The sequence below is a fragment of the Ranitomeya imitator genome, chromosome 1, assembly GCF_032444005.1.
Source record: "Ranitomeya imitator isolate aRanImi1 chromosome 1, aRanImi1.pri, whole genome shotgun sequence".
In the NCBI taxonomy this organism is placed as follows: Eukaryota; Metazoa; Chordata; class Amphibia; order Anura; family Dendrobatidae; genus Ranitomeya; species Ranitomeya imitator.
Window position 1 is genome coordinate 485,455,180 of NC_091282.1, and position 72,089 is coordinate 485,527,268.

Genomic DNA, 72,089 nt, shown 5'->3' on the forward strand with positions numbered 1-72,089 from the left:
TTAAAGAGTGAAGACAACAGTGTAACCACAAACCCAATGCCAACTATTCTGAGGTCACTTTGGGGTCTATAATTTAACAGTTTATTTTAAGAACATGAAAAAGTGGCTGCATGGGATAGATATAAATACATTCACTGAATTCTCAACTCTTTATGGGAAAGATTTCTAAAATAAATATCCTGTGTGCTACATATAGAGTAGTATGGCATATGTTATCCTGCCATTTTATTCCATAGAAGATTTCCGAGCACAGAGTCCTAATTTAATATAATGGCTGACAGTATTTTGGTTGTACCTGACTCTGAGGACCCCTACAATCTCCAATGATGTGGAGCTGTGTATTATTACAATATATGAACAAAGTACAAAGTTCACCAGCTACTATAGATGTATGAAGATCCTCGGAACAGAAAGTGAAAGCCCCTGCTACCAAGGGTAGAGAGGGTAAAAGGAAGGATAGGAAGGTACAAACCAAATGGGAATAGGATAATAGAGAAAGCATACACTCAAAAACAGCTAACAACAATCTCCAGCAGCAACTATGAATTCCAACTTCAGCACACCAACTCCAGCAAGCCAGGAAGTAAAACTTTCACAGGCAGGGATGAGAAGGTCTGGCCAGCTTTTCCAGAGGGAGAAAACGAGCAGGTGAGGAGCAACTGTGAGATGTAGCTGCATGTCGTTAACCAGCATACAAAGAGTCATTATCATCTAGTCCAATTAACGTGAGGAACAAAACACACAGGCTAAATGGAAAACCTGCGATTCCCAATGCATAATGACCGCCTAACCCCAGATCTCCCAGTAGGACGTGACACACCCGTGACAGTTCCAGATACATAAAAATGTTGCATCGAGGCAAATACCAATGTGTTTTGGATAGAGCAATCCTTAAGCTTGATGTCTTAAATGCATCAGTTTTTGCCTTGATGCAACATTTTTTATGTACCTGGAACCTTTTAAGCTGTACTAACAAATTGGTGAAGTTTTATATCCATACAGCTGGAAACCATTCTTTGCTATATTGTTACACTATCCCTGTTAGGCAGAAGTACTGTAGAATGATGAAGGGCCTTAAAGGTGTTATTCAGAATATGATTAAAAAAGGGGTCTGTGCTAGTTCCAGAAACAGCACAATCCTGGTCTCTGAATGATACCTTTAAGTAACATTAGATGCAGATATAGCTGATTTTTGAACTGGGGATTCATGTGTGTTAGCTGTAGCAAGTATTAAGCAAATAATAAGAAAACCAGATCCAGTAGCGCATTCTCAGCAACACACCTCTACGGAGTTAATGAGAGACACAAAAAGGAATGATCCATCTTTCAACGGCAGATTATTAATGACTTTCATGAAGCAGCAGGATTCCTTTCACACAGAACATAGTAAAATACAACTAAATAGACACAAAAAATAATAATATAAAATATATAGCAAATTTGACATTTTCTCATAAGCACTGGAGTTTCTCAGTGGCCCGTGGACTTTCCTGCACAATGTAGGTCCGAAGATGAAAAAGATGTTGTTTTTCTTTTTTCACTGTTTTGATTTATGAAGTATACTTGGATTCGTACTTTTTTGTGTTCCTAAAAGAGGTGTATTAATACTAAGAAATCTATCAGTGAATCTGACAGTCCATAGCTGGGCCCATTCCTGGCAAGCAGTCAGGCTCACTCTTTGCAGTGACTGACGCCTGCTTTTTTCTAGGCTTATGTTTGCAATATACTTCTGAAATTGAACTCTAGAGGGCCTTAGTGCGTCAAATTTTGGGATAGTACGAAAAGTGCAGTCATTTTGTGAAAAGGTCACGGACATGAATCATGGCCATAAATTCTGTGATCTACATTGTAATTATAATCCTGCTGTATATTGCATAAGGTTAGCAGGTTTTCTGGACTGTGCTAACACACCATTATCTTTTTTTAAGTTAATGTCTGTTTCACATGAGTATTGTCCATCATACTGATCCCCAATATGGGTCTCTGTCCCTGCATTATGCTGCTCTAATATGGGGAAGCAAAAACCTGCAGACAAATTCCATTTAAATAATATTTATTTATGATATGTAAGGGATAATAATATGTCCTGGTTATGTGCTGGACACACACATATAAGTCTATACAAGTCACTAGTTCGACCACACTTAGAATACTGTGCACAGTTCTGGTCTCCGGTGTATTAGAAAGACATAGCTGAACTAGAGCGGGTGCAGAGAAGAGCGACCAAGGTTATTAGAGGACTGGGGGGTCTGCAATACCAAGATAGGTTATTACACTTGGGGCTATTTAGTTTGGAAAAACGAAGACTAAGGGGTGATCTTATTTTAATGTATAAATATATGAGGGGACAGTACAAAGACCTTTCTGATGATCTTTTTAATCATAGACCTGAGACAGGGACAAGGGGGCATCCTCTACATCTGGAGGAAAGAAGGTTTAGGCATAATAACAGATGCGGGTTCTTTACTGTAAGAGCAGTGAGACTATGGAACTCTCTGCCGTATGATGTTGTAATGAGTGATTCATTACTTAAATTTAAGAGGGCACTGGATACCTTTCTGGAAAAGTATAATGTTACAGGGTATATATACTAGATTCCTTGATAGGGTGTTGATCCAGGGAACTAGTCTGATTGCTGTATGTGGAGTCAGGAAGGAATTTTTTTCCCCAAGTGGAGCTTACTATTTGCCACATGGGTTTTTTTTGCCTTCCTCTGGATCAACATGCTAGGTTAGGCTATGGGTTGAACCAGATGGACTTAAAGTCTTCCTTCAACCTTAATAACTATGTTACTATGTTACATTACTAACTACAATACAGGTAACAGTACTGTATCTTTTGATGAGCCACGAACCTCTGCATTGATCACTGGAAATGAACTACGGAGGTTCTTATCGAATAGGAAGTAAAGATCTTAAAAACTGTTAGAAATTCATGCATAAAAAATATCAGCAAATTGTATAACTTGTCATCGTAATAATAATTACCCTTAAAATAGGACCTTTATTGGCTGAAATTAGGATGCTCATTAAAATGGCGGTCTACTACATACATTGTTATGACCTGGTGGTTAAGAGGCCACACTGATATGACCTGGTGGCTAAAACGCAACATGGAGCGAGCTCTGAGAATGTGGTATCTCTACTGACCGCAGTCCCTAATCCTAACAACAACACTAGAAATAGCCGTGGGATGTTCCTGACTCTCCCTAGACACCTCTTCACAGCCTAAGAAATAACTACCCCTAGAGAAGGAAATAGAAAGCTATCTTGCCTCAGAGAAAACCCCCAAAAGGAAAGATAGCCACCCACAAATATTGACTGTGAATGGAGAGGGAAATGACGTACACAGAAATGAAATCAGAATTCAGCAAAGGAGGCCAATACTAAACTAGATAGACAGAGAGAAAAGGATACTGTGCGGTCAGTATAAAAAACTACAAAATCCACGCAGAGTTTAGAAAAATGAACTCCACACCGACTCACGGTGTGGAGGGGCAAATCTGCTTTCCCAGAGCTTCCAGCTAGCCAGAATAACACATAGTGACAAGCTGGACAAAAAGAGACATATTTGCAAAGCAATAGAGTCCAAACAAATGGACAAACAAAAAATAGCAAAAACTTATCTTTTGCAGACAAGGACTGGCCATATGAGAATTCCAAGGAGAGAACCAAATCCAACCAAGAACATTGACAGCAGGCAAGGACTAAAGCCCAGAGCAGGTTTAAATAACAAACCCAGGCAAGGCGATTAGTGAAGGCAGCTGCTACAGCTACCTAAAGGAGCAGCAGTTCCACTCGAAACCACCAGAGGGAGCCCAAGGGCAGAACTCACAAAAATACCATTAGCAACCACAGGAGGGAGCTCCAGAACGGAATTCACAACAATACATATTGACGGAATATCTTTAGAATATGTCATCAATTTCAGATCCAAGGGGAAGCCGACGCCACCCACCCATCAGCTTTTTGCTGTTTCCAGTGTCAAAGTCAAATCTCCAAGACAAGCGGTTGGCTGGCTAATTGTACCCTAGTGGACAAACACACAGCATTGGCCCATATATATCATGTTTACCTCTCACTGTTTCATAGTAAAGGTAGCAAAGCTGTGAAAAGATGAAAGCTGATTTAATATTGGGATACACATTTATGGGCAATTCCAGATACATTTTGCAGTGTTTAAAGGGAACCTGTCACCTAAATTTGGCGGGACTGGTTTTGGGTCATATGGGCGGAGTTTTCGGGTGTTTGATTCACCCTTTCCTTACCCGCTTAGTGCATGCTGGCTGCAATATTGGATTGAAGTTCATTCTCTGTCCTCCATAGTACACGCCTGCACAAGGCAAGATTGCTTTGTGCAGGCATGTACTACGGAGGACAGAGAATGAACTTCAATCCAATATTGCAGCCAGCATGCAGCCAGCAGGTAAGGAAAGGGTGAATCAAACACCTGAAAACTCCGCCCATATGACCCAAAACCAGTCCCGCCAAATTCAGGTGACAGAGTCCCTTTAACAGCACAATCCTGCAGGTGGTGCAGTGTCCAATAATCTTACAACTACAGTGCCATGTGAAAGTTTTGTCAAAATCACTGTTATTGTGAACAGTTAGGCAAGTTGAAGATGAAATCATATCTAAAAGGGTTAAAGTTAAAAATGACTAATTTCCTTTGTATTTTAGGCAAATATTTATCTATATATTGTATTTTTTTACATTTTAAATATTACAAAAAGAAAAATAGATCATTTCAAATGTTTTGAAAGCCTGCATGGTTAGTATCTAGTAGCACCCCCTTTTGCTTAGTATCACAGCTGGTAAACGCATTTTGTAGCCCACCAAATGGTTTTCATTTCTTATTTTCGGGATTTCCATCCATTCTTATTTGGATAATTCGTCTAGTTCTGTGAGATTCCTGGGTCATCTTACATGCACTGCTATTTTGAGGTCTAGCCACAGATTACTGTTCACAACAACAGTAATTTTGATTAGGGGTGCCCAAATTTTTATATGGCACTGTAGTTGTTTTGGATGCGAAAGATTAGCATCCCAAATAGAAATATATCTGAAATTACACATACAGGGGACTCAACGCATCAGACTCTTTATAGAAACATCTTAAACAAAGATATGACACTTTCTACATAGATATGGTAACAAAACCAAGTTTAAAGTGGGTGTCTTCTTTTAAAAAAAGTTTTAACCGTAGGTTACCTAAGTAGTAAAAATACAAATCACGCTTTCCCCATCCTACTTGGCAATTTGAGTCTTGGTTGCTATTTCCAATGTCTTGTATGCAGTGCTTACATTAAGATAACTTAGACAAGGACACCCATTAACATAATATATAGCAGTAAGGCAAATTGTTTCTTCAGAGAGGAAGAGAACTAGAACCCTAGTGTCACCTATTGGAAGTAGCAATTCTAAAAGTCAATGTCGACCCGTTAAAGAGCCTTGTCACATGCGTTAGGATAAAAGCCAAAACCAGAAACTCAATTTGCAGGCAGGGCCTGATTTGACTGTGTGGGAGGCGTCTGACAGGGATCAAAAAAGTATCATTTCTCCTTGCGGAAAGTGACATTGTTAAGCATGCTGAGATGAGGAGATTTAAAGCCGCAATGCTCCTCTGGGAAATATGCATATATGCAAATTGTCATTGGCAAAATCAGAATCTCAATATGTAGACACTGTGTTTCGGGCTACTGCCCCTCTTCAGGCTTTTATCCTAAGTCATGTGACAAGGCTCGTTAAAAAGGGTCGACATTGACTTTTAGGATTGCTACTTCCAATAGGTGGCACTAAAGTTCTAGTCCTCTTCCTCTCTGAAGAGACAATTTACATATTTCCCAGAGGAGCATTGCATCTTTAAGTCTCCTCATCTCGGCACACTTAACATTTAACTCTCCGCAAGGAGAAACTATACATATTGGATAGTGGTAGGGCAAAACTCAAAATAAATAGTACAAATCAAAGAACAAAAGTATATGTTGGACCCATTAAAACACTTTTTAATAATGAATTTTGAAAGAATTTTGTCAATGTCAATGCAAAAAAGACAGAGGCTGCTGTCCTCATTCGAGCAAAGGGTCGGTGCTTGATATGTTGAATGATGGGACAAAATGGAGCACTAAGCCCCTGACCACATGATGGGTGCACCAAGGTGCCCACATTCGTATATCAAATAAAGCATTTTTTTTAATTAAAGAAGTGAGATCCTTACTACAGTTATGATTTTTATAGGACTAAGGCTGTGTGCACACATTGCGTTTTTTTCGCATTTTTTTCGCGGATTTTCCCGATAAAAACGCTATAAAACCGAAAAAAAAACTGCAACCAATAAGCATCCCATCATTTAGAATGAATTCCACATGTTTTGTGCACATGATGTGGTTTTTTTCCACGAAAAATCCGCATCGCGGTAAAAACTGCAGCATGTTCATTAATTTTGCAGGTTTTTTGCGGATTTCCCACTGCAAAATGCATTGGGAAATGTCCGGAAAAAAACGCGGCAAAACCGCGGCAAAACCGCATGCGGTTTTCTTGCGGATTTCTTGCAGAAAATGTCAGTTTTTTCTCAGGAATTTTCTGTGAAAAATCCTAAACATGTGCACATAGCTTAAGTCTTCCATAGAACAGTATAAGTGGTTTAAATTGAGTTTTGATGGTGAAAGATACTTTTTAAGGCAAATATAGGTTACTGAAAATGTAGTAAATTATGGTTTGGTATGCTTTAGAACACTCCTAAAAAACAATAAAAAAAATATGCCTGGTGAAAAGGTTGTCCTTGGGTCTATAAAGCAGACTCGCACTTCTCAATAATAAATAGGTCAAATGATGTAATATGCATCTGCATGAAGATTCAAGCTCCAGCAATGACTCCCAAATCCTGTCACCTACTCAGTGTACAAAGAGCAAAAACCTCCTGCCATTGGCACCATCCTGAGCTCAAACTTGCAATAATCCAACAATGTCTGGTCTCTTGTCAAGCTCACAAGCTGAAGCTCCTCTCAGGAGGATAGAAGAAGGCTGCATGACATAAGTTCTGCAGATGCGTTCACACACAGCGTGCAATGTCTAGGTGCCTGCAACACTGTGATATGGCCAGGTCAGCACTTGTATATATCTAATAATACAGCACCAGTCCTAAACAGCTGCCCTTTGGGCATTTTCCCCTGTCTAGCACCTCTGTTGGCACTTTCCCTATCTCTCTCCATATGAATTAAAGAAGCACTCCCATGAAGTTTTTTCAACTCTGTGTATATGTGTATGTAGTGTAGTGTACTCTACTCCTGCTGCCTTCTTCGGTATCCAGTCTTTATCAGCTCATCTGATCATTTTTCAGACTGTCTCGGTCACACTGCCCTTTATGGCTTTTACAGTGGAAGCCTATGAAACATAAGAACATATGAGCCAAATAGTTTGAAGTGCGGTGACATCACTGAGAAGAGAAGCAGAATGGCGCTGAATTGCAGAGAAGGAAGTGGTAGATGAGTATATTAAAACACCCACACTACATTAAATGCACAAGTACAGAGATCCTAAAATCACCCTAAAATGGCTGGTGCATTCAGTACCTCAGCTTTTATACAGTCTATGATAGTCTCTTCTGCCTTGGCTGTGTAATAGTGTCATAGACATGTATCATGAGTCCAAAATCCCAGCACGTTAGAGACAAAACGAGAGTTCTAGATGTATGTGTATGCTTGCAGTGTTGCTATTGGTACATTCACCTTCAGGCCAGCCCTGTTGCACTCCTCACAAGGTCCATTAGACTTCAAGACAAGGACACAAGGCACATTCTTACAAAAAAGACACAGCTGGTCAAGACCCTTATCTACAGGGCCTCCCACATTTGGCCAACATTGGACTCACTTCTTCCTTTCATTCCCCTACAAATAGGTTTCACCCACTTGCCTGCTGAACTTTATCTCACTCCCCTCTACATTTTATTAATGATACTTGCTGCCTTATGCTTCTCAGCTCACTTGACAAGAGCAAATTGCCTCTTCTGAAAAAAAGAGGACTTAAACTGTATAGCGTCACCTGTTGGAAGTAGCGATCCTACAAGTCACAATCAACCCTTTAACAAGTCGTGCAATATGACTTAGGATAAAAGCCAAATCAGTATCTCAATTTGCAGACAAGACAAGGTGACAACACCGTGTCTGCGAATTGAGATACTGATTTGGCTTTTATCCTAAGTCATATTGCACGACTCTTTAAAGATTTGATTGTGACTTGTAGGATCGCTACTTCCAACAGGTGGCACTATAGAGTTTAGTCCTCTTTTTCTCAGAAGAGACAATTTGCATATTATATTTCCCAGAGAAGCATTGCACGGCGACTAAGCCTCCTTACTTTGACAAGCTAGAGAAGGTATGTCACTCTCCATACGGAGAAACTGTACCCCTTTGACAAAAGCACTGTTCTTGCCCAGATCTCTCCATACTCCAGACTCAATTCCTCTAACCAACTTCATCCTGTACATGAAACTTCCCAGAGATTCCCAATGCTATTTCTCACTATCGGCTGTCCCTTCAGTTAACTCTCACATAACTGTCTCTATTATCTGTTGCTGGGCAGAACTTAACCTTTCACCCAGTTCTGTACAAGAGTGAAAAGGAAGACAGTGACATTTTGTGGTCATTGGTTAGCCCTGTAGTTCACTGGGAAATTAACAACTGTTATCATAAAAAAACATATCAGGAACAAAATATTATTCATATCCTACATATTTTATGCCACAATAGCATTGATGTCTTCAGAGGGAACACGGCAACAGGTCCACTTCCTCTCCGATGCAGTATACTATGTGATAATTGCATGGGATAATAGGGAAACCTGCACAGTTTTGCCTGATGCCATGTCAGCCTTCTGTCACTGATGAAATCTTCTGCAATGTGAAAAAAATTCAACAGCAATCTTTTTGACAATTTGCATGAATCGCGACACAAATTGTGCGAATTTCACAAAATTTGACTAAAATTCAATTTGCACCAAATCAATTAATGACCCATATATACATACTCAATAAAATATGTTATTGATGCTTTAAATTTTTGGTTTGCATCAAAAATATCAAAAATTAAAAGTAAAATAATCAAAAATTGAAGTGAAACTTAATTTAAAATACTCCTTTGGTAAAAAGAGAAAGAGAATCTAATGTATAACACTACACGCTTGTAATTTATGTTTGCTTAAACATCATGAGTGATTCAAGACCACAAATTGAAATTTTGAGTGGTTTTACCATGTATATCTTGGTAAAGCTTATGAAAACCACTCGAAAATAAGACGTTTCACATAATCCATTTCTTTAACAAGAGAAAAACCAGGTTAAAAGCACAATGCATTGTGTATATGCCACAGCATGTTGATACTCTTTATTATTATCTCCTCTTAAGTAGTATTGCATAAAGTCAGCAGATCTTCAGAGAAGTTAATATATCCTTCGCATGAATTCCAATTTACTTACTCACAATCATAAGACAAATATAACATGTGACATATTTTAATGCATTTTAATCTTATTTTGTGAAATCTGAGAAAAATGTATTTTGTATCTCCAGTCATTCATGCACTAAGCAACTTTAAAAAAAAGTCTTTACAAATTGCTAGTATAAATGTGCTTGAAAGTTTGTGAACCCTTTGGAATTTTCCATATTTCTGCATTATTTTGACCTAAAATTATATCCGGTTTTCATGGAATCCGTAAAAATAAGATAAAGAGAACCAAATTTAAATAAATGAGTCAAAATTATTAGACTTTGTTATTTTTTATTTTTTGAGAAACGTAATACAGTATCACGTTATTGAGTGGCATAATTATGTGAAACTTTGTCTTCAGTATCTGTTGTGACTTTTTTGGGAAGCAATGAGGCTGCGTTCACATTTGCATTGTTGGGCGTTGCATCGGTGACGCAACGCACAACACATGCAAAACGCATTGTTTTGTGACGCATGCATCCATTTTTAGCATGATTTTGGCGCAAAAAAAATGCAACATGCAGCGTCCTCTGCGCCCTGACGCTTGCGCCAAAAAAGACGCATGCGTCACAAAACGCAACACAACGCATGTCCATGCGCCCCCCATGTTAAATATAGGGGCGCATGACGCATGCGTCGCCGCGGCTGCGCCCGACGCAACGCAAATGTGAACGTAGCCTAACTGCATCTAAATGCTTCTTGCAATTGATGATTGGTCCTGCACATCAACTTGAAATCATTTTAGCCCTTTCCTCCCTTCAAAACAGCTTCAACTCTCCTTGACTCCTTATGCATCTGAAATACTAAAAACAATAAATTAACTTTGAAAAGAGTTGTGATGAATAAAACATATCCTACTGTTTTGTGCACATGGCTCTTATGCAAGTTTATGTGTCTCCATGGATACAGACTACTAACAAACATATTATGTTGTCTGATGCTGCAGCCAATGTTCCTCTCTTTTACCTGCACCTTTTTTGGAACCTATTGACAGTAGTAGTATAACACGTGACTGCAAGAGAAAACTTGAATAAAAGCTCGCTGAATTTTTATATGCTATTAAATATGTATAGCCTTGGATAGATTGTTATTCAAACCTTTGTTCAATGGGCCAGTAGTTGCGTCTGAGCCCCTTTCCCTTAGAAGGCCAAAACAGTTTTTAGTTACATAAGGATAAAACAGTTTTACAAGGGACACATGGTAGGTTTCACTGTTACAGATATCACCTTAACATTGACCACCGACTTTACATCATCACTCCTGATTTAAAACTATACTGTTTAAGGGGGAATTAACTTTTCCCAGACATTTTACTTGTTTGGCATGTGTAGTCATATAAAATCCAGCATGAAATGTTTTTTTTTTATCAGAAGATCTATTATAGGCATTGCTCAAAGATCAAACAGGGAAGGAATAATCTTGTACTGTTTGTGAACAGAGCTGTTAACAAAGGCTTGTATAACAAAAAGTACACAAATAGTTACTCACCTTACCTGAGTTTTACCAGCTGTGTTTGAGCAACCTAATAAGATCCTATAAGGAACTTGTGTTCATTTTACAGGACCTAGATGAAGAATTATAAATGCTGAGTGTATGACCTTTTGATAGCCAACTTTAAATCGTGCCATACTGCACACTAACATTTTAATGATTAAGATATGTATTATTTGATATAACCATAATATTGATAACAAGTTACGTACCCCCTAAACAGAGTTGGAGACCACTCTCTTGTAAAACCACAAAATAACTGCATTATAAATCTGTTAAATTGGCGGTTAACTGACTCCAGAAGGGCTTACTGCAGTGACTGCACCTTAAGCTACTTGACCTGATGAGAGTTTAGTTGGCACAAAAGCAGATGACTGGGAAGATATACGCTTCTTTGACACTTAGTCAGGAATGGTTATCTGCCTGAGAGATGGAGTACGACAAGCAATAGTTGTGGATGGTAAAAATGGTGATAATAATACTGACCAGGTATTACTCTAAAGGTACCGTCACATTTAGCGATGCTGCAGCGATCTAGACATCGATGCCGATCACTGCAGCGTCGTTGTGTGGTCGCTGGAGAGCTGTCACACAGACAGCTCTCCAGCGACCAACGATGCCAAAGTCCCCGGGTAACCAGGGTAAACATCGGGTTACTAAGCGCAGGGCCAAGCTTAGTAACCCGATGTTTACCCTGGTGTTACCATTGTAAATGTAAAAAAACAAACAGCACATACTTACATTCTGGTGTCAGTCGTGTCCCCCGGCGTTCTGCTTCCCTGCACTGTGTAAGCGCCGGTCGTAAAGCAGAGCGGTGACGTCACCGCTGTGCTCTACTTTATGGCCGGCCGGCGCTGACACAGTGCAGGGAAGCAGAACGCCAGGGACGCGACAGACACCAGAATGTAAGTATGTAGCGTTTGTTTTTTTTTACATTTACACTGGTAACCAGGGTAAATATCGGGTTACTAAGCGCGGCCCTGCGCTTAGTAACCCAATGTTTACCCTGGTTACCAGTGAAGACATCACTGAATCGGGGTCACACACGCCGATTCAGCGATGTCTGCGGGAGATCCAGCGACGAAATAAAGTTCTGGCCTTTCTGCTCCGACCAACGATGTCACAGCAGGATCCAGATCGCTGCTGTGTGTCAAACACAACGATATCGCTATCCAGGACGCTGCAATGTCACGGATCGCTAGCGATATCGTTGTTAAGTTGTTCAGTGTGAAGGTACCTTAAGGTGTTTCCTGGTTAACAAATAGATGAATGTGCGGAAAAGGAGGAGGAAGACAATTTGAGACTTGCTCTAATAGCAGCCGCCCAGCTTGTTTCATGTGTTGATGGAGGGCCTCATTTTTCTTCAAGCAGAACCTGCTTACTGCCAAAGATAAGTCTGTCTGAAACTTGCAAAAGAACTCCCATATGTGAGCCTACACATACAACTCACCATCAACGCAAACAAAGATTTCAAGCTCTGTTGAGCCTCCTCCACCAACAGCACATGATGTATCACCTGCTCAAGAGCTGACTGTAGAATAAGCAGATTTTGGACCATAGTATATTTTAGCCACATATCACGTGCTGTGTATCCCCATGACTATCACTCTTCTCATCTGATAGCATGACTTCCTTGGCATCATTGTCTAGTTCTCAGGTCTTTTCCACCAAAGATTCATCATCATCATCATCATCATCATCATCATCATCATCCTTGTTTCAGCTGACAATTGCCTTTATATATGAAATGGCTTGAGCTTTTCCATCTGATTCACACATCAAAATTTGTCCTGGTCACAGAGTGCTGTAACTACTGTCAGTATCCCTACCACTATGGTTTGCAAAGCCAGCGACACATCTTTGCATTAGAATTGTGTCCGTCATCTCCTTTGACCCCACGTCTTTATGTACACAGACTGATTACTTATATCTTCAAATAAATCAATTAAAAACATTTGTTCTGGTGAAGTATCTTCTTTAGCCCCCCCCCCCCCCACATGCTCCGGGTTAGAGGACTAAGGGTCAGAAAAAATCATCTAACTGTGACTCAGAATAGTGATGTGACATATACTCCTTTACACCATCCACTTTCTTCCCACTGATGCCAGAGAGAAAGGAGGTCAAGTGTGACTTGCGTTTGATTCAATTGCCAAAATGGTTGCTGCCAGCAGTGCGGGTGGTGCTTCAATTAGCGACTCCCACAGTATTTTGCTGTAATATGCTTTTTTTCTTTCATGTTATTACATCCATTGCCAGTGCCACCTTATCATTCAACATACATTTTGTATATAAATATAATTATTATGTCATTTACAAAATACAATTTTCACACTTATCCAACCCTAGATAAAACCAATCAAAAATGCTAGTTTTGGTGCAGGTGATGGCCAAAAATGCAAAATGCAACACCAGCCTACTCATGATATTAGTGCAGGTTGTATGTGTCTCTAATTTGATGATTTATACAGGTGTGCTAAAACAGATCTGCAAAGTTAAAAAGTCTCAGTTTAATGAAGAATCTTTTTCAAATATATGGTTAAAGCAAATTAATTTCCTCTGCCAAAAAAGACGTAATAGCAAATTCCAGATGGTAAGAACACAGCATCAAAATACTGCAATAGCAAGCATACAGTATCATTCTGGAGTGTATTGATACTAAACTGGAATAGTAAACAGGTATGGAAAAAGTAAAACGTGTGTGTTAGGGGTCAAGTTCCCACCTCTGCACAGGGGGAATCTCGGGCCAACTCCGTTGCGGTCTCCCATTCTTCTCCTGCCGCAGTGGAGCCTGCTCAGCGGAGACGTCGGTGCCAGCGGCTTGCTCAGTCCCATTCTGTACAAAGAGTTACTGCTGTTTTTCCTGCTTCCGCCATTGAAGTCAGTGCTGGGCAGCGGCGAGCAGACGCTTCTGGGACTAAGTCCTGTTTTTCTCATTCTGAGCATGCCCTGAGTGAGATCTCTCAGTGAAGATCGAGGGTCACATGGTCCGATACGGCACCTAAGTCCATTGGTCCTTTCAGGAAGGTCCTGTAGGTGCTAGGACTAAGTCCTGTTTTGCACACACTGAGCATGCCCAGGGCAAGATCTCTCAGTGGAGATTTAGGGTCACATGCTCAGGTATGGCAGTCTCTCATTGGTCCTTCTAGGAAGGTCTTTTACTTGATGCAGCTATATAAGGCTCGCATGGCCGCATGGCCATGCGCTAGTATCAAATGTGTTTTTGCTTATGCCAGTGGATACCATACCACTCTGTTCTTATGTGGTCTGAAGCTGTTAGCATTGGGACTGTACACTCAGGCAGGCAGCTAGCGTCAGTGGGGGCAATTAGCCTTGGCTTAGCATCTGGTTCCTTCATGTGTGTGGTTAGTACAGAAGAGTTCCAGAGCAAGCACAACCCTAGTTAGGGTATTAGTTTTGTGTACAGCGCGACTCTGTGAGGCAACAGAGTTCGCTACCAGTTCACACGGGGTGAAGCTTAACCCACGTGTGAGCTCAGAGTCCATCCGCCATTATTTAACAGCAGATATCTCTGCATGGTGGACCCCGGACTACGAGCGCACTTTGTAGCTACCTACCTATTACTCGGTGCATTCCGCTAGCCCTAACAGAATACTAGCGCCAGGGTCTGGCTAGTAAATGGCGGACATTCAGCAATCTTTGTGGTATATCCAGCAGCTGGAGGGTAGGTTGGCGGCTCTCGAGAGCTCAACCTCAGCTGTGCATGTTACCGCAGTTGCTGTACAGGCTGCTAGCGTGGCTGCAGCAACCTTGTCCACTGCCACCCCTGTTCCGACATTATCTCGGCTCCCGCTGCCAGAAAAATTTTCTGGAGATAGCAAATCTTGTAGGGGATTCGTGAGTCAGTGCTCTATTCACCTCGAGCTGCTGACTGCACGTTTTTGTACAGAGCGGGCTAAGGTGGAATTTATTGTGGCTCTCTTGTCGGACAGGGCGTTGGAATGGGCTGCGCCGCTGTGGGAGCGTGGCGATCATGTGGTGCAGAGTGCTCCGCTGTTCCTGAGCACTCTGAAACAGGTCTTTTTAGGACCTCAAGTCACCCATGACACGGCGCTCCAACTGCTGGCACTAACTCAGGGTGAGTCCTTGGGCAGCCATTTTTCCATCCGCTTTCGTACTTTAGCTTCTGAGCTGGAGTGGTCGGATAAAGCCCTTATCCCCATATTTTGGAGGGGCCTGGCTGATCAAGTTAAGGACGCTCTGGCCACTAGGGTGATTCCTGCCACACTGGAGGAGTTAATAACTGTCTCTACTTGAATTGACCTCCATTTTAACAAGCGGAGGTTAGAGCAAGCCCAGTGTAGGCAGAGGTTTCGGCTGGCTCCCACCTTCGCCAAACCTCTGGAATCTCCGGTTCAGGTTCCTGAGTCACATGAGGCCATGAAAGTATCACGAGCGGCATCTAGGTCTCGGACCGCTTGTGTACTCAAGGTCTGTCATGCTTGCCAGCAGTCAGGACATCTTGCCACCAGATGTCCCCAGCAGTCGAGGAAATGTCAGCGTCTAGTGGTAGTAGGTGGAGGTACACTAGACACGGTGACGTTTGCCTCCAAATTGTCCTTTAAGGGGACAATTACTATAGGCTCATCCTCCCACTCGGTAGAGCTCTGCGTGGATTCTGGGGTGGAGGGCAATTTTATGTCTTCTGCCTTCGCCCAATGTCACGCAATACCCCTGGTTATGCTAGCTCAACCAGTAACGGTACGAGTGGTGAATGGGTCGACACTGCCCTCATAGATAACACACCAGACCATCCCTTTTACTCGGTCCTTGTCGCCATCCCATCAGGCGATTATATCTCTGCTCATCATTCCTGAGGGAATTGATGAGGTCCTGTTGGGGATACCTTGGCTACGGTACCACTCTCCTCACACCGAGTGGTCCTCAGGCAGAATTCTGGGATGGGGTGAATCTTGTGGGGGTAGGTGTCAGAGGGAGTGTGTTCAGGTTGCTACTACAGAGGTACCTGCAGATCTATCCTCTCTCCCCAAGCAATATTGGCCTTATGCAGACGTGTTCTCCAAAAAGGTGGCGAAGATCCTTCCGCCCCATCGCCCCTATGACTGTCCTATTGATCTCTTGCCTGGTGCTGAGCCTCCCCGGGGTCGAGTTTATCCGTTATCTCTCCCGGAGATGGAGGCAATGTCTTGGTAGAATCTGGCAAGAGGGTTCATCAGTAGTGTTGAGCATTCCGATACCGCAAGTATCGGGTATCGGCCGATACTTGCGGTATCGGAATTCCGATACCGAGATCCGATACTTTTGTGGTATCGGGTATCGGTATCGGATACATAGAGATGTGTAAAATAAAGAATTAAAATAAAAAATATTGATATATTTACCTCTCCGGCGGCCCCTGGACTCAGCGCGGGTAACCGGCAGGCTTCGTTGTTCAAAATCAGCGCTTTTAGGACCTGAGAATCACGTCCCGGCTTCTGATTGGTCGCGGGCCGCCCATGTGACCGCCACGCGACCAATCACAAGCCGCGAGCTATTAACGCGCTCATTTTTAAAAATGAGCGCGTTAATGGCTTTCAAAGACGTAGCGGCTTGTGATTGGTCGCGTGGCCGCGACCAATCACAAGCCGCGACGTCACCGCAAGCTATTAACGCGCTCATTTTTAAAAATGAGCGCGTTAATGGCTTTCAAAGACGTAGCGGCTTGTGATTGGTCGCGTGGCCGCGACCGATCACAAGCCGCGACGTCACCGCAAGCTATTAACGCGCTCATTTTTAAAAATGAGCGCGTTAATGACTTTCAAAGACATAGCGGCTTGTGATTGGTCGCGGCCACGCGACCAATCACAAGCCGCGACGTCACCGCAAGCTATTAACGCGCTCATTTTTAAAAATGAGCGCGTTAATGGCTTTCAAAGACGTAGCGGCTTGTGATTGGTCGCGTGGCCGCGACCAATCACAAGCCGCGACGTCACCGCAAGCTATTAACGCGCTCATTTTTAAAAAGGAGCGCGTTAATGGCTTTCAAAGACGTAGCGGCTTGTTATTGGTCGCGTGGCGGTCACATGGGCGGCCCGCGACCAATCAGAAGCCGGGACGTGATTCTCAGGTCCTAAAAGCGCTGATTTTGAACAAAGAAGCCTGCCGGTTACCCGCGCTGAGTTCAGGGGCCGCCGGAGAGGTAAATATATCAATATTTTTTATTTTAATTCTTTATTTTACACATCCCTATGGATCCCAGGGCCTGAAGGAGAGTTTCCTCTCCTTCAGACCCTGGGAACCATGAGAATACCTTCCGATACTTGATGTCCCATTGACTTGTATTGGTATCGGATATCGGTATCGGCGATATCCGATATTTTTCGGGTATCGGCTGATACTATCCGATACCGATACTTTCAAGTATCGGACGGTATCGCTCAACACTATTCATCAGGAAGTCAGTGTCACCTGCTGGGGCTGGGTTCTTCTTTGTGCAGAAGAAGAATGGAGAACTGCATCCATGCATAGACTACAGGGGTCTTAACGCCATCACCGTTAAGAATAAGTATCCTTTGCCCTTGATATCTGAGCTCTTTGATAGGCTTCGGGGAGCAAGGGTGTTTACTAAACTAGATCTGCGAGGTGCTTACAACTGATTCGCATCCATGAGGGGGACGAATGGAAAATGACGTTTAACACCAGAGATGGGCACTATGAGTATTTGGTGATGCCCTTCGGGCTCTGTAATGCCCCAGCCGTTTTCCAAGACTTTGTCAACGACATCTTCCGGGATATGCTTTCCTGTTGTGAGTTCTGTTTTTGGGCTCCCTCTGGTGGTTACTGATGGTACTGGGTGATTTGTGTTCTGCTGTCTCTTGGTGTCCACCTGTTCTGTTAGGATTTGGGAGTTTCCTATTTAACCGGGCTTTCTTGTCATTTCCCCGCCGGCTATCAAGGTTATCAGAGTGTTTTGTTACCTCAGCTTCTGGCTTCAGTAATCTTCAGGACAAGCTAAGTTTTTGATTTTCTTGTTCCACGTTTTGATTTATTTTTGTCTTGTCCAGCTTGCATATAATTGTTTCTTTGCTGCTGGTTGCTCTAGCGGGCTGTAATTGCTCCTCATGTTCCATGAGTTGGAACATGAGTTCAAGTAATTACAGGATGGTTTTTTGAAGGGTTTTTTGCTGACCGCGCAGTTTACTTTTGTATCCTCTGCTATCTAGTTTTAGCGAGCCTCATTTTGCTGAATCTGATTTCATACTGTGTATGTGCCTTCCTCTCATTTCACCGTCATTATATGTGGGGGGCTGCTATTTCTGTGGGGTATTTCTCTGGAGGCAAGAGAGGTCTGTGTTTCTTCTAATAGGGGAAGTTAGATCTTCCGCTGGTGCGAGACGTCTAGGATCAACGTAGGCACGTTCCCCGGCTATTGTTATTTGTGTGTTCAGGTTTAGGGTCGCTGTCAGCTCAGGTTCCATCACCCTAGAGCTCGTTGGTGCTTGTCCTTTTGTGATTCCCTGCCATTGGAATCATGACAGTATAGCCGGCCACAAAATGTTTGGGCTGAAGTAGGAGGAAAAGTAGTCTGAGGAAGTTTTTTTTTTTTTTTTTCTCCTCTGAGGTTGCTGCCTAGCCCTAATTGCAGCCTGGCTGATTTCTTTTTTTTTTTTCCTCCTCTTAATCCTTGAATGGCTCTGACCTTAGCTGTTTATCATGGACGTCCAGAGTTTAGCTTCCAGCTTGAATAATCTTGCTGCTAAGGTTCAAAATATACAAGATTTTGTTGTACATGCTCCTATGTCTGAACCTAGAATTTCTATTCCAGAGTTCTTTGCTGGAGATAGATCTAGTTTTCTGAATTTTAGGAACAATTGCAAGCTGTTCCTTTCTTTGAAATCTCGCTCTTCTGGAGACCCTGCTCAGCAGGTTAAGATTATTATATCTTTCCTGCGGGGTGACCCTCAAAATTGGGCATTTGCATTGGCACCAGGGGATCCTGCGTTGCTTAATGTGGATGCGTTTTTTCTGGCATTGGGTTTGCTCTATGAGGAACCTAACCAAGAGATTCAGGCTGAAAAAGCTTTATTAGCTCTCTCTCAGGGGCAAGATGAAGCAGAAATATATTGTCAAAAATTTCGGAAATGGTCAGTGCTTACTCAGTGGAATGAGTGCGCCCTGGCTGCAAAGTTCAGAGATGGCCTTTCTGAGGACATTAAAGATGTTATGGTGGGGTTCCCTGCGCCTACGGGTCTGAATGAGTCTATGACTATGGCTATTCAGATTGATCGGCGTTTACAGGAGCGCAAACCTGTGCACCATTTGGCGGTGTCTTCTGAACAGGCACTTGAGACAATGCAATGTGTTAGAGTTCAGTCTAGAAGTGAACGGCAAAACTATAGGCGGAAAAATGGGTTGTGCTTTTATTGTGGTGATTCAGCTCATGTTATATCAGCATGCTCTAAACGCACAAAAAAGGTTGATAAGTCTGTTGCCATTAGTACGTTACAGTCTAAGTTCATCCTGTCTGTGACTCTGATTTGCTCATTATCATCCATTTCCGTCGATGCCTATGTAGATTCAGGCGCTGCCCTGAGTCTTATGGATTGGTCATTTGTCAAGCGATGTGGGTTTAGTCTTGAGCCTCTGGAAGTCCCTATTTCTTTGAAGGGAATTGACTCTACACCTTTAGCTATGAATAAACCTCAGTACTGGACACAAGTGACCATGCGTATGACTCCCGTTCATCAGGAGGTGATTCGCTTCCTGGTGTTGTATAATTTACATGATGTTCTAGTACTTGGTCTGCCATGGTTACAAACTCATAATCCAGTCCTTGACTGGAAAACAATGTCTGTGTTAAGCTGGGGATGTCAGGGGGTTCATGATGATGCACCTCCGATTTCTATCGCTTCATCTACTCCTTCTGAGGTTCCTGTATTTTTGTCGGATTATCGGGATGTTTTTGAGGAGCCTAAGCTCAGTTCGCTTCCTCCTCACAGGGATTGCGATTGTGCTATAGATTTAATTCCTGGTAGTAAATTTCCTAAAGGTCGTTTGCTCAATCTGTCAGTGCCAGAGCATACTGCTATGCGGGATTATGTTAATGAGTCCTTGGAAAAGGGACATATCCGTCCATCTTCGTCCCCTTTGGGAGCAGGTTTTTTTTTCGTGGCCAAGAAAGATGGGTCCTTGAGACCTTGTATAGATTATCGTCTTTTGAATAAGATTACCGTAAAATATCAGTATCCTTTGCCTTTGTTGACTGATTTGTTTGCTCGCATTAAGGGGGCTAAATGGTTCACTAAGATTGATCTCCGGGGTGCGTATAATCTTATACGAATAAAGCAAGGTGATGAGTGGGAAACCGCATTTAATACGCCTGAGGGCCATTTTGAGTATTTGGTAATGCCTTTCGGACTTTCTAATGCTCCTTCAGTCTTCCAGTCCTTTATGCACGATATTTTGCGTGAATATCTGGATAAATTTATGATTGTGTATTTGGATCATATTTTGGTTTTTTCTGATGACTGGGAGTCTCATGTTCAGCAGGTCAGAAAGGTGTTTCAGGTCCTGCGGGCTAATTCCTTGTTTGTAAAGGGCTCAAAGTGTCTCTTTGGAGTCCAGAAGATTTCTTTCTTGGGGTATATTTTTTCCCCTTCTACTATTGAGATGGATCCCGTCAAGGTTCGGGCTATTTGTGACTGGACGCAGCCTGCATCTCTTAAGAGTTTGCAGAAGTTCTTGGGCTTTGCTAATTTCTATCGTCGTTTTATAACTAATTTTTCTAGTGTTGTTAAGCCTTTGACGGATTTGACTAAGAAGGGTGCTGATGTTGCTGATTGGTCTCCTGCGGCTGTGGAGGCCTTTCAGGAACTTAAACGCCGGTTTTCTTCTGCTCCTGTGTTGCGTCAGCCTGATGTTTCGCTTCCTTTCCAAGTTGAGGTTGATGCTTCCGAGATTGGAGCGGGGGCGGTTTTGTCACAGAGAAGCTCCGATTGCTCGGTGATGAAGCCATGTGCATTCTTTTCTAGAAAATTTTTGCCCGCTGAGCGGAATTATGATGTGGGTAATCGGGAACTTTTGGCCATGAAGTGGGCATTTGAGGAGTGGCGTCATTGGCTGGAGGGTGCTAGACATCGTGTGGTGGTCTTGACTGATCACAAAAATCTGATTTACCTTGAGTCTGCCAGGCGTCTGAATCCTAGACAGGCTCGTTGGTCACTGTTTTTCTCTCGTTTCAATTTTGTGGTTTCATACCTGCCAGGTTCAAAGAATGTGAAGGCGGATGCTCTTTCTAGGAGTTTTGTGCCTGACTCCCCTGGAAATTCTGAGCCCACTGGTATCCTTAGGGATGGGGTGATTTTGTCGGCTGTATTCCCAGACTTGCGACGTGGTTTGCAGGAGTTTCAGGCGGGTAAACCTGATCGTTGTCCGCCTGAGAGACTGTTTGTTCCGTATAGCTGGACCAGTAGAGTCATCTCTGAGGTCCATTCTTCTGCGTTGGCAGGTCATCCTGGAATATTTGGTACTAGAGACTTGGTGGCCAGGTCTTTTTGGTGGCCTTCCTTGTCTAGGGATGTGCGTTCTTTTGTGCAGTCTTGTGAGGTTTGTGCTCGGGCTAAGCCTTGCTGTTCTCGGGCCAGTGGATTGTTGTCACCTTTGCCTATCCCGAAGAGGCCTTGGACGCACATTTCCATGGACTTTATTTCGGATCTCCCTGTCTCTCAAAAAATGTCCGTCATCTGGGTTGTGTGTGACCGCTTTTCTAAAATGGTTCATCTTGTACCCTTGCCTAAGTTGCCTTCCTCCTCTGAGTTGGTCCCTCTGTTTTTCCAGAACGTGGTTCGTTTGCATGGGATTCCGGAGAACATCGTTTCTGACAGGGGATCCCAGTTTGTGTCTAGATTTTGGCGGACGTTCTGTGCTAAGATGGGCATTGATTTGTCCTTTTCGTCTGCATTCCACCCTCAGACGAATGGCCAGACGGAGCGAACTAATCAGACCTTGGAAACTTATTTGTGGTGTTTTGTTTCTGCTGATCAGGATGACTGGGTTACCTTTTTGCCACTGGCCGAGTTTGCCCTTAATAATCGGGCTAGTTCTGCTACCTTGGTTTCTCCTTTCTTTTGTAATTCGGGGTTTCATCCTCGTTTTTCCTCTGGTCAGGCGGAGCCTTCTGATTGTCCTGGAGTGGACATGGTGGTGGATAGGTTGCATCAGATTTGGAGTCATGTGGTGGACAATTTGAAGTTGTCCCAGGAGAAGGCTCAGCAGTTTGCTAATCGCCGTCGCCGCGTGGGTCCTCGACTTCTTGTTGGGGACTTGGTGTGGTTGTCTTCTCGTTTTGTTCCTATGAAGGTCTCTTCTCCTAAGTTCAAGCATCGGTTCATCGGTCCTTATAGGATCTTGGAAATTCTTAACCCTGTGTCGTTTCGTTTGGATCTCCCGGCATCGTTTGCTATTCATAATGTGTTCCATCGGTCGTTGTTGCGGAGGTATGAGGTACCTGTTGTTCCTTTGCCTGAGCCTCCTGCTCCGGTGCTGGTGGAGGGAGAATTGGAGTATGTTGTGGAGAAGATCTTGGATTCTCGTGTTTCCAGACGGAAACTCCAATATTTGGTCAAGTGGAAGGGTTATGGTCAGGAGGATAATTCTTGGGTGGTTGCCTCTGATGTTCATGCTGATGATTTGGTCCGCGCTTTTCATAGGGCTCATCCTGGTCGCCCTGGTGGTTCTCGTGAGGGTTCGGTGACCCCTCCTCAAGGGGGGGGTACTGTTGTGAGTTCTGTTTTTGGGCTCCCTCTGGTGGTTACTGATGGTACTGGGTGATTTGTGTTCTGCTGTCTCTAGGTGTCCACCTGTTCTATTAGGATTTGGGAGTTTCCTATTTAACCGGGCTTTCTTGTCATTTCCCCGCCGGCTATCAAGGTTATCAGAGTGTTTTGTTACCTCAGCTTCTGGCTTCAGTAATCTTCAGGACAAGCTAAGTTTTTGATTTTCTTGTTCCACGTTTTGATTTATTTTTGTCTTGTCCAGCTTGCATATAATTGTTTCTTTGCTGCTGGTTGCTCTAGCGGGCTGTAATTGCTCCTCATGTTCCATGAGTTGGAACATGAGTTCAAGTAATTACAGGATGGTTTTTTAAGGGTTTTTTGCTGACCGCGCAGTTTACTTTTGTATCCTCTGTTATCTAGTTTTAGCGGGCCTCATTTTGCTGAATCTGATTTCATACTGTGTATGTGCCTTCCTCTCATTTCACCGTCATTATATGTGGGGGGCTGCTATTTCTGTGGGGTATTTCTCTGGAGGCAAGAGAGGTCTGTGTTTCTTCTAATAGGGGAAGTTAGATCTTCGGCTGGTGCGAGACGTCTAGGATCAACGTAGGCACGTCCCCCGGCTATTGTTATTTGTGTGTTCAGGTTTAGGGTCGCGGTCAGCTCAGGTTCCATCACCCTAGAGCTCGTTGGTGCTTGTCCTTTTGTGATTCCCTGCCATTGGAATCATGACACTTTCCACCTCGGTCGTAGTCTATTTGGATGATATTCTCATCTTTTCTCCAGATATTGACTCCCACCGGAGAGATGTTGGCAGAGTCTTCGACCTCCTACGGGCAAACTCTCTTTATGCAAAGTTGGAGAAGTGTATGTTTGAGCAGGAGTCTTTACCTTTCCTGGGCTATATCATCTCCACCCAGGAATTGGCTATGGATCCTGCCAAACTACAGGCTGTGATGGACTGGCAAGAGCCCCATTCTCTTAAGGCGGTGCAGCGCTTTATGGGGTTCATTAATTATTACCGCCAGTTCATTCCCCACTTCTCAACTTTGGTAGCTCCCTTGGTAGCCCTCACCAAGAAGGGAGCAAATCCCAAATTGTGGTCTGAAGAGGTCTCCAGGGCCTTTTTTTCTATTAAGTCTCATTTTGCTAACGCTCCCATTCTACATCGTCCCGATGTGGATAAGCCGTTTATAATGGAGGTGGATGCCTCTTCCGTTGGTGCAGGAGCAGTCCTCTTCCAAAAGGATGCTCAAGGTCGGAAGCATCCGTGCTTCTTCTTCTCCAAGACCTTCACACCAGCGGAGAGGAATTATTCCATCGGGGACAGGGAGTTGCTAGCGATGAAGTTGGCCTTTTCGGAGTGCAGACATCTCTTGGAGGGGCTCGTTTTCCCTTTCAAGTCTTCACTGACCACAAAAATTTGCTATATTTGCAAACAGCCCAGCGGCTAAATTCTCGCCAGGCCAGATGGTCCTTGTTCTTCTCTCGGTTCTACTTCACCCTCCATTTTCTTGCTGGGGAGAAGAACATTCTTTGCTGATGCCCTTTCTCGCTCTATTGTATCATCTGAGGAGGAGGAAGGAGAGCCTCGGCTTTTTGTCCCTTCTGAGAGCCTGAGAACCATAGCTCCGGTGTCGCTAGAGTCTGTGCCTCCAGGCAAGACTTTCGTGCCCATAAATTTGTGACCGGAGGTTCTCTCTTGGGCTCATTCGTCCAGGGTGGGTGGACACTTTGGGACAAAGTGGACATCTGAGCTGCTGGCGAGGACGTACTGGTGGCCGCATATGCTCCAAGATGTCAGAGATTATATTCTGGCGTGTGTCTCCTGCGCCAAAAATAAGTCTCCTCGACAACGGCCAGCTGGCTTGCTCCATCCCTTGCCGGTGGCAGACAGGCTCTGGGAGATGGTCGGGATGGACTTTGTAGAGGGTTTGCCCAAGTCTCGTGGCTGTACCATCATTTGGGTTATTACCGATGATTTCTCGAAAATGGTGCATTTGGTGCCGCTTCCACGGTTACCTTCTGCACGGGCCTTCCACCTACACGGCATGCTGGACAAAATTATCAGTGACCGGGGTCCCCAGTTTGCGTCTCGGTTCTGGAGAGAGCTGTGTCGTCTTCTCAGCATTGAGTTAAATCTCTCTTCCGCATATCATCCAAATGGGTTGGTAGAGAGGGCCAATCAGACTCTGGTCACATATTTACGACATTTTGTTTCTGCCAGGCAGGATGACTGGGCATCCTTGTTACCGTGGGCAGAGTTTGCCCTTAACAACGCTGTAGCCGACTCCACCGGTCAGACTCCTTTCCTCCTTAATTACGGCCAGCATCCGCGGGTTCCTATGTCCATGCCCATGTCCTCTGCTGACTCCAGGGTGGCAGACTGGGCAGTGGAGGCACGGGACATTTGGGACCGCACTCAGGATGCCATTCGGGCCTCCAAGGAGAGAATGAGGTCCTCCACCGATGCACATCGGCGCCCTGCCCCGACCTTTGCTCCTGGCAATTTGGTGTGGCTTTCCGTCCGTAAAATCAGGCTGCGTGTAGAGTCCACTAAGTTTGCACCTCGCTACTTGGGTCCCTTTAAGGTCCTCAAACAGGTTATTCCTGTGGTCTACCGTCTAGCCCTTCCTCCACGCCTAGGTATCACCCACACCTTTCATGTGTCCCTCCTTAAGCCCATATACATGTCCCAGTTTTCTTAGTCATCTGTCCTCTGCCGGGACATCGGGTTCGTCTACGGAAGATTTCGAGGTGAATGCTATTTTGGGGTGCAAGGTGATGCGTGGCAAAAAAATTTATTTGGTGGACTGGAAGGGTTACGGTCCTGAGGATAGGTCCTGGGAGCCTGTTGAGCACATTCGGGCTCCGCAGCTCATTGCTGCCTTCAAGCATAGCGAGGCCCAAGGAGAGGGGCCCTAGGAGGGGGGGTAATGTTAGGGGTTGAGTTCCCGCCTCTGCACAGGGGGAATCTCGGGCCATCTCAGCTGCAGTCTCCCATTCTTCTCTTGCATCAGTGGAGCCTGCTCAGCGGAGACATCGGTCCCAGCGTCTTGCTCAGTCCCACTCTGTACAAAGAGTTACTGCTGCTTTTTCTGCTTCCACCATTGAAGTCAGTGCTGGGCAGCGGCGAGTAGTGTTGAGCATTCCGATACCGCAAGTATCGGGTATCGGCCGAAACTTGCGGTATCGGAATTCCGATACCGAGATCCGATACTTTTGTGGTATCGGGTATCGGTATCGGATCCATAGTGAGGTGTAAAATAAAGAATTAAAATAAAAAATATTGATATATTCACCTCTCCGGCGGCCCCTGGACATCACGCTGGTAACCGGCAGGCTTCTTTGTTTAAAATGAGTGCATTTAGGACCTGAGGAATGACGTCGCGGCTTCTGATTGGTCGCGTGCCGCCCATGTGACCGCCACGCGACCAATCAGAAGCCGCGACGTCATTCCTCAGGTCCTAAATTCCTATAATGAGCGCGTTTAAGACCTGAGGAATGACATCGCGGCTTCTGATTAGTCGCGTGCCGCCCATGTGACCGCCACGCGACCAATCAGAAGCCGCGACGTCATTCTCAGGCACTAAACTCCTCATTCTAGGAATTTAGGACCTGAGGAATGACGTTGCGGCTTCTGATTGGTCGCGTGGCGGTCACATGGGCGGCACGCGACCAATCAGAAGCCGCGACCCCATTCCTCAGGTCCTAAACGCGCTCATTTTAAGCAAAGAAGCCTGCCGGTTACCAGCGTGATGTCCAGGGGCCGCCGGAGAGGTGAATATATCAATATTTTTTATTTTAATTCTTTATTTTACACATTAATATGGATCCCAGGGCCTGAAAGAGAGTTTCCTCTCCTTCAGACCCTGGGAACCATCAGGATACCTTCCGATACTTTGTGTCCCATTGACTTGTATTGGTATCGGATATCGGTATCGGCGATATCCGATACTTTTTGGGTATCGGCCGATACTATCCGATACCGATACTTTCAAGTATCGGACGGTATCGCTCAACACTAGCGGCGAGCAGACGCTTCTGGGACTAAGTCCTGTTTTTCTTGTTCTGAGCATGCCCTGAGTAAGATCTCTTAGTGGAGATCGAGGGTCACATGGTCAGATACGGCACCTAAGTCCATTGGTCCTTTCAGGAAGGTCCTGTAGGTGCTAGGACTAAGTCCTGCTTTGCACACACTGAGCATGCCCAGGGCAAGATCTATCAGTGGAGATTCAGGGTAACATGCTCAGGTATGGCAGTCTCTCATTGGTCCTTCTAGGAAGGTCTTTTACTTGCTGCAGCTATATAAGGCCCGCATGGCCGCACGGCCATGCGCTAGTATCAAATGTGTTTTGGCTTATACCAGTGGATACCATACCACTCTGTTCTTATGTGGTCTGAAGCTGGCAGCTAGCGTCAGTGGGGGCAATTAGCCTTGGCTTAGCATCTGGTTCCTTCATGTGTGCGGTTAGCACAGAAGAGTTCCAGAGCAAGCACATCCCTAGTTAGGGTATTAGTTTTGTGTACAGGGCGACTCTGTGAGGCAACAGAGTTCGCTACCAGTTCACACGGGGTGAAGCTTAACCCACGTGTGAGCTCAGAGTCTATCCACCATTACTTAGCAGCAGATATCTCTGCACGGTGGACCCCGGGCTGCGAACGCACCTTGTAGCTACCTACCTATTACTCGGTGCATTCTGCTAGCCCTAACAGTGTGTGCATAGTTTTTTTTAACCCCTTCATGACCCAGCCTATTTTGACCTTAAAGACCTTGCCGTTTTTTGCAATTCTGACCAGTGTCCCTTTATGAGGTAATAACTCGGGAACGCTTCAACGGATCCTAGCGGTTCTGAGATTGTTTTTTCGTGACATATTGGGCTTCATGTTAGCTGTAAATTTAGGTCAATAAATTCTGTGTTTATTTGTGATAAAAATGGAAATTTGGCGAAAATTTTGAAAATTTCGCAATTTTCACATTTTGAATTTTTATTCTGTTAAACCAGAGAGTTATGTGACACAAAATAGTTAATAAATAACATTTCCCACACGTCTACTTTACATCAGCACAATTTTGGAAACAAAATTTTTTTCTGCTAGGAAGTTATAAGGGTTAAAATTTGACCAGCGATTTCTCATTTTTACAACGAAATTTACAAAACCATTTTTTTTAGGGACCACCTCACATTTGAAGTCAGTTTGAGGGGTCTATATGGCTGAAAATACCCAAAAGTGACACCATTCTAAAAACTGCACCCTTCAAGGTGCACAAAACCACATTCCAGAAGTTTATTAACCCTTCAGGTGCTTCACAGCAGCAGAAGCAACATGGAAGGAAAAAATGAACATTTAACTTTTTAGTCACAAAAATGATCTTTCAGCAACAATTTTTTTTATTTTCCCAATGGTAAAAAGAGAAACTGAACCACGAAAGTTGTTGTCCAATTTGTCCTGAGTACGCTGATACCTCATATGTGGGGGTAAACCACTGTTTGGGCGCACGGCAGGGCTTGGAAGGGAAGGAGCGCCATTTGACTTTTTGAATGAAAAATTGGCTGCACTCTTTAGCGGACACCATGTCACGTTTGGAGAGCACCCGTGTGCCTAAAAATTGGAGCTTCCCCACAAGTGACCCCATTTTGGAAACTAGACACCCCAAGGAACTTATCTAGATGCATAGTGAGCCCTTTAAACCAGGTGCTTCACAAATTGATCCGTAAAAATGAAAAAGTACTTTTTTTTCACAAAAAATTTCTTTTCGCCTCAATTTTTTCATTTTCATATGGGCAATAGGATAAAATGGATCCTAAAATTTGTTGAGCAATTTCTCCCGAGTACGCCGATACCTCATATGTGGGGGTAAACCACTGTTTGGGCACAAGGCAGGGCTCGGAAGGGAAGGCGCGCCTTTTGACTTTTTGAATGGAAAATTAGCTCCAATTGTTAGCGGACACCATGTCGCATTTGGAGCGCCCCTGTGTGCCTAGGCAATGGAGCTCCCCTACAAGTGACCCCATTTTGGAAACTAGACCCCCCAAGGAACTTATCTAGATGCATACTGAGCACTTTAAACCCCCAGGTGCTTCACAGAAGTTTATAATGCAGAGCCATGAAAATAAAAAATAATTTTTCTTTTCTTAAAAATGATTTTTTAGCCTGGAATTTCCTATTTTGCCAATGTTAATAGGAGAAATTGGACCACAAATGTTGTTGTCCAGTTTGTCCTGAGTACGCAAATACCCCATATGTGGGGGTAAACCACTGTTTGGGCGCACGGCAGGGCTCAGAAGGGAAGGCACGCCATTTGGCTTTTTAAATGGAAAATTAGCTCCAATCATTAGCGGACACCATGTCGCGTTTGGAGAGCCCCTGTGTGCCTAAACATTGGAGATCCCCCACAAATGACCCCATTTTGGAAACTAGACCCCCGAAGGAACTAATCTAGATGTGTGGTGAGCACTTTGAACCCTCAAGTACTTCACAGAAGTTTATAACGCAGAGCCATGAAAATAAAAAAAAAAAATTATTTTCTCAAAAATGATTTTTAGCCCGTAATTTTTTATTTTCCCAAGGGTAACAGGAGAAATTTGACCCCAATATTTGTTGTCCAGTTTCTCCTGAGTACGGTTATACCCCATATGTGGTGGTAAACTATTATTTGGGCACTTGCCGGGGCTCAGAAATGAAGTAGTGACGTTTTGAAATACAGACTTTGATGGAATGCTCTATGGGCGTCACGTTGCGTTTGCAGAGCCCCTGATGTGACTAAACAGTAGAAACCCCCCACAAGTGACCCCATTTCGGAAACTAGACCCCAAAATGAAATTATCTAGATATGTGGTGAGCACTTTCAACCCCCAAGTGCTTCACAGAAGTTTATAACGCAGAGCCGTGAAAATAATAAATACGTTTTCTTTCCTCAAAAATAATTTTTAGCCCAGAATTTTTTATTTTCCCAAGGGTTACAGGAGAAATTGGACCACAAAAGTTGTTGTCCAGTTTCTCCTGAGTAAGTTGATACCCCATGTGTGGGGGTAAACCACTGTTTGGGCACACGTGGGGGCTCAGAAGGGAAGTAGTGACTTTTGAAATGCAGACTTTGATGGAATGGTCTGCGGGCGTCATGTTGCGTTTGCAGAGCCCCTAGTGTGCCTAAACAGTAGAAACCCCCCACAAGTGACCCCATTTTGGAAACTAGACCCCCAAAGGAACTTATCTAGATATGAGGTGAGCACTTTCAACCCCCAAGTGCTTTACAGAAGTTTATAACGCAGAGCCGTGAAAATAATAAATACGTTTTCTTTCCTCAAAAATATTTTTTTAGCCCAGAATTTTTTATTTTCCCAAGGGTTACAGGAGAAATTGGACCCCAAGAGTTGTTGTCCAGTTTCTCCTGAGTACGCTGATACCCCATGTGTGGGGGTAAACCACTGTTTGGGCACACGTCGGGGCTCAGAAGGGAAGTAGTGACTTTTGAAATGCAGACTTTGATGGAATGGTCTGCGGACGTCACGTTGCGTTTGCAGAGCCCCTGGTGTGCCTAAACAGTAGAAACCCCCCACAAGTGACCCCATTTTGGAAACTAGACCCCCAAAGGAACTTATCTAGATATGTGGTGAGCACTTTGAACCCCCAAGTGCTTCACAGACGTTTACAACGCAGAGCCGTGAAAATAAAAAATCATTTTTCTTTCCTCAAAAATGATGTTTTAGCAAGCAATTTTTTATTCTCAAGGGAAACAGGAGAAATTGGACCCCAGTAATTGTTGCGCAGTTTGTCCTGAGTATGCTGGTACCCCATATATGGGGGTAAACCACTGTTTGGGCACACATCGGGGCTCGGAAGTGAGGGAGCACCATTTGACTTTTTGAATACAAGATTGGCTGGAATCAATGGTGGCGCCATTTTGCGCTTGGAGACCCCTGATGTGCCTAAACAGTGGAAACCCCTCAATTCTAACTCCAACAGTAACCGCCCCACACCCCTAACCCTAATCCCAACTGTAGCCATAACCCTAATCACAACCCTAACCACAACACACCCCTAACCCCAACACACCCCTAACCCTAACCCCAGCACACCCCTAACCACAACCCTAACCCTAAGGCTATGTGCCAATGTTGTGGATTCGTATGAGATTTTTCAGCACCATTTTTGAAAAATCCGCGGGTAAAAGGCACTGCATTTTACCTGCGGATTTACCGCGGATTGCCAGTGTTTTTTGTGCGGATTTCACCTGCGGATTCCTATTGAGGAACAGGTGTAAAACGCTGCGGAATCCGCACAAAGAATTCCCGCGCGGTATTTTCCGCACCATGGGCACAGCGGATTTGGTTTTCCATATGTTTACATGGTACTATAAACCTGATGGAACACTGCTGCGGATCCGCAGCCAAATCCGCACCGTGTGCACATGGCCTAATTCTAAAGGTATGTGCACACGCTGCGGAAAACGCTGCGGATCCGCAGCAGTTTCCCATGAGTTTACAGTTCAATGTAAACCTATGGGAACCAAAAATCGCTGTACACATGCTGCAGAAAAACTGCATGGAAACGCAGCGGTTTACATTCCGCAGCATGTCACTTCTTTCTGCGGATTCCGCAGCGGTTTTACAACTGCTCCAATAGAAAATCGCAGTTGTAAAACCGCAGTGAAATGCGCAGAAAAACCGCGGTAAATCCGCGATAAATCCACAGCGGTTTAGCACTGCGGATTTATCAAATCCTCTGTGGAAAAATCCGCAGAGGACCAGAATACGTGTGCACATTCCTAACCCTAACCCTACCCCTAACCCTACCCCTAACCCTACCCCTAACCCTAACCCTACCCCTAACCCTACCCCTAACCCTAACCCTAACCCTACCCCTAACCCTAACCCTAACCCTAGTTCTTACCCCAACCTTAGTGGAAAAAAATTTTTTTTTATTTTTTTATTGTCCCTACCTATGGGGGTGACAAAGGGGGGGGGGTCATTTACTATTTTTTTTATTTTGATCACTGAGATAGGTTATATCTCAGTGATCAAAATGCACTCTGGAACGAATCTGCCGGACGGCAGATTCGGCGGGCGCACTGCACATGCGCCCGCCATTTTGGAAGATGGCGGCGCCCAGGAAAGAAGACGGACGGACCCCGGGAGGCTAGGTAAGTATAAGGGGGGGGGAGATCAGGGCACGGGGGTGGCGTTGGAGCACGGGGGGGTGGATCGGAGCATGGGGGGTGGATCGGAACACGGGGGGTGGATTGGAGTACGGGGTGGGGGATCGCTGTGCGGGGGGGTGGATCGGAGCACAGGGGGATCGCTGTGCGGGGGGGATCGGAGTGCGGGGGGGTTTGATTGGAGCACGGGGTGTGTGATTGGAGCACGGGGGGAGCGGACAGGAGGACGGGGGAGCGGAGCACAGGAAGGAGGGGAGCGGACCACAGATCGGGGGGCTGGGGGGGCGATCGGTGGGGTGGTATGGGTGCACATAAGTGTTTCCAGCCATGGCCGTTGATATTGCAGCATCGGCCATGGCTGGATTGTAATATTTCACCAGTTTTTTAGGTGAAATATTACAAATCGCTCTGATTGGCAGTTTCACTTTCAACAGCCAATCAGAGCGATCGTAGCCATGGGGGGGTGAAGCCACCCCCCCTGGGCTAAACTACCACTCCCCCTGTCCCTGCAGATCGGGTGAAATGGGAGTTAACCCTTTCACCCGATCTGCAGGGACGCGATCTTTCCATGACGCATATGCTGCATCATGGGTCGGAACGGCACCGACTTTCATGACGCAGCGTATGCGTCAAAGGTCGGGAAGGGGTTAAATCATATATTTCTTTAAACACTTCCTGTATCTTCAGCAACAAAAACCTGAAACTAAGAATTCTACTGTCACGGGTAGTGTTGAGCGATACCGTCCGATACTTGAAAGTATCAGTATCGGATAGTATCGGCCGATACCCAAAAAGTATCGGATATCGCCGATACCGTTACCCGATACCAATACAAGTCAATGGGACACCAAGTATCGGAAGGTATCCTGATGGTTCCCAGGGTCTGAAGGAGAGAAAACTCTCCTTCAGGCCCTGGGATCCATATTAATGTGTAAAATAAAGAATTAAAATAAAAAATATTGATATACTTACCTCTCCGGAGGCCCCTGGACATCACCGCTGGTAACCGGCAGCCTTCTTTGCTTAAAATGATCGCGTTTAGGGCCTTCCATGACGTCACGGCTTCTGATTGGTCGCGTGCCGCTCATGTGACCGCCACGCGACCAATCACAAGCCGTGACGTCATTCTCAGGTCCTAAATTCCTAGAATGAGCAAAGAAGGAAATAAGCAAAGAAGGCTGCCGGTTACCAGCGGTGATGTCCAAGGGCCTCCGGAGAGGTGAGTATATCAATATTTTTTATTTTAATTCTTTATTTTACACATTAATATGGATCTGATACCGATTCCCGATACCACAAAAGTATCGGAACTCGGTATCGGAATTCCGATACCGCAAGTATCGGCCGATACCCGATACTTGCGGTATCGGAATGCTCAACACTAGTCACGAGAAAACTGCAACAGAGAGGGACCTAAAGGTTGCAGCGTCGGATTACGCAAACATCTTCACTGGTTAGCACTGCTTCAACATCATACTAAACAGTGCAGGTGTCACAATTCTGTTATCGGGGGTCTCGGGACCCTAATGCTAGGGGTGCCCTGGCTTGCCCTGTTCCCCGAATTACTTCTGATGGTGAAGAGTCGATGCCAGGGCCACGTATTTTGCCTAAGCTCCTGAATCCTCCCAGTCTGTACCTTTCTATCACCCAGGGAAGAAGGGAGTAGTCGTGTACTGTAATACACCAACCAGACTAACAAGGTAATGCACCAACCAGACTAACAAGGTAATGCAAATAGGGATAAAGGAAAATAGCAATCATATATACTCGCACAAACAACAGAGGTAAACACTAGGCAGTGGAGGATGGAGTAAAACCAAGGTAGGGGATGTAAGGGATTTAGCACAAAATCAAAACTTAGCAACAGTCTCAGATTAATCTACCAAATGCCTTCTCAAACATAAAAAAAACACCATCTCCTAACCATGCAGCATGAAGCTTCTCTGGCAATGAGTGCTTGCCAAGGCCCAGAATACATAGGAGAGGGGAGTGGCTAACAGTGAATAGCTGAGAGCCTTAATGCAGGAAAGCTTCCAAGAGCTATCAAGTGAGCAGATTAACCCCTGCACTGCTACAAGAAACCTATTAATAAAGGTGAAGTGCTTCAAAACAGTGCAGGAGTAGGAAAAATCAGACACTGTGGTCTTCTGGTTCGTCTCTGTCATGATAAACCCTTTCTACAAGGGAGCTCCAAAACATCAGATCCAGGTTTCTCATGGTGTGCCACGACAAAAGACTGGATCAGCCTGGCTGCATTGTTCCCACATCCATTCTTCAGGACCATATCCCTTCCAGTGTACCAGATACTGAAGCAACCGACAAGCTAAGCAAGAATCAATGATCTTACCTATTTGAAAATCCAAATTTAAATCCACAATGACTAGAGATGGCAGTAGCGGTGATCGTACAGAGGGCGAAACATACTTTTTTGTAGAGTTCGATGAAACACATTATGAATCCTTAAGGTGGGCTGCAAAGCAAGGTGGACTCATGATAACGATTATTTACCGCAAATTCAGCTAGAGGTAAGTAGGTAACCCAATCTTCCTAATTCTCAGACACAAAACACTTAGCTTAAGTCTGAAGAGTCTGGTTGACATGTTTAGTTTGCCTATTAGACTGAGGGTGAAACTCTGAAGAGAATGACAAATGGATCCCCAACCAAGTGCAAAATACCCTCCAAAATTTGGAAATAAACTGCACCGCTTGATTAGAAAAAATATCGGTAGGGATCCCATATAATTTTACAATTTCTTTGATGAAATTTTGCACCAAGGTCTTAGCATTACGTAAAGTGGGTAGTGCAATGAAATATGACATTTTACAGAAGATGTCCACCATAACCAAAATGCGGGTATTACCTGTCGACATGGGTAGATCAGTGATAAAATCAACCGATAAGTGAGTCCAAGGTTTACTGGGAATCTCCAATGTTTGGAGAGGCCCAGGCGGATGAGTTTGAGAGATTTTAGAGTGCTCACAGACACTGCAGACGGCTACATGATCCCAACCATCCCGATCTAACCCTGACTCCTAAAAACTCTGAGTAAGAAGATCTGTGGTGTCTGTATTACCAGGATGTCAGGCCAAGACCAAATCATGATGTTCACAAGAACTCTCAGACGGAGATTCACAGGTATAAACAGTTTACCTAACGGATGGCCTCAAGGGCGTCCCTTTGAGCCTGAACAATTTATTTCTCAAGATAGGAGTATAAAGAAGCAATAGTCACCAGTTTTTGTAGTATAAAAACTGGTTCCCAATTAACTCCACTCAAATGGAAAATAACGAGATAAAGCATCGGCCTTATTGTACTTATTCCCTGACCTATATGTAAAGTTGAACCTGTTGAAGAACAATGCCCATCTTGTCTGTCTAGGTGTTAAACATTTCATAGACTCTAAATATGCAAAATTCTTATGATCTGTGATTGCCATAACTGGATAAACTGCCCCTTCCAGAAAATGATGACACTCTTCAAAAGCCCACTTGAGTGCTAAAGTTTGCTGCTACCAATGTCATACTTTTTCTTCGCAGATGACAGTTAATTAAAAAAGTATGCACTTGGACACCATTTACCAGGAGATGTACCCTGTGACATTATAGCCCCCATCCCCACTTCAGAGGTATCATTTTCTACAACAAATGGCTGAGTGACATCAGGTTGTATGAAAATCAGCACAAATGCAAAACAATCCTTCAAGGTATCAAATGGCCAGACTGGACCATTTGGAAAAGTCTGTCCCTATCCTAGTCATATCCATCTGAGGTTTGTCCACTACTGAAAAGTTTTTGATAGTAGTAAACCCAAAAACTTTTTCTAACAACTTCAAATCTTCAGAACGATCCCAATCCAGTACCATCAGGACTTTCGCAGGATTCAACTGCATGGGTTCCTCAGATGACTGAGATCAGGGTTCCCTTTGTCCCAGACCTCCCACACATTGGGTTGTTTCTTTATGTTTCTGACAAAGATGGTAATCTACCGGGATAGCCAGAAACATGGGAAACTGGAGTTTCATACAAAGCTAAGGCTTCCTTCACTTTTACTGATAGCCCTTGACAGAACTGGCTATGGAGCGAGGTCATTCCACTTAATAAGAAGGAAAAAGAGTTTCAGGAACTGCCTTGTATTGTACAATTAAAACATGACTTTAATGGTAGCATTAAAATAAAAAAAAATCATCAGTTTGCTTAAAAAAGGGAGAAGAAGGGGGTGTTGAGGATGGAAGGGAAAAGGGGGGGGAATTAGGACATCCATCAGAGCGTTTTGAGCTAAGTGCTCTTATTCCTGTCAGGACTAAGTCTTAATCCTTTCATTTTAATGCTACCATTAAAAGTCATGCTTTAATTTTACAATACAAGGCAGATGCTGGAACCCTTTTTCTTTCATTTTCTGTTGCCCAGCTGCTGGGCTGGAGTCCGATCACTGCACACCTCGATGCAGGCTACATTCCCACACTTGATGAGCTGAATATACCTTTCACTATTTACCTTTCTTTTTTTAATCATTCCAGTTAGTGTCAGTGGACCACCTCCAAAACTTGGAGCAATACTCCGCAGGCCAGTTTCCCTGCTGAAGCTGATGTAGTGTGGACTCAGCCAGGTAGACGTGGTTAGGATTGTTGTAGATATGACCCAGAACCAGAAAAAAATCCTAACCTGTCCGGAGCGACTGGGACTCTGACATGAGAGAGAATGCATTGCTTGGGGGTCACGCTGAAGAGGAGAGATTCTTATCCCCACAAATTGATCTTGTTATGACCCCCCCAGAGAACCTGTCAGGCAAAGTGATCTTGGGCTCCACTAAGGGTTGCCTGGGAGTCATGGTCTGTTAGGTGTCGAGTTCCCAACACTGCACAGAGGGAATCTTGAACCATCTCCGCTGCAGTCTCCCATTCTTCTCCAGCCGCAGTGGAGTCTGCTCAGTGGAGACATCGGTCCCAGCATCTAGCTCAGGCTGATACTGGATAACTGGTTACTACTGCCCTTCAAGGCTCTGTCCTTGTAGCCAGCAATGTTCAGCAGCGAGCCGGTCTTTCTGGGACTAAGTCCTGCTTTTCCCTTACTGAGCATGCCCACGGGACGACCTCTCATTGGAGGTCGGGGGTCACATGCTCAGGTCTTGTTGCAGCTCCTATTGGTCCATCTGGAAGGTCCTGGAGCGCTACTGCTATAAAAGGTTTGCATAGCTGCTCAGCCATGCGCTAGTGTAAACTGATTTATTTGTGTGTCTGTAAATGAATGCATGTCGATGGATGAAAGCTCCAAATAATTCCCATCCCTAGTGTTGCTGCCTGCTCATGAATGGTGGAAGCTACCTAGCGCCTGACAGTGCTACTCTGCACATCCAGCACACAATTCTGCGTCTCTCAGCAGTGACCGCCAGTGTGGCGCTGTGCACTTAGTGCACTTTCCCGGCCCTGGTTAGGGTGGTTAGTGGTATCCGCCAGAGCGGCGTTGTAAGTACTCTTGTGCAATAAATTATTACTAATAGTTCAGTTCTACCCCTGACACCACAGTAATGGTGCCAAGCGTAAGAGGTCTAGAGGAACTCTTTCCCAGTGTCTTGGGACAGAGTTCTGTGACCCTTTACTTGCGTCTCTCTGTGCGGGATCGCGGCCCTGTGACGCAACAGGGTTCGCTTCCTTCTTACCGGGTGAAGCTAACCCGTGTGTGTATTCACATTATATCACCATCTAGTCCGCCATTACAGAGCAGCAGGTGTCCTTTCTGCATGGTGGACCCCAGACTGCAATCGCACCTCATATCCTCTCTAAATATTATTTGGTGCGTTCCGTCAGTCCTAACACACATAAATATATGTATATACAGTACAGACCAAAAGTTTGGACACACCTTCTCATTTAAAGATTTTTCTTTATTTTCATGACTATGAAAATTGAAAATTTACACTGAAGGCATCAAAGCTATGAATTAACACATGTGGAACTATATACTTAACAAAAAAGTGTGAAACAACTGAATATATGTCCTATATTCTAGGTTCTTCAAAGTAGCCACCGTTTGCTTTGATGACTGCTTTGCACACTCTTGGTATTCTCTTGACGAGCTTCAAGAGGTAGTCACCGGAAACGGTCTTCCAACCATCTTGAAGGAGTTCCCAGAGATGCTTAGCACTTGTTGTTTTGCCTTCACTCTGCGGTCCAACTCAACCCAAACCATCTCGATTGGGTTCAGGTCTGGTGACTGTGGAGGACAGGTCATCTGGTGTAGCACCCCATCCCTCTCCTTCTTGGTCAAACAGCCGTTGCACAACCTGGAGTTGTGTTTGGGGTCATTGTCCTGTTGAAAAATAAATGAAGGCCCAAATAAACGCAAACTGGATGGAATAGCATGCTGCTTCAAGATGCTGTGGTAGCCAAGCTGGTTCAGTATGCTTCAATTTTGAAAAAATCCCCAACAATGTAACCAGCAAACCACCCCAACACCATAACACCTCCTCCTCCATGCTTCACGGTGGGAACCAGGCATGTAGAGTCCATTCATTCACCTTTTCTGCGTCGCACAAAGACACGGTGGTTGGAACCAAAGATCTCAAATTTGGACTCATCAGACCAAAGCACAGATTTCCACTGGTCTAATGTCCATTCCTTGTGTTCTTTAGCCCAAACAAGTCTCTTCTGCTTGTTGCCTGTCCTTAGCAGTGGTTTCTTAGCAGCTTTTTTACCATGAAGTGCTGCTGCACAAAGTCTCCTCTTAACAGTTGTTGTAGAGATGTGTCTGCTGCTAGAACTCTGTGTGGCATTTGACCTGGTCTCTAATCTGAGCTGCTGTTAAGGCTACTTTCACACTTGCGTCGGTACGGGTCCGTCGCTATGCGTCGGCCCGACAGTCCGACGCACGTTGTTAAATTTTTGTGCGACATAGGCAGTGGATGCAGTTTTTCAATGCATCCATTGCCCATTCTGAAGTCCGGGGAGGAGGAGGCAGAATTTTGGCTGCGAATGCGCAGTAGAAAATGGCGGACGCGACGGACAAAAAAACATTCAGTTGAACTTTTTTGTGGCAATGGTCCACCAAAACACGACAGACCGTTGCACGACAGATGTGACGTGTGGCCTTCCGTCGCGATCCATCGCTAATACAATCTATGGGCACATTTGCAGGATCCGTTTTTGCCCAAAATGACGGATTGCGACGGACTAAAAAAAACACTAGTGTGAAAGTAGCCTAACCTGCGATTTCTGAGACTAGTGACTCGGATAAACTTATCCTCAGAAGCAGAGGTGACTCTTGGTCTTCCTTTCCTGGGGTGGTCTTCATGTGAGCCAGTTTCTTTGTAGCGCTTGATGGTTTTTGCAACTGCACTTGGGGACACTTTAAAAGTTTTCCCAATTTTTCGGACTGACTGACCTTCATTCCTTAAAGTAATGATGGCCACTTGTTTTTCTTGACTTAGCTGCTTTTTTCTTGCCATAATACAAATTATAACAGTCTATTTAGTCAGACTATCAGCTGTGTATCCACCAGACTTCTGCTCAACACAACTGATGGTCCCAACCCCATTTATAAGGCAAGAAATCCCACTTATTAAACCTGACAGGGCACACCTGTGAAGTGAAAACCATTTCCGGTTACTACCTCTTGAAGCTCATCAAGAGAATGCCAAGAGTGTGCAAATCAGTCATCAAAGCAAAAGGTGGCTACTTTGAAGAACCTAGAATATAAGACATATTTTCAGTTGTTTCACTCTTTTTTTGTTAAGTATAATACCACTTGTGTTAATTCATAGTTTTGATGCCTTCAGTGTGAATTTACAATTTTCATAGTCATGAAAATACAGAAAAAACTCTAAATAAGAAGGTGTGTCCAAACTTTTGCTCTGCTCTGTACTGTATATATTTGTATATATATATATATATATATATATATATATATATATATATATACATATATATATATATTTGTTGCCTAAAATACAAAAGAAAATGTGTCATCTTTAACTTTAGCCCTTTCAGAGATTATTTCATTTTCAGCTTGCTCAACTGTTCACAATAACAATAATTTTGACCCGGGGTTTCTCAAACTTTTACATACCACTGTATAAATTGGATGTGTGCCGTCCGATTTTTAATCACATAACACAGATACAGCAAACTGGCCAATATTACTGAATAAGGCTGTTCAGATTAATGATTTTTATCTCAGTCCAACTGTCGGTGAGAAAAAATTCACAGCATACACTGCATACACTACTTTATTCCAAGTCTCAGATGATTTTATGGACTAATTTCAATTATGAATCTAGGAAACTGTATTTGACTATGAACATTATTAAATGTAGTTGTATGAAAACAGATCACACATAAATGTACATGGATGTAAAATACAGACACACAGATAACATATGTATTAAATCAGATAAAAAAATAATTTTTTGGATGACACTCTCATGATTTCTCATACACCTGTTTGCAGGGATCATTTCACAGACTCGACAGTTCTAGAACCCCCTTATCTCTTGAATCATTATTTTTCTCAAGCTGAAACTACCATTGCCAGTTTCAATATTTTTCAGCACTGCAATGGTACACCACAATCAGATCAGGCTGGAGTCAGACTAGCGTATCAAAAATTAGTTCAATGTTGATCCAGAAAAGCTAGACGAGTGTCATGCTAGTATCATGAGAGTACAATGTGATTTTTCTCAACAAGCATCCGTATGATATTCGCATGACATACAGTACCGGCAAAAAAAATCTTTACACTTGCGCAGCAAAAAAAAACTTTGCATATAAAATCCACATCATAATTTCACTTTTTAAAAGTGTACACAATGGGGGAGATAATAAAAAACGGTCTAATATTAAAGCTGGCTTTGTTGCAAATATCAACCAATCAACGCTCAGTTTTCACTTCTCTGGTTAAGCGAAAGCTGCACTCTGATTGGTTGTTATATGCAGCCCAGCCAGTTTTGCTATTAGGCAGTCTTCTATTATCTCCCTCAGTTTTTTATTATCTCCCACAATGGGTCGAAAGAAGCTTAAAATGGAAGAGAAATCCCGTGCATTGACTCTGCTCGAGAAGGGGGATTCGGTGATTGCTGTAGCTAGAGATCTGGGAGTGTCAAGAGAAGCAATTTATCAACTGAAGCGGTCGGCGGCATCATTGCCTCCTGGGATGGTACCACAGAGGAAGTCAGGTTCTGGCGCACCTAAGAAGACTTCCCCAAGGACTGAAAAGCTTCTGAAGCGTGAAGTGATGTCACATCCTTCTATAACTGCTGTTGAACTAAAAAACAAGTACCCTATGCTCTTCCAGAACATCGCAACTAGGACAATTCGTCACCACCTGCAGAAGGACCTGGGTCTGCCAAGCTGCCGTGCCGCAAAGAAGCCCCTGCTCACAGCAGCAATGAAGACGAAAAGGCTTGCCTTTTGTAAGAAATATCAAGATTGGACATATGAAGAGTGGAAGAAAGGGATGTTTAGTGATGAGAGCACTTTCAGGCTGGTCAGGGGAGGCTCAAAGGTTGTGCGTCGTCCGAGTACCGTGTCACGGTATTACCCAAAATATACAGTACTAAAGGAGGTGCTGAAGACACTGTGGGTAAACATGAACTCCACATACTTAGCCAGCCTTGCTGAATCCATGCCTAAATGACTGCAGATGATGATAAAATGTAAGGGTGACATGACAAAATACTAATTATAATAAAATATCCACAATAAAACACTTGAATCCACTTGAATATTAAGATTTTGTGGTTTCACTGAACTTGTAAATATTTTTTTTTGCCGGCACTGTACGTATGAAACTGTATGCAATGTGATTTTAATATCATCTTTTGCATACTGTAATTCTTTATTTATTTTAAAGCTTGTTTTCAAGCTAATAAAGCAATCTTATATCTTATATATAGATAGATAATTAGACAGAATAGATAAGTAGAATAAATAAATTGTTAGATATTGTAGAATATATAAATATCCTGTAGATATATAATGTCACAAGCCCCCCTAAATATAATCATCTTTCACACTTTAGTGCCTTTCATGTGGCACTAAAGAGTGTTTAGATTTATTTAGCTTATTAAATAAATCATTTAAAGAAATGACTTGGGGTCCCACCTATTTTTCATAATCAGCCAAGTTAAAGCAGACTGCTTTTGGGTTTACATTATCAGTATGGGAAGGTCCCTAGTTATTGGGCCCTTCACAGCCTAAAAATGCAAGTCCACATCTGTGGCGCCCCTGAGGGTCCAGTCACCACAGAGGTACTGCACCTCAGCCAGAGGTGTGGTACTCCACACTCGGGTAAGAAGGGGACACTATCCAGTACCCACACACTAGCACTCAACACTAGACCTCTCCAGGCCAGGGAGGGATTAGGTAAAAGGTGTGGGTGGAGAGAGTGTCTGTTGTGAGGAGTTGTGATGGAAACAAGAAGGAGGAGTTAGTCAGTTAGTGAGAGGCAGAGTGAGTTGGAGCTGGGGACTTGAGGAGTGAGAGACAGAGAGAGAGAAGTTCCAGAGAGTGAGAGAGAAAGAAGGGGTCCTAGGGGCATGGTTAGCGAGGAATCCACCCGTGGGGCCTGAATTTATACCAATCGCAGTTGAATGGAGGGACCAGGTCGCAGTAAGGGATCAGCCCCAGACTAGTGGAGAAACTGAGGACTCAGCTAGCATACCGGAGGCTGTGGTGATTGTATGTGCTACAGCCATAACCACACACATTCACCGAAAAGGTAGCCACATAGGATCAAGGGGACCAGGAGGATCCGAGGCTGCTGGCTTGGGACACTGTGTGTGTGTGGGAGCCAGCACAGTGAGACGACCAGGAAAGGAACATAAGGAGGGGGTTCTGGTAAAATGTACCCCAAACTACCTGAGAGCTGGCTGGACCACTGACCCAGAGGACACAGCCCCCTGGCTGGGGAATGTCATCTGAAAACAGTGAGTAAAGTGTGGAAACTGCACCCTGATGTGTCCTCAGAATTATTTACTGTGTCACCTGCCCTGCACTATAACAGTCCATCATTGACTTTAACTCTAACTGCCTTGCGGCCTAGCTCTACCCGTGGAGAGCTGAAACATCTCTGCTGCGTCACCATTTGCCCAAGTGGACTTGAATCGCAGCGTTGGCCATTTCCTTATTGCCGAGCACCATGGGTGGAGTCACAAACTAATCCCTTATGAACTTTATTCCCCTTTAATTTGACTTTTATTCGACTCCCAGGGCCACAGACCGGGTCACTGCTGCAGTGACAAACCCCATGAAGAACCATCGGACCTTGCTTGAGTATCCCACGACCCTAGCAGGTGCTCCACATCCACCCAATAATTGTCGAATCACATGAGTTGTGCCAGTTCTAAAGCTTTGCTCAGCTCTTCCAGATTGCCCTGGTGTGGTAGCAATCGGTGTAATAGTTTATGGGGTTGATGTTAGCTGTGTAATGTTGGGTGGCATCAAGCCCTGGTGTTACTAATGGACAGGTGTCCGTCACTATCCAACTACCCCAAAAAACTTTTTGACACCTATCACTCCCTTCTTAGGCCCAAAGCACAAGCCTCTATCACAGACATTTGTGCTGATGACCTGGCCTCCTACTTTATAGAGAAAATAGACAATATCCATCAGGAAATCCGCTCCCAGCTACCAAGTGCAGTGACTCCCTTCCTTCCCTGCATTTTCCCTGGCTTACTCCCCACATTCGATCCCATCACAGAAGAAGAAGTCTCCAAGCTCCTCTCTTCTTTTCATCCGACTACATGCACTACTGACCTTATTCCCTCTCATCTCCTCCAATCTCTCTCTCTCCAGTCGTCACAACTCACCTAACTACAATCTTTAATTTCTCCCTCTCCTCAGGCATTTTCCCATCCTCCAAACACTCTATTATTACTCCATTATTAAAGAAACCCTCTCTCGATCCATCCTGCACAAATAACTACAGACCAGTCTTCAATCTCCCCTTCATCTCTAAACTCTTGGAATGCCTAGTCTACTCCCGCCTTACCCATTACCCCTCCACTCATTCCCATCTAGACCCTTCAGAGTCCGGCTTCTGCCCCGTACATTCGATAGAAACTGCATTCATCAAATTGACCAATGACCTTCTGACAGCAAAATGTAACGGTGACCACTCTCTGCTCATTCTTCTCAACCTTTCTGCAGCTTTTGACACTGTTGACCACCCTCTCCTACTCTCTAGTCTCCAGTCACTAGACATTAAGGACACTGCTCTCTCCTGGTTCTCTTCCTGTCTTTCTGAACATTCCTTCAGTGTTCAGTTCACTGGCTCCAATTCGTCTCCTCTTCCTCTCACTGTCGGGGTACCTCAGGGCTCAGTCCTTGGCCCCCTTCTCTTCTCTCTCTACATGGCCCCAATTGATCAGACCATCAGCAGGTTTGGATTTCAGTACCATCAGGTGTGCTTTCTGGGTGTTATAATAGACTCCAATCTCTCCTTCACATCCCATCTATAATCTCTTGACCACTCATGCCACTTACACCTATAGAACATCTCTTGAATCCGCCCTTTTCTCACCATGGAAACAACAAAAACCCTCACTGTTGCCGTGATACACTCCCGCCTGGACTACTGCAATGCTTTATTAATTGTCCTCCCCCTTACTCGACTTTTCCCTCTCCAGTCTATCCTTAATACAGCAGCCAGGGTTGTCCATCTAGCTAATCTGTATTTGGACGTGTCCGCTCTTTGCCAGTCATTACACTGGCTGCCCATTCATTACAAGATACAATTCAAAGTACTTGTTCTCACCCACAAAGCTCTCCACAGTGCGGCACCCCCTTACATCTCCTCCCTCATTTCGGTCTATCGGCCTAACCGACCGCTGCGCTCTGCAAACGACTTTCGACTTACCTCTGCACTAATCCGTACCTCCCACTCCCGACTACAAGGCTTCTACCGTGCTGCGCCAATCCTCTGGAATGCTCTACCCCAAGATATTAGGACTATCCACAATTTGCATAGTTTTAGGCGCTCCCTCAAAACACATTTGTTTAGAGCAGCCCATCACATTCACTAATCAAAGCCATTTTATGTTTGTGTGTAGCCCATTCACTACTTCCATCTATCCCCCCCTCCCTGAAGATGGCTGGACCATCATTGTAAATACACACCTGTACTTTGTATCTCCCCCACCTCATTGTAGATTGTATGCTCTCACGAGCAGGGTTGTCTTATTTTGCTTTAATTATTGTATTAATAGCATTGTTATTTATGACTGTTGTGTTTGAAACTGTGAAACTGTAAAGCGCTGCAGAATATGTTCGCGCTACATAAATAAAGATTATCATTGTTATTATTATTATTATATTACTAACACAGTAAGTTAAAAGAAAAACACACACAAAAAAATGTATTTTAAACCCCCCCCCCACACCTCGTTCATCAATTTACTACAAAACAAAAAATAAATATGAAGATCCGAATTTGTCCCAAAATAGGAACCTGAAAGACATAAAAAGAGAGAGGTAAAGAAATAAAAACAAGAAACACTAGATCATTCACCAATTTATTAATAAAAAAATCCCCGCAGGTCTGACATAATCCATGGCATTATCACGGCATCCACAGATTCAGTACGGAAACATGTGGAGCATTGTTCTGAGAATGACGCTTTATAGGTCCCTCCCAGTCACATCTCATTAACTCAGTAACATCATCACTCATGAGACATGACTGGGAATGACTTATGATTGCAGTACACAATCAAAGTTATTGGTTCCTGCGAGATCTGGTGGCTCTGAATAGCGGTGACATCAGTAACTACACCACTCATCAGAGTCACTGAGTTACACTGGACTCTATGACACTTGGCGACTCTAATGAGCGATGTGGTTACTGTGGTCATCGTTGCTCAGAGCTGCCGGATCTGGAGGGAGTCGGCAACTTTGAATCTCTACTGCAACTTATGGAGCACTGTTCTAAGAATGACGCTTCATAGGTTATTCCAGGTCATGTAAATACAGGAAGGTGGAGGGCACCGCTATATACAGAGATATTGGGGCTCACCATGGGCTTGAAAGACTACAATCAAACCAAAAGAAGAAAAAAGATCATGCCCACACGTATGGGAGCACCTCAAACATGTAGAAAATGCAAAATTTTATTGATAAGCATTATAAAAAATATGTACAACACATACAAAGACATTTCACACAGAAAAAAGGTTTAAAAACATTTAAAAGTGCAACATGCAGCACAACAGTCATATCCTAATATGGGGAAAATGACAACCCACATCCCTATCCCCCTCCAGGGTAGTAATATAATGCAGTGGCCTAGAGTATAGGCATATACTATGTAATCAGTATACAAAAAAAAAAAAATATATATATATATATATATATATATATAATTCTCAAATCAAAACAAGAAATGCAATATGTGTATATATAGACCTACTTATATCACAGTACCATATAGCCCTATAAAAGGGATCAAAGTAGGTCCTAGCAAGAGAAGAATTGTCAATGCCTAAGGGCTACAAACAATAGAGCCATAGGGATAAAAAAAACCACTGGGTATAGCAAGGTCCATGCACATCTGAATCAAGAATATACATACGCCTAATAGGATCCAAATGCTGGTGTCAGGCTAAGGTCATATGTGCAATGATAAAGGAAAGAGGAGGGGAAGGGAAAAGGGGATGTGAGGTGACCTCCCACGCTTATCGCCACGGCAGTGGCGGCTTCCTCAGGGTAAGATAGCATGCTGTATGAAATGCCAATCAAGTATATATAGAAAATCACAATGAGTTAAATGGTGTTCACTAGTGTTGAGCGATACCGTCCGATACTTGAAAGTATCGGTATCGGATAGTATCGGCCGATACCCGAAAAATATCGGATATCGCCGATACCGATATCCGATACCAATACAAGTCAATGGGACATCAAGTATCGGAATGTATCCTCATGGATCCCAGGGTCTGAAGGAGAGGAAACTCTCCTTCAGGCCCTGGGATCCATATTAAAGTGTAAAATAAAGAATTAAAATAAAAAATATTGTTATATTCACCTCTCCGGCGGCCCCTGGACATCAGCGGGAGGATCCGGCGTCCGGCACGGCTTCTTTCTTCAAAATGCGCGCCTTCAGGACCTGTGGAATGACGTCCCGGCTTCTGATTGGTCGCGTGCCGCCCATGTGACCGCCACGCGACCAATCAGAAGCCGCGACGTCATTCCTCAGGTCCTAGAAGGCGCTCATTCTAGGACTTTAGCTGAGGAATGACGTCGCGGCTTCTGATTGGTCGCGTGGCGGTCACATGGGCGGCACGCGACCAATCAGAAGCCGGGACGTCATTCCACAGGTCCTGAAGGCGCGCATTTTGAAGAAAGAAGCCGTGCCGGACGCCGGATCCTCCCGCTGATGTCCAGGGGCCGCCGGAGAGGTGAATATAACAATATTTTTTATTTTAATTCTTTATTTTACACTTCCGATACCGATACCCGATATCACAAAAATATCGGATCTCGGTATCGGAATTCCGATACCGCAAGTATCGGCCGATACCCGATACTTGCGGTATCGGAATGCTCAACACTAGTGTTCACCTGTTAGGAGACAGCGGCAGGAAAACACATGGAGCAGAGTTATCATGGCCATATTGTTAATACCCATGGTCAGCGTGCTCTCAATAAAGTTGTATGTTAGCGAGATTCACGCATGTGCACTGGGAAGAGCATTCTGGCACAGGCGCATAGACAATGAATTCAGAACAAGCCGATGCCACATATAACTGCGCCTGCGCACCGGCTAAGTTTACGATAAGCTTCACCTTATCATGAAATGGCGGCCAAAGACCACACAGACTAAAGTCATCATGGTCACCTGATGAGTGAGTGTTCCTTGTCTTTATTTATTCAATTATCTCTTTTTATGGCTTTCAGGTTCCCATTTGTCATAAAGCTATAGGAGAGATCAGCGCAAAATGGGGTCTTATCTGAGAAGTATAGATAGCAGGCGGTATAATCAGATTGAACCCACCTTTTAGAAGTATTTGGAAAGCATGTAATATCAAAAATCAGCTGCAGTGGATCCACAGGTCAGCAGACGACCATAAGACATCAAAGGGTGGACAGAAAGGTTTGTGGATGGTTTCTGCACTTGCTGACAGTTAATGAGACGTATATCCTAGGATATAAAACTAAATGGTGGTTTATTCGACGCTTTTCAAAGTACAAATGACTTCTTCAACAGGAAAACCACAAGTATACGGCAAGCATAAAAGGTATCACATAAACAGGTACGACATTTCAGATATGAGCGCCAAAAACACATGAAAAATGTCAAAATTCGGTCATGTATCACATGAGATGGCACATGACATACAATAAATAGGCACACTTTGGTAGAGTTGCATACTCTTAAAAAAAACCTGCCTTAACAGTGAAAAAAGTAAAAGAAATTCAAAACTCAACCTCATACTGTTTATGGCTTGTCCATTTCACAAGCCAGGACGCACACTTTCTATGACAGACAAGTCTTGATTTAAGTGTTTTTCTTCAGTACGATAATTGAGGGGACTAACACTGTTCCATTTTTTGTAGAGAATAAAAAATGAAAAAAGTGGTGTTATTCTCATTTACATTTGTGTAATATTATTTAGAGATTGAGACTACCAATCATTTTCTATATTCCTCACTGCTGCCATAGTGCACTACACTCTGATTTTGGCCTTCCCGGCCCTAAGTATAATAATGAGCTTTGCCATCTGATCTGCTTTCCCAAAGCTGAGAAACCTTAAATGGCCACTGCTTTACCTGCCCACCTTTTTTATAGTGCCTGTGATAGTACCTTCTTATCGGTTGGGCTAGACCGTGTGATGTGCAACTTATGTCATACGGGTGCACTCTGTATTCAGCAATTTGTGAAGTAATAGATGGAGGGTTTTTTTTATTTTTCATTACCTGCAAATCAGTTAGATCATCTCTACTGACCACCCTTTATATTCAAAACAGCATCAATTCAGGGATGTTCAGGATTATTATTCATTGAGTAACCAACTATACCCAACAGGTGCTAATTATCATCATTTCCATATGTAGGTTGAAACACGGTCATTAACTGAAATTGAAACAGCTGTGTAAGAGACTTTAAACTGGGTAAGGAAAAGTCAAACGCTCCTTCAAAATGAGGCTGTGGAAGACAGTTTCATATCACAGGTCATAAAGCATGGTGAGATGAGAACAGCAGCAAAACACATGGTAGGTATAATGCATCAGAAAGGTCTCTCCCAGGCAAAGATTTCAAGATGTGCTATTCAAGTTCTTTTGGAGATGCACCAACAAAAGAACATTGAGAACCATAGGTGCAGTGATCAGCCAAGAAAACTTGCAAAACCTTCAAAATCAGAAGATGTCCAACAGTGCCGTCAGCTCAAAACTAGCAGCAACCAGTTTGACCCAGCTATACTTATCTACTGTTTAGAGACATCTGGCCAGAAGTACTCTTCATGGAATAATTGTGTCCAAAAAGCCACACCGTTGATATGTAAAGAAGGCCAAGCGACTGAACAATAAACAAAAACATAGGAGCTGGAGTTCAAAAAAATAGTAACCGGTGCTCAGGACAAATGACTGAAAATATGAAATATTTGGCTGTAATGTAACATAAAGCAGTTTGTGGATCGAAGGGCTAAAATAATGAGTGGCTGTAGGCACCATAGTTGAGCTTCCTGGCAAGTTTACTGGCTGCATTTCAGAAAATAGAGTTGACCATTTGGTCAGGATAAATGGTGTCCTCAATTTAAAGAAATGCTGATAGATTCTTATCTATCATGCCATACCATCAGGGAGGCATCTGATTGGCTCCAGATGTATTCTGTAGGACAAGCATACAGCAAATGTCATTATGAATAATTTTCAACATAAAGGAGAGCAATGAGTCATGAAAGTGATGATAAGGCCTCAAGGATTTGCACAAGCCTCCATCCATACATCTGTAGTTGGCTCTTCTCCCTGCCTAGTTCCTTCAAATATTGAGTGCAAGTACTAGATACCTGCCGATCTGAAGGCAGAGGGTTATCACACCAAGCATCGATTTGATTTAGATTGCTATTTGTTCAACTATTTTTCATTTTGTTCATAAAATAATAAACTATTAACATCTATTTTTTAAAGCACTCTTACTTTTCAGCATTTTTCCACACCTGTCTTAAACTTGTACACATTACTATTTTTATAAAATATCAAGATAAAAAAAAATTCAGTGAACCTGCTGAATGCAAATGTGGCAATGACATATATGTATCCAACAGGAAGCATAGACCAGCATGTTGCCAAAAAACATTTCCAGAAACATATGTTTTATTGTTTATGAAGAAAAGACAATATGTTAGGAAAAGAATGGATCAGTGATTTCAGCATAAATAACATGCCAGCTCCAATGAACACAGCAACAACCCGACAGATCTTGGCCAACATTCATGTCCAGGATAAATAAAATCCTATCATCAATCCTAAAACAATATTTCTTCAGTCCAAACATACACAATAACTGCTAACCAAAGTATCTTTTGGGAGTAGTATTATTATTAGTGATCCTTAAAGGGAATGTATCATCAGAAAATGAATTATCATTGTTTTAAGGTTCTACTTAAAAAATATATTTTAAAATTGATATACATCAATATAAAAACTTGAAATACTCCAGATAGGAATAATGGTCATAATAAGCTCCTGCTTCCTGTCTTGAGCTTATTTGGCAGATTTACTGTCTAGGACTGGGTTATGACAAGCAAAGTTGTCTCTATATTATTAGAGGGTGGTTGAGTTGATGTCTGCTATACTGTACTGCTAAACAACTTGAAAAGATATAATGGGTAGTATAAGATAGTCCAGGCCACTGCATAATCTCTCAAGGAGGAGGCTGTATTTCTTCAGTTCCTGAAAACATTTTACATTTTGTTGCCTGTTAACTAACATTTCAGCTGCTATAAAGCAAAAGACAAATAAAATTACCAAGCATCAGATAAAGTTTAAAGGGAACCTGTCATCTGAATTTGGCGGACCGGTTTTCGGTCATATGGGTGGAGTTTTCAGGTGTTTGATTCACCCTTTCCTTACCCGCTGGCTGCATGCTGGCTGCAATATTGGATTGAAGATTGTGAGCCCTCGCGGGCAGGGTCCTCTCTCCTCCTGTACCAGTTGTGACTTGTATTGTTCAAGATTATTGTACTTGTTTTATTATGTATACCCCTCCTCACATGTAAAGCGCCATGGAATAAATGGCGCTATAATAATAAATAATAATAATAATAATAATAATTGAAGTTCATTCTCTGTCCTCCGTAGACCGAAAACCGGTCCTGCCAAATTCAGGTGACAGGTTCCCTTTAATAAGGAAAAAGTAATGCACTAGGAAAATGTCAGTCTGGGCATATCGAAATAATAGATTTTAACCCCTTCACCCTGAAGACTCTTTTCACCTTCCTGACTAGGTCAATTTTTACAATTCTGACCATTGTCACTTTATGAGGTCATAATTCTGGAGCGCTTCAATGGATCCCACTGATTTTGAGATTTGTTTCTCAAGACATATTGTACTTCATGATAGTGGTAAAACTTCTATGATATGACTTGTATTTATTTGGAAAAAAAATTTTACAAAATAATTTGCAAAACCATTTTTTAGGGACCACCTCATATTTGAAGTGACTTTGAGGGGCCTATATGACAGAAAATATCCAAAAGTGACACCATTCTAAAAACTGCTCCCCTCAAGGTACTCAAAACCGCATTCAAGAAGTTTATCAACCCTTCAGGTGCTTCACAGGATTTTTTTAAATGTGGAAGGAAAAAAGAAACATTTTCTTTTCTTTCACAAAATTTGTCCTTTAGACCTAATTTTTTTTTACTGTCGCAAGGGTAACAGGAGAAAATGGACCACACATTTTGTTGTGCTATTTCTCCTGAGCATTCTGATACCTCATATGTGAGGGAAATCTACTGTTTGTGCACACGGCAGGGCTCGGAAAGGGAAGAGCGACATTTCACTTTTTGAATGTAAAATTTGCTGGCATAATTAGCTGATGCCATGAAATGTTTGAAGAGGGTAACAGGAGAAAATGGACCATACATTTTGTTTTTCTATTTCTCTTGAGCATTCTGGTACCTCATATGTGGAGGAAATCTACTGTTTGGGCACACGGCAGGGCTCGGAAAGGGAAGGAGCGCAATTTCACTTTTTGAATGTAAAATTTGCTGGCATAAATAGCTGATGCCATGTCATGTTTGAAGAGACCCTGATGTGCCTAGACAGTAGAAACCCCCAACAAGTGACACTATTTTGGAAACTAGACCTCTTGGAGAACTTATCTAGGTGTGTATTGAACACCTTGAACCCACAGGTGCTTCACAGAAGTTTATAGCGTAAAGCCGTGAAAATAAAATAAATCACATATTTCTCAGATAAATCATTTTTAACTCCAAATTTAGCATTTTGATAAGGGAAAAAGGAGAAAACTGTAATTTGGGCGCACGGCAGGGCTTGGAAGGGAAGGAGCGCCATTTGACTTTTTGAATGTAAAATTTGCTGGAATAATTAGCTAACGCCATGTCGCGTTTGGAGAGCCCCTGATATGCCTAAACAGTAGAAATCCCCCAGAAGTGACACCATTTTGGAAACTAGACCACTTATGGAATTTATCTACATGTCTATTGAACACCTTGAACCAACAGGTTCTTCACAGAAGTTTATAACATAGAGCCGAATAAATTTAAAAAATTGCATTTTTCCCAAATAAATCTTTTTATCTCAAAATTTGCTGGAATAATTAGCGAACGCAATGTCGTGTTTGGAGAGTTCTTGATGTGCCCAAACAGTAGAAATCCCCCAGAAGTGACATGATGACATGGAAACTAGACCACTTATGGAAGTTATCTAGATGTGTATTGAACACCTTTAACCAACATGTGCGTCCCAGAAGTTTATCACGTTGAGCCGTATAGATTAAAAAATCACATTTTTCACAAATAAATATTTTTTAGCTCTGAATGTTGCATTTTCATAAGGGTAACTGGAAAAATTGCTCCATACAATTTGTTGTCAACTTCTCCTAAGTACGCAGATGCCCCATATGTTGGGAAATCTACTGTTTGGGCACACGGGAGGGCTTGGAAGGGAAGGAGCATATTTGACTTTTTGAATGCAAGATTTTCTGGAATAATTAGCGGATACTGTGTCACGCTTGGAGAGCCCCTGATGTGCCTAAACAGTGGAAAACCCCCCACAAATGACACCATTTTGGAAGTTAGACCCCTTTGGGAACTTATCTAGATGTGGGGTCGCATGCAAGTGTGGGGTCGCATGCATTCAGCAAAGCATCGCATTAGCTAAGCATCAAGTTATAGCAGTTATTCCATGGCAAATAACTAATATCCATCTCCTCTCTTCACACAGATATGCAGTGAATATCCCCAGCTCTCCCTGGATCCTGAATGCTCTGTATCATGCAATGATTTTCTGTGTGTCAGCTAGCACCCTGAATGGTATGCAGTGAATATCCCCCGCTCTCCCTGGATCCTGAATGCTCTGTATCATGCAATGGTTTTCTGTGTGTCAGCTAGCACCCTGAATGGTATGCAGTGAACATCCCCAGCTCTCCCTGGATCCTGAATGCTCTGTATCATGCAATGATTTTCTGTGTGTCAGCTAGCACCCTGAATGGTAATTTCATGTCATTTAACTCCTGTGCTAGAATTCATCATCAGCTGCATGGTTATCAGTACTCACTGTTGTAGCTCCAGTGGGGGTCTCTGTAGATGCTTATCACAGAAGAGGTGTTAGTATAGAGATGTTATCAAGATTGGATCTTTGATCATCTATCCACACCAGGATGTGTTGAGCAGCTGTCCCTAATTTATAACTAACCAGCTCCCATAATCCCGCTGTCCTCTCCCTGCACTGTGGCCTATAAATTTAGATTCATTCTTAGGGGTGCACGCAAGTGTGGGGACACACGCATTCAGCAAAGCATCGCATTAGCTAAGCATGAAGTTATTGCAGTTATTCCATTGCAGTTAGTCAGGACAGGAGTCAGGTAACCCACACTCTGTTCTTTCTTTTATCCATGTGCTTTATTCCTATCCTCCTATGTTCCCTTGCAATCCACATCCACCGCCCCATCCCCCTCCATCACAACTCATATACATCAGCCCCTCTATACTTCACTCTCCCATGTACAGCTCCCATGCACTTCTCACCTTCCTGAAAAACCTCAGTCCATCTTGCCAAAACACACTGCACAAAAAACTTAAAAACTTCTTACAATTCCAAAAACGTCTTGCTTTTTATCTTCCTACTCCTACTGATTTCAGGAGACATCTCCCCCAACCCCGGTCCACCATCCCACAACCTCAACTGCTACCCTACCTCACATCAAAACCATTCTAACCTTATTAATATTACTTGCACTCCCTCATCTCCTTCTTTTAATTGTGCCCTTTGGAATCCACGGTCTGTATGTAACAAGCTTCCTTTCCTGCACAACTACTTTCTGAACAACTCTCTAAATCTATTGGCCCTCACTGAAACCTGGATCCAGGATTCTGACACAGTCTCCCCTGCTGCCCTTTCCCATGGTGGCCTTCAATTCTCCCATTCCCCGAGACCGACAAACAGACCTGGTGGTGGAGTTGGCATACACCTCTCCCCACAATACATCTTCCAGGTCATCCCACCATCTCCATCACTCTCATTCGCTTCTTTTGAGGTCCACACCATCAGGCTCTTCTGTCCCCTCTCCCTCAGAATAGCGGTCATATACCGGCCCCCAGGCTCACCCACCCACTTCCTGGACCATTTCTCTGCCTGGCTGCCGTACTTCATGTCCCCAGAACTCTCAACCCTTATCCTGGGAGACTTCAACATCCCCATACACAACCCACTTCTACATCTGCATCCTAGCTTCTATCACTAACCACTTCGCTCGGCCTCTCACAGCTCTCAACCTCTGAGACACACAAGGACGGTAACACCCTTGACCTGGTCTTTGTCCACCAGTGTTCAATCTCCTACCTAAATAACTCATCGCTTCCCCTCTCTGACCTCAACATTCTCACCTTCATGCTCACAAATCCTCGCTCACCCCAGCACCCTCCTACCTACCATTCAGTCAGAAATCTACAAGCCATTAACCCTCATACACTTTTAGACTCCTTACACTCATCACTGTCCCCAATCTCCTCTTTTTCCTGTCCTGATCTGGCAGTACATCACTACAATGACACTCTTAGAAGCACCCTAGACCAAGTAGCTCCCCTCACCCTCAGAACCTCCAAACACAGAGTAAAACAGCCCTGGCTCACATCACAAACCTGATTTCTCGAGCGATGCTCTAGGAGTGCTGAACGCTTATGGAGGAAAACTCGCACACCAGAAGACTTCATACACTTCAAATTTATGTTAAAAACCTATAACTCTGCCCTTCACATTGCCAAACAGACCTACTTCACCACTCTGATCTCCTCACTATCCAACAACCCCAAGAAACTTTTTGACACCTTTCACTCCCTCCTCAGGCCAAAAGCTCAAGCCCCTATCACAGACATTTGTGCTGATGACCTGGCCTCCCACTTTATACAGAAAATAGACAATATCCGTCATGAAATCCGCTCCCAATCACCAAGTTCAGTGACTCCGATCCCTCCCTGCATCTCCCCTGGCTCACGCTCCGCATTTGATCCCATCACAGAAGAAGAAGTCTCCAGGCTCCTCTCTTCTTCTCGTCCGACTACATGCTCTACCAACCCCATTCCCTCTCATCTCCTCCAGTCTCTCTCTCCAGTCATCACTACTCACCTAACTACAATCTTTAATCTCTCACTCTCCTCTGGCATTTTCCCGTCCTCCTTCAAACACTCTATCATTACTCCATTACTAAAGAAACCCACCCTCGACACATCCTGCACAAACAACTACAGACCAGTCTCCAATCTCCCCTTCATCTCTAAACTCTTGGAGCGCCCAGTCTACTCCCACCTTACCCATTACCTCTCCATTCACTCCCTCCTAGACCCTTCACAGTCCGGCTTCCGCCCCCTACACTCGACAGAAACTGCACTCATCAAAGTGACCAACGACCTCCTGACAGCAAAATGTAACAATGACCACTCTCTGCTCATTCTTCTCGATCTTTCTGCAGCTTTCTACACTGTTGACCACCCTCTCTTACTCTCTAGGCTCCAGTCACTTGGCATTAAGGACACTGCTCTCTCCTGGTTCTCCTCCTATCTTTCTGACCGTTCCTTCAGTGTTCTGTTCTCTGGCTCCACTTAATCACCTCTTCCTCTCACTGTCGGGGTACCTCAGGGCTCAGTCCTTGGCCTCCTTCTCTTGTCCCTCTACACGGCCCCAAATGGACAGACCATAAGCAGATTTGGCTTTCAGTACCATCTTTATGCCGATGACACACAACTATATACGTCATCCCCTGGCCTTACTCCTGCTGTACTACCGAACACCACTGACTGTCTGTCCGCAGTCTATGACACCATGTCTGCTCTCTATCTGAAACTTAACCTCTACAAAACTGAACTTCTTCTGCTCCCACTATCTACTAACCTCCCTAAACCTGACGTTTCCCTCTCCCTGGGTGGCACCATAATAACACCCTGGCAGCAGGCGCGCTGTCTGGGTGTTATGTTTGACTCCGCTCTCTCCTTCACATCCCATATACAATCTCTTGCCTGCTCATGCCGCTTACACCTAAAGAACGTCTCTAGAATCCGCCCTTTTCTCACCATAGAAACAACAAAAACCCTCACTGTCACCCTGATTCACTCCCGTCTGGACTACTGCAACGCTCTGTTAATTGGCCTCCCCCTCACTCGACTTTCCCCTCTCCAGTCTATCCTTAATGCAGCAGCCGGGGTCGTCTATCTAGCTAATCGTTACTCAAATGCGTCCTCTCTTCGCCAGTCATTACACTCGCTGCCCATTTATTACAGGATACAATTCAAAGTTATTTTTCTCACCCACAAAGCTATTCACAGTGCAGCACCCCCTTACATCTCCTCCCTCATTTCTGTCTATCGGCCTAACTGACCTCTTTGCTCTGCAAATGACTTTCGACTACCCTCTGCACTAATCCGTACCTCCCACTCCCGACTACAAGACTTCTCCCATGCTGCGCCAATCCTCTGGAATGCTCTACCCCAAGAAATTAGGACCATCCACAATTTGCATAATTTTAGGCGCTCCCTCAAAACACATTTGTTCAGAGCGGCCTATCATGTTCTCTAATCAGTTATTTTGTTTGTGTGAAGCCCATTCACTACTTCCATCTATCCCCCACTCCCTGAAGATGGCTGGACCATCATTGTAAATACATCATTGTAAATACACCCCTGTACTTTGTATTTCCCCACCTCATTGTAGATTGTAAGCTCTCACGAGCAGGGACGTCTTGTGTTGCTTTAATTATTGTATTGTTAACATTGTTACTTATGACTGTTGTGTTTGAAGCTGTTAAACTGTAAAGCACTGCAGAATATGTTGGTACTATATAAATAAAGATTATTATTAATATTATTATAGATGTGTACTGAGCACCTTGAACCTCCAGGTACTTCACAGAAGTTTATAACGTTAAGCCATGAAAATAAAAAAATCTAATTTTTCCCACAAAATCTTTTTTTAGCAACAAATTGTGTATTTTCACAAGGGCAAAATGAGAAAATGGACCTCAAAGTTTATAGTGCAACTATTGCTGAGTTTACCGATATTCCATATGTGGTCGAAAACTACTTTTTGAGGCACAGTGCAAAGCTCAGAAGGGAAGTAGCGCCATATTTCATTGCAGATTTTGCTGCACTTGTTTGAGGGGGCCATGTTACATTGGCAGAGCCCCTTAGGTGCCAGAACAGAAGAAACCCCATAAGTGACCCCATTTTACCAATTAAACCTCTCAATGAATTCATCTAGGGGTGCGGTGATTATATTGACACCACATGTATGCCACAGACTTTTATACCATTGGGCAGTGAAGAAAAAATAATTACTTTTTTTACCACCAAGATTGTGTATTAGCCCCAAATTTTACATTTTCATTTTGGGAAATGGGTAAAAATGGCACAAAATTTGTCCCACAATTTCTGCTCGATATAGAAATATCTCATATGTGACTGTACAGTACATACGGAGAGACTCGGAAGGGACAGAGTGCTATTTGCCTCCTGGAGAGCAGATTTTCATAGACTAGTTCCATACAAAGAGCCTCTAAGCACTAGAAAAGCAGAATCCCCCCACAATTTTGTCTCCATGGGTGTTTTCCAGAAACAAGCAGCAGTGGATGTTGCTGAGTGAAAATTGCAAACTACATTTGTAGTGACCAGTACATTATACCCTGCTCATATTCCTGGAGAAACGCACCCTTAAATTAGGCGGGTTATCATCACTTCAGAAATGCCAAACATGTGGGCGCTAAACGTGGTTTAGGCACACTGGGGATCAGAAGGGAGGGTGGGCATTTGGATTTGGGAGCAGAGAATTTCCTGAATTTCTTTTGGGGGGCGAGGAACTATTTTTTCTTCCAGAGCCTTTGTGCTACCAGTAACATAAAAGCCCCCTATATTTCCGTTAACAGATGAAAGACCTTAGTGGGGAATTCATTTTTTGTGGACTGAGTGGAAACTTTTATTGGGAACATTTTACATAACATTTGGGATCACATCTATCTGGTGCTCTACGCTGAGCACTTTGAAGTTTCCATCTAAATCTCTGCATAAGGTGTCAGATGAAACCCCCAAGGGATCCTTTCACTATAGTGAGGCAGCTGAGTTACTTTGGACTCTGTCTGGCTTCTGTTCAGTGGTGTCCTTCTTTTCGGAAGTGCACAAAACTGTGGCTGACAGCACTTTTATGCAATCCTTAAAAGAAAGACACCGTGGGATCACAGGTCAGACAGCGTCCACAATGACTCCATTTACCTCATTATAGGGAATCCTCTGCCAGGGGTTCCGTCTAAATCACGTATTTCAGAGATTTACATGGAAACCCCAGAGTAAGCATTCAGAAAAGAGCACAGGAATAATGTGCGCCGAGCCAGACTGCGCTCTTTGGGAGGCAGAATTAAAAAATCAACAACATGTGAAAAATTAGTTTTATTAATTTTTTACGCAGTTGTTCATGCGGTATAAGTGAGTTGGTGACTCACTTCGGGTCGGTGCGATACTAGATTTATATAAAGTTTTTATGTTTGGCTGCTGTCACACAGTAAAAGACACTTTACAAGGGGGCATTCTTTGCGTCTGGAGGAGAGAAGGTTTTTCCACCAACATAGAAGAGGATTCTTTACTGTTAGGGCAGTGAGAATCTGGAATTGCTTGCCTGAGGAGGTGGTGATGGCGAACTCAGTCGAGGGGTTCAAGAGAGGCCTGGATGTCTTCCTGGAGCAGAACAATATTGTATCATACAATTAGGTTCTGTAGAAGGACGTAGATCTGGGGATTTATTATGATGGAATATAGGCTGAACTGGATGGACAAATGTCTTTTTTCGGCCTTACTAACTATGTTACTATGTTACTTTTCATTGCAAAAGCTAGGTTTTGCATCACCATATTTTGAGAGCTATAATTTTTTCCATATTTCCGCCTTTAGAGTCATATGAGGGCTTGTTTCTTACGGGACGAGCTGACATTTTTATTGCTACCATTTTCAGGCACAAGACATTTTTTATGTGATTTTTGGGTGACAGAATGAACAAAAACGAGCAATTCAGGAATTTTGTTTTTGTTTTTTTTACGATGTTCCAGGTGTGGTAAAATTGGTAAGGCATCATTATTGGTCGAGTCAGTATGATTACAGTGATACCTCATTGATAATTGTTTTTAATGTTTTGGCGCTTTTACACAATAAAATTAATTTTATAGAAAAAATAATTATTTTTGCATCGATTCATTCTGAGAGCTACAACTTTTTTATTTTTCTGCTGATGGATCTGTATAGCAGCTTTTTTTTGCGTCTTCAGTAGTGTTGAGCATTCCGATATTGCAAATATCGGGTATCGGCCGATATTCGCGGTATTGGACTTTCAATACTGAGTTCTGATACTTTTGCAATATCGAATATCGGATTTGGAAGTTCCCATAATGCTATGAGCCAGTTTGATTTAATTCAGCCAATGAGGAATCCTAAGAAGTGTGGGCACATCCTGTTATGCATGTTAGGCATATAACTAATGGAATGGCTGTGATTGGCTGCTGAAATGATGTCATGATGCATTATAAAAGCCGCCGCCACCATTTTTGGTTCACTCTGCTTTGAATTCAGTTAGGGACGGGATGCTGCTGTTCTGACTGAGGGACAGTTTGAGATAGCGATTTGCTTCACTGTGCTTTACCCTGGCTACTGTAGCAACCACTGTATGAGAAGTGTTTTTTTGCCTTGCAGCACTGTTCACAGCTGTCTGTGAGGTCTCTGTGTGTGAGTGCAGCTCACGCTGTAGTTTGTTCTGCAGCCACATCTGGTTGTAGTCCGCTCAGCGTGCGTCACTGCCTCATACTGTTTTTTGTCCTTTTTTGCATTAGTGCTGCTGCACATTTTTTCTGATTTCTCCTATTAGTGTGTTTCCATCCGTATCCAGCTAGATTGCGGGCAAACACTATATAGGAGTAGATAGAGGAGCCTTTCTGCAGCCTCGTGCCCTGAAGCCCCAGCCAGATTAGTATTAGCCTATTTTTTGGAGCCACATCTATTGCATTGTAGGTTACCTTCCTGCATTGTAATAGCTACAAAACGTTTGTGATAATATAGGTTTTACATCTTTGGGCACATCCAGTGTCTTTTTGTGAAAAAAACAAAAAGTTAATAAAGTTCACCAAACACTCCACTTTACAGTTGTGTAGGCCACATTAGCTCACATTAAAGTCTAGTCCACACTTTATAAAATTAGTGTTTCTTATACCTGTTAGCAGCTGTTCAGGAATAAGCACACTAATCCCTTAGTACTTTTCTGCCTATCTTTATCAGTCTACCAAGATGAAGAAGGCAAAGAGTAAGGCATATGGTCAAGGGCATGGAATTTCTGCAGGGAGAGGACGTGGGGATTCTGTGCCTGCTGCGGGCACCAGTGACTCAGCATCCTCCAGTTTTACCAGGGAACAGTCCTTTATGCACAGGTTTGTAGGAGCTCGCTATACCCCACTGCTGCGGGACAAAAAAATTGAAGCCGTTGTCGGATGGATGGCAGCTAACGTATCAACTTCAATTAGTGCCACATCCTCTTAGGTCCAGAGCACTGAAGAGCACCCATCTGTCTCTTGACCACCTGCCTAATTGCCCAGGCAGTCAGAGAGCCCAGTACAGGAGACATCTCTACTTCTGTTCTCTGAATCTCTTGGCTTGGAAAGAGGGGGCCAGCCAAGCAGCATTTGAGAAATTGAAGAAGAGGCAGTATGCAGTGATGCGCAACTGCTTTGTCTCTCTGAATCTGAAGAGGCGGGTGGTCCAGTGCCTATGGTCAGCGCACCGCAGTACGCATCTGATGATGAGACTCAGGTGCCACTTTCTGGTGTGTACAGTGCTGCCGAGACTACCCAGGAGAAGCAGTTGTTGGAAGAGGGTAGTGTAGATGATGAGGTCCTTGACCCTTCATGGTGTGAGGTACAGGAAGTTGGTGGGAGCAGCTTTGAGGAAGAGATTCCCCGAATGGCCCAAAAGGGAGGGGGCAGACTGGTTTGCCTGTAGCCTCCACTTCGGCACCCATTAGGAGCATGCCTCTTCCAAAACCCAAAACGGGTGCTCCCAAGATTTGCAGTGCCTGGTCCTTTTTTGACACAGTTGCAGATGACATTTGCTTTGTCAAATGCAAGCGGTGTAATCAGAAAGTGAAAAGAGGGGAAAGTGTCAGCAACCTCAATACCACAAATATGCGGAAACATGTGCGGACCAAGCACGTGGTGGAGTAACAAAGACACACTGAAAACCTAGGCCAACCTACAGCGCCACCTACCACCTCTTCAGCTTGTGTTGTAGCCTCTTCCTCCAGCTCACACACAGCTGGTTCGGCTTCCTCGCAGGATCACCATAGAAGAACCTCTGGCACCGTTGTACAGAGACACAGTGTAATTCCACCCACAGCACCACGTTCCCTGTCATCCTCACACTTCCAGGCCAGTCTACAGCCATCGGTGGCACAGGCATGGGAGAAAAGGCAGCCACACTCATCAAACCACCCCCGAGCACAGGCTCTGAATGCTAGCATTGCAAAACTACTGTCCCTTGAAATGCTCTCTTTCAGGCTGGTGGAGACTGACACCTTCCGTAACTTCATGGAATTGGCAGTCCCACAATACAACGTGCCCAGCCACTTTTATTTCAGCAGGCAAGCCGTCCCTGCCCTGCAAAAGCATGTGGAGGGAAAAATTAAACATGCGCTACTAAACGCCGTCAGTAGCAAGGTCCACCTGGACCAGTAACCATGCGTGGACCAGTAACCACGGACAGGGACGATACCTTTCCCTCACAGCCCATTGAGTAAATGTTGTGGAGCCGGGTACAGATCTTAAGAGTGGCGCTGTACGTGTTCTGCCAACTCCAAGGATTGCAGGTATCCAGTCTGTACATATTGACTCATTCTCATACTCCAGTTCCTCTGAATCAGCGCTGCAGGAGCCATCACAGTCTACCTCAACATGAACCCGTGATCGCTTACCTGTTACGACCCATATGAGCACAGCTGTGGCCAAATGTCAACAGGCCGTATTGAAATTAATTTCTTTGGGGAATCAAAGCCACACAGCGCTGGAGCTCTGAAATGCCATCAAGCAGGAGAGCGACGTGTGGTTTGTGCCAGCGAATCTCCAGCCAGGCATGGTAGTGTTTTTAAATACATCAGATAGGGATTGCATACATTAGTTAGGACTGCTCTGATATGGGTATACCGTGAAGATTGGTAGAGCAGCTTAGTATACATTTTTTGCAAAAAACGTATCAACCAAATACCCTGTTATTTACATCTTTTACTAGCACTTGCGGATTACTGCAAACATTTTTTCAAACTGAGTGTTTTTGGTTTTACCATTCTCTTTTGTGTCTTCAGGTTTCTTGGTGGTGTGTGAACATGTTCTTACAGACTTGTTCACTGTGCAAGTAGCCCATGTGTTCCTGTTTCCATGATTGTTCTCTTGTGTCTACAAGACTGGGGAGTTCCACCACTCCTCTTGGGCTAGCTGCACAAAAGCTGTTCTGCCCTGTATGCACACATGGATTTTTCCTCTCTGAACCCTGTTCACACAGGTAATATACAGATGATCAGGTTTTTAAATACATCAGATAGGGATTGCATACATTAGTTAGGACTGCTCTGATATGGGTATACCGTGAAGATTGGTAGAGCAGCTTAGTATACATTTTTTGCAAAAAACGTATCAACCAAATACCCTGTTATTTACATCTTTTACTAGCACTTGCGGATTACTGCAAACATTTTTTCAAACTGAGTGTTTTTGGTTTTACCATTCTCTTTTGTGTCTTCAGGTTTCTTGGTGGTGTGTGAACATGTTCTTACAGACTTGTTCACTGTGCAAGTAGCCCATGTGTTCCTGTGTCCATGATTGTTCTCTTGTGTCTACAAGACTGGGGAGTTCCACCACTCCTCTTGGGCTAGCTGCACAAAAGCTGTTCTGCCCTGTATGCACACATGGATTTTTCCTCTCTGAACCCTGTTCACACAGGTAATATACAGATGATCAGGTTTTTAAATACATCAGATAGGGATTGCATACATTAGTTAGGACTGCTCTGATATGGGTATACCGTGAAGATTGGTAGAGCAGCTTAGTATACATTTTTTGCAAAAAACGTATCAACCAAATACCCTGTTATTTACATCTTTTACTAGCACTTGCGGATTACTGCAAACATTTTTTCAAACTGAGTGTTTTTGGTTTTACCATTCTCTTTTGTGTCTTCATGGTAGTGTGTGACAAAGGCCGAAATCTGGTGGCAGCTCTGGGCCTAGGCAACCTCACTCACATCCCATGTCTGGCACATGTGCTCAACTTGGTCATGCAGAGTTTTTTGAAGGACTATCCGGATCTTGATGCACTGCTGCACAAGGTCCGCCTAGATTGTTCTCTCTTGCGGCGTTCCTGCATGGCAAGATCGCACATTGCAGCTCTGCAGCACCGATTCTACCTTCCGGAACATTGCATCAAATGTGACCTACCCACCAGGTGAAATTCAACGTTACATATGTTGGAGCGATTGTGTTAGCAGCAGGCAGCAGTAATGGAGTACAGCTGCTTCAGGCGCAAACAAGTCGCACTGCGCGCCATTCACATTTCACCACCACTGAGTGGGCCTCTATGAAGGACATCTGCCACGTTTTGCGTGCCTTCAATGATTTCACGTGGATGGCGAGTGCAGATGATGCACTAGTCAGCATCACTACCCCCCTTATCTGCCTGCTTGAAAAAACAATGCAAGCAATAAGGGTGGAGGTTGTGGAAGAGGTGGAGGATGAGGAGTCACAAATGCCATCTGCTTCTGGACAGTCTGCGCAACGTAGTTCCTCACAAAGGCCTAGGCAGGGGACACTTTGTGAGGAGGATGAGGAGGAGTCAATGGAGGAGGAAGACATCTGTCCAGAGGAGGGAGTTACACAATGCTCCAGTAGTCATGTAGAGCAAGGGTGGGGTGATGCAGAGCAGGCAGAGATAATGCCTCAAGCAGGGGACAGCGTTTCTTGGCCAGTTGGCAGTCTGCAGCACCTGGTTGATTTCATGCTGCAGTGCCTGAGAAACGACCGCCGCATTGCCCACATTCTCAACATGGCTGATTATTGGGTGTACACCCTCCTAGATCCTCGCCACTGGGACAACTTACAAACCCTCATAACACCATTGAACCGGGAGCGTAAAATGCGGGAGTACCAAGACACACTGGTGCATACCATCATGCTCTCCATTCCAACCGAGAGCAGTGCTGCTAGTGCTTTACAAAGCAGCTCGGTGCATCGAGGCAGTGGAGGAAGCTCTGCACAAAGAGGGAGCAGAAGCAGTGCCTCAGCACAAGGCAAGACTAGCATGGCCCAAATGTGGCAAAGTTTTGTGTCCCCGCCACAAATGTCTACACCATCACAGACGGCTCCAGTCAGCAAGCAACGTTTCCGTCAGATGGTGACAGACTACATGTCTTGCCCTCTCAGTGTACTCCCAGACGGCTCTTCCCCCTTCAAGTTTTGGGTCTCTAAGCTGGATACATGGCCAGAGCTTAGCCAGTATGCATTGCAGGTGTTGGCTTGCCCTGCTGCTAGTAGTGTTGAGCATTCCGATACCGCAAGTATCGGGTATCGGCCGATACTTGCGGTATCGGAATTCCGATACCGAGATCCGATACTTTTGTGGTATCGGGTATCGGTATCGGATCCATAGTGAGGTGTAAAATAAAGAATTAAAATAAAAAATATTGATATATTCACCTCTCCGGCGGCCCCTGGACATCACCGCGGGTAACCGGCAGGCTTCTTTGTTTAAAATGAGCGCGTTTAGGACCTGAGGAATGATGTCGCGGCTTCTGATTGGTCGCGTGCCGCCCATGTGACCGCCACGCGACCAATCAGAAGCCGCGACTTCATTCCTCAGGTCCTAAATTCCTAGAATGAGGAGTTTAGTGCCTGAGAATGACGTCACGGCTTCTGATTGGTCGCGTGCCGCCCATGTGACCGCCACACGACCAATCAGAAGCCGCGACGTCATTCTCAGGCACTAAACTCCTCATTCTAGGAATTTAGGACCTGAGGAATGACGTCGCGGCTTCTGATTGGTCGCGTGGCGAGGAGTTTCCTCTCCTTCAGACCCTGGGAACCATCAGGATTCCTTCCGATACTTGGTGTCCCATTGACTTGTATTGGTATCGGATATCGGTATCGGCGATATCCGATACTTTTCGGGTATCGGCCAATACTATCCGATACCGATACTTTCAAGTATCGGACGGTATCGCTCAACACTAGCTGCTAGTGTATTATCGGAATGCGTCTTTAGTGCCGCAGTTGGTGTACTAACAGACCGTCGCATGCGACTATCCTCCGATAATGTTGACTGGCTTACATTTCTGAAAATGAACCAGGCCTGGATCTTGATGGAAATTGCCAGTCCTTTTCCAGATTAAATAATAGGTTGGCAACAGTATCCTGGTCTCCTGTTGTGTTCATGTTTCTACCACCTGAACTGTAATCTCTGAGCTCCAACACTGCCAGTTGCTGCTCAGACGTGCCATCTGCACAGTCAATACTTGCTGCCATGTTATTGGGGTTCAGTAACGTCAGCTAATCCCCTGCTGTGTATCCGGCAATTTCTCCTGCTCCGTCCACACTCACACTACAACAGATATTAAACTTGCTCCAATTAGGCCTCTGGCTACACTCTGTTTCTAGCATTGACCCTGGGCTCCATCACCTCCAGTTGCTTCTCAGAATTGCTGTTTGCACAGTCATCACTTGCTGCCGTGTTATTGGGGTTCAGTAACGTCAGCTGATCCCCTGCTGTGTATACGGCAATTTCTCCTGCTCCATCCACACTCACACTACAACACATATTAAACTTGCTCCAAATAGGCCTCTGGCTACACTCTGTTTCTCCTGTAATCCCTGGGCTCCAACACCGCCAGTTACTGCTCAGAAGTGCCGTCTGCACAGTCAACACATGCTCCAGTGTTATTGGAGTTCAGTAATGTCAGCTGATCCCCAGCTGTGTGTGTAGCAATTTCTCTTGCTCCCTCCACATTCACACTACTACAGATATTAAATTTGCTCCAGTTAGGCCTCAGCCTACACTCTTTTTCTCCTGTAATTCCTGGGCTCCAACACCGCCAGTTGCTGCTCAGAGGTGCCGTCTGCACAGCCAACATATGCTCCAGTGTTGTTGGGGTTCAGTAATGTCACCTGATCCCCTGCTGTGTGAGCGGCAATTTTTACTGCTCCCTCCACATTCACACTACTACATATATTAAACTTGCTCCAATTAGGCCTCAGCCTACACTCTGTTTCTCCTGTAATCCCTGGGATCCAACACCGCCAGTTGCTTCTCAGAAGTGCCCGCTGCACAGTCAACACATGCTCCAGTGTTATTGGGATCCATAATATCAGCTGATCCCCTTCTGTGTGTGTGGCAATTTCTCCTGCTTCCTCCACATTCACACTACTACAGATATTAAACTTGCTCCAATTAGGTCTCAGCCTAAAGTCTGTTTCTCCTGTAATCCCTGGGCTCCAGCACTGCCAGTTGATGCTCAGAAGTGCCATCTGCACAGTCAACACATGCGCCAGTGTTATTGGGGTTCAGTAAAGTCAGCTAATCCCCTGCTGTGTGTGCTGCAATTTCTCCTGCTCCCTCCACATTCACACTACTACATATATTAAACTTGCTCCAATTAGGCCTCAGCCTACACTCTGTTTCTCCTGTAATCCCTGGACTCCAACACTGCCAGTTGCTGCTCAGAAGTGCCATCTGCACAGTCAACACATGCTCCAGTGTTATTGGGGTTCCGTAACGTCAGCTGATCCCCTGCTGTTTGTGCGGCAATTTCTCCTGCTTCCTCCACATTCACACTACTACAGATATTAAACTTGCTCCAATTAGGTCTCAGCCTACAGTCTGTTTCTCCTGTAATCCCTGGGCTCAAGCACTGCCAGATAATGCTCAGAAGTGCCGTCTGCACAGTCAACACATGCTCCAGTGTTATTGGGGTTCAGTAAAGTCAGCTAATCCCCTGCTGTGTGTGCTGCAATTTTTCCTGCTCCCTCCACATTCACACTACTACATATATTAAACTTGCTCCAATGAGGCCTCAGCCTACACTCTGTTTCTCCTGTAATCCCTGGACTCCAACACCGCCAGTTGCTGCTCAGAAGTGCCATCTGCACAATCAACACATGCTCCAGTGTTATTGGGGTTCCGTAATGTCAGCTGATCCCCTGCAGTTTGTGCGGCAATTTCTCCTGCTTCCTCCACATTCACACTACTACATATATTAAACTTGCTCCAATTAGGCCTCAGCCTACACTCTGTTTCTCCTGTAATCCCTGGACTCCAACACTGCCAGTTGCTGCTCAGAAGTGCCGTCTGCACAGTCAACACATGCTCCAGTGTTATTGGGGTTCAGTAACGTCAGCTGATCCCCTGCTGTGTGTGTGGCAATTTCTCCCGCTCCCTCCACATTCACACTACTACAGATATTAAACTTGCTCCAATTAGGTCTCAGCCTACCGTTTGTTTCTCCTGTAATCTCTGGGCTCCAGCACTGCCAGTTGCTGCTCAGAAGTGCCGTCTGCACAGTCAACACATGCTCCAGTGTTATTGGGGTTCAGTAACGTCAGCTGATCCCCTGCTGTGTGTGTGTGGCAATTTCTCCTTCTCCCTACACATTCACACTACTACAGATATTATGCTTGCTCCAATTAGACCTCGGCCTACACTCTGTTTCTCCTGTAATCCCTGGGCTCCTACACCGCCAGTTGCTGCTCAGAAGTGCTGTATGCACAGTCAACACATACTCCAGTGATATTGGGGTTCGGTAACGTCAGCTGATCCCCAGCTGTGAGTTAAGTTGTGCCAATAGGACAAGCTTCCCCTGTAGGACTGTGGGTTTTCGGTAACTCCAGCCGTCTCGCGGCCTTGCAATTTTTTTTTCATGTGGACCTTCTGCTGCTTATCTGAGTTCCAGCACCATTAGCTGGTTCTTTGGAAGTCAATCTTGAATAGGTCCCCCTGGGTTCCAGTACCGTCAGCTGGTTCCAGGCAGAGCCTTTGGCTTAGGTGCCTCCTTCTCGGTATCCGAGTTCCACCAACGTCTGGTGGTCCTTGGTAGTACATTCTGGCGCGGGTACCTCCTGTTTAGTAACCGTGTTCCAGTACCATCAGCTGGTCCTTGGTAGTTCCATTGGCTCTTGTACCTTCTGCTACCCATCCGGGTTCCAGTACTGTCAGCTGGTTCTCGGCAGTGTTTTTGGCATGGGTACTCCCTCTTGCCCACCCGTGTTCCAGCACGCCAGCTGTTTCCGGGCAGTGTCAAGGTCACTTTGCCTCCAATACGTTGTCCTGTCAGGTTGCGGTCGGGTTAGCCGACTCTATGGTGCCTGCAGTTTAGGTGCTTCCTATGTGGGCTGCGGGATCTGGCAATCAAGGCTGGTTCCGTAGTGCCAAGAGGACAGGCTCCCCCTGTAGGACTGTGGGTTTTCGGTAACTCCGGCCAGCTCGTGGCCTTGCAATTTTTTTTTCATGTGGACCTTCTGCTGCCTATCTGAGTTCCAGCACCATTAGCTGGTTCTTGCTGGAAGTCAATCTTGAATAGGTCCCCCTGGGTTCCAGTACCGTCAGCTGGTTCCAGGCAGAGCCTTTGGCTTAGGTGCCTGTTTCTCGGTATCTGAGTTCCACCAATGTCTGGTGGTGCTTGGTAGTACTTTCTGGCGCGGGTACCTCCTGCTTAGTAACCAGGTTCCAGTACCATCAGCTGGTCCTCGGTAGTTCCATTGGCTCTTGTACCTTCGGCTACCCATCCGGGTTCCAGTACCGTCAGCTGGTTCTCGGCAGTTCCTCAGCCTTCTTGTACCTTCTGCTACATTTCCAAGTTCAAGCTTTTTGAAATGGTTTTTGGTAATCACTCTGGATCTCCCTGACAATGACCCTAAAGACGATGACCCTGAAGACCACCCCGATGAAGACGACGACCCCGGAGACAACGACCCTGGAGACGACGACCCTGGAGATGACAACCCTGAATACCACCCCGGAGATACGATGATTCCGGAGAGGATGATGAAGGAGAAAGTTTGGGAGAAGTAAAAAAGAAGGTGAAGAGCATGGAAGTAGTGAAACATAAATATCTGCCGAAATATAAAAAAGCTTAACATACTCAATATCTTTGTAACTCCGAACGTCTTAAATAAAATGCAATTCCTGCTATTCCTTTTGATTGGGCAAAACCTCTATGCCTTTAATGTCTCCTCCACCTCCCCCAGTACATTCTACATTATTTTTAGTTGCTTTCCTTCATGTAGAATTAAGGCTACGTTCACATTTGCATTGTGCGGTGCTGCGTTGGCGACGCAACGCACAACGCAAACCAAAACGCATGCAAAACACATCGTTTTGTGACGCATGCGTCCTTTTTCGGCATGATTTTGGACGCAAAAAAATGCAACTTGCTGCGTCCTCTGGGCTCTGACGTGTGCGCCAAAAAAGACGCATGTGTCACAAAACGCAATGCAACACATGTCCATGCGCCCCCATGTTAAATATAAAGGCGCATGACGCATGCGTCGCCGCGGCTGCCCCCGACGCAGCCCGGCAGAACGCAAATGTGAGCATAGCCTAACTTACAAGGAAAGAAAGGGTTTATTTTCATTCTGATATTTTTGTCCCATTGACTTGCATTGGATTCCGGTATCGGAATCGGCGACATCCAATATTTTTGGAGTATCATTTCGATCCAATCCGATCCGATATTTCCTGATATCGGAAGCTATCACTCAACACTAGTCTTCAGCGGTTCCATTTTTATTTACTTTCCTCTTTTTCATCTCTTTTTTTGCACTTTTTTGTCGGCTGTATGATGATAAAGCATTATTTTTTGCCTGTTTTTTATTTATTTTTTTACGGTGTTCACTGAAGGTGTTAACTAGTGGCACAGTTTTATACAGAGTGTTGTTACCGACATGATAATACCAAATACTGCATGTGTACTTTTATTGTTATTTATTTACATAAATAAATGTATTTATAGTAAAAATATTTATTTTTATTTTTTCTTTTACTTAAGGATTTAAAAAATTTATATATTTACACTTTTTAATATTTTTTTGAAGCTTTTTTACATTGCCCAATCCTGGGACATCACTATACAATGTCAGCTCGCAAATCTAATACTCTGCACTGCAGAGTATGACATCAACATCTGACAGACAGGGAAGGAGGCATGTCAGCACCTACTCTCAGCAGGCGCTCACAAGCCACCTTCCCTGCAGGACCCGGAAGGACTCCGCGACCATCTTGGGGACTGGGGTCATCATGGAGTCCATCAGAACAACACAATCGTATCACCTTGTCCTGATGGTAGTGTCAGAAGAAGGAACGGACTAAGGGTATCTGTCTTGTGCCGGGTCTGGAACTGTCGAGGCTGTCTCCTCTGTTGTCCGGGGGAAAGCTTAGAGACCCAGACCGACCTTTGCATGACAGATCAGGGGGCGTGACTAATAAGAAAAAGCCTGGGTGCGCGCATGAGTAGACAGAGAATGCTCCGACTACTGAGAACTAAAAAAGTGCAGGTCCGCTGTTGTGACCAGTATCTTGCAGTGTGCCTGCTGGCTCCTGTGATGTGAGGTGCCACTGCCATATGCTCCGGGCCTGTGAATAACGCATGCGCATCGCTTAGGAAAGACTGGGTGACTCACAGACAATTGTGCTGCCATCCCCCGGTATACACTGTATACAGAATTATTAGGCAAGTTGTATTTTAGAGGAATATTTTTATTATTGATCAACAACTATGTTCTCAATCAACCCAAAAGACTCAAAAATATCAAAGCTTAATATTTTTGGAAGTTGGAGTGGTTTTTTGTTTAGCCTATTTTTGGAAGTTGGAGTGGTTTTTTTTTTAGATTTGGCTATCTAAGGAGGATATCTGTTTGTGCAGGTAACTATTACTGTGCAGAATTATTAGGCAACTTAATAAAAAACAAACATATTCCCATCTCATTTGTTTATTTTCACCAGGTAACCCAATATAACTGCACAAAATTTAGAAATAAACATTTCTGACATGCAAAAACAAAATCCCCAAAAACTAGTGACCAATATATCCACCTTTCTTTATGATGACATTCAACAGCCTTCCATCCATAGATTCTGTCAGTTGCTTGATCTGTTTATGATCAACATTGCATGCAGCAGCCACCACAGCCTCCCAGACACTGTTCCGAGAGGTGTACTGTTTTCCCTCCCTGTAGATCTCACATTTTATGAGGGACCACAGGTTCTCCATGGGGTTCAGATCAAGTGAACAAGGGGGCCATGTCATTATTTTTTCTTATTTGAGACATTTACTGGCCAGCCGCGCTGAGGAGTAGTTGGAGGCATGGAATGGAGCATTGTCCTGCATGAAAATCATGTTTTTCTTGAATGATACCGACTTCTTCCTGCACCACTGCTTGAAGAACTTGTCTTCTAGAAACTGGCAGTAGGTCAGGGTGTTGAGCTTCTCTCCATCCTCAACCTGAAAAGGTCCC